Source organism: Oncorhynchus masou, chromosome 28 (assembly GCF_036934945.1).
Source record: "Oncorhynchus masou masou isolate Uvic2021 chromosome 28, UVic_Omas_1.1, whole genome shotgun sequence".
In the NCBI taxonomy this organism is placed as follows: Eukaryota; Metazoa; Chordata; class Actinopteri; order Salmoniformes; family Salmonidae; genus Oncorhynchus; species Oncorhynchus masou.
The window spans coordinates 64272279-64344367 of record NC_088239.1 but is presented as its reverse complement, the minus strand read 5'-3'; the positions used below and the strand labels follow the sequence as shown (position 1 = coordinate 64344367).

The 72089-nt window shown below is 41.3% G+C and overlaps 2 protein-coding genes across 6 annotated transcripts; one reads left to right on the top strand and one right to left on the bottom strand.

Moving 5' to 3' along the window:
- Window positions 1-29723: 29723 nt before the first annotated feature.
- Window positions 29724-51287, top strand: LOC135518062 (interleukin-31 receptor subunit alpha-like). Its single transcript, XM_064942910.1, has 16 exons — window positions 29724-29844; window positions 36166-36219; window positions 36722-36778; window positions 36895-37012; window positions 37171-37322; window positions 38957-39102; window positions 39406-39547; window positions 39700-39782; window positions 40923-41127; window positions 41368-41547; window positions 41704-41835; window positions 45046-45207; window positions 47995-48138; window positions 48249-48342; window positions 48467-48548; window positions 48659-51287. Exons 1-16 carry the CDS (start codon window positions 29805-29807, stop codon window positions 49238-49240), a joined length of 2373 nt encoding a protein of 790 aa, XP_064798982.1. The 5' UTR covers window positions 29724-29804; the 3' UTR covers window positions 49241-51287.
- A 282-nt stretch (window positions 51288-51569) lies between these two features.
- srek1 (splicing regulatory glutamine/lysine-rich protein 1) lies at window positions 51570-64745 on the bottom strand. Of its 5 annotated transcripts, none has more exons than XM_064942911.1 (12): window positions 64493-64745; window positions 64160-64293; window positions 61756-61886; window positions 61118-61306; window positions 60461-60639; window positions 59966-60099; window positions 59550-59664; window positions 59360-59449; window positions 58831-58974; window positions 57000-57071; window positions 56663-56789; window positions 51570-52999 (listed from the first exon to the last, which is right to left on the bottom strand). In XM_064942911.1, the coding sequence occupies exons 1-12, from the start codon at window positions 64618-64620 to the stop codon at window positions 52838-52840; spliced, it is 1605 nt and encodes a 534-aa protein (XP_064798983.1). In that variant the 5' UTR covers window positions 64621-64745; the 3' UTR covers window positions 51570-52837. The 5 variants fall into 5 exon arrangements, with proteins under 5 accessions (XP_064798983.1, XP_064798988.1, XP_064798985.1 ...); XM_064942916.1 differs by lacking the exon at window positions 64493-64745 and adding an exon at window positions 62264-63291 and having other exon boundaries at window positions 64160-64250; XM_064942912.1 differs by having other exon boundaries at window positions 52909-52999; window positions 56614-56789.
- Between the last annotated feature and the right edge of the window lie 7344 nt (window positions 64746-72089).

The following is a 72089-nucleotide window of genomic DNA, read 5'->3' as shown; positions in this document are numbered from 1 at the left end:
AATAAGGCAACTGTTTATAGGCTTTCCAATTCCAGTCCTTGAGACATACTGAGGTCGGCAATATGTTGTTCCAGCCCAGCACTAAAGCACATTTCAAACAATCAACTTAGTCTTAGACCATGAGAAGTGGAATTTGGTGTCTTAGTGCTGGGCCAGAACAAAATGTGCACCCCTGTGGAGCCCCCCCCCCCCGCACACTAATCCAACTCATTTGAATCACCATGTTTGCTACCCTTCAGATTGGGATCCTAACGGAAACCACTGTTAGTTTCGCTATAGTTTCACTATTGAATTCAATTTGGATTCCGGGCTAGCTACACTGTGTTGTGTTCCTTCCTAGTCTGGTCTCTTAGCCCTGAGCATAAGCTGATTTTAACAGCTCCCTACAGTGCGCTGCACATTGTCTGAGGTCTGAAGTTCACCATGACTATGGCTTGCTATGGTCCTGTGTGGCTCAGTCGGTAGAGCATGGCGCTTGCAACGCCAAGCGTCGTGGGTTCGATTCCACCACCCATATGTAAAAGTAGTGGCCCCAGCCGACTTGTAAGTCGCTTTGGACAAAAGCGTCTGCTAAATGGGATATATATTATATTATTATATTAAACTGCCTGTCTGCTACATTACCAAATATCTTCTTATGTGGAAAGTGCACAGAGCCTAATACAATTTTCCAGTTTACATGCTAATAATTTCTGCAGGCGAACACTTACACTGCTGAGGCAAAGATACTGCCATGGCTTGTAATGTCCTACACCTTTTTTGTGCTTGGCAATGAAGATAACTCAATGATATTGAGTTTTTAGAGGACACATTTTTTTAAATTAATGTTGTTGTGTTTATTGAAACTATTGTATCATTCAACATCTCTTGTAATCTTGTTATTTTTTACATTTACCTGTGATCCCCTTTTCAGAGGAAAGTTAGGGAGAAATGCTTTTATTATTTGTCATATTGAATATGGTGTTATGGTGCAATGCTCAATGGTCTGCTTGTTGACATTTGTGCTATCATGTTGTCCACTAGGGGGTAGTGTCAACCAATAGAATATGTGCAAAATACAGTGTGGGTAATAGGGACAAGTAGTGTCTATCTAACATATATCTTCTGGTTTGCGCTTGTAACTTGTGTGATTTCATAACCTGTTTCTGTTACGTGGCCAACTGAGTGCAGGTGGGCTCTCCCATCAACATGATGCTCCTACTGCTCCTGCCTCAAATACACACACACACACACACACACACACACACACACACACACACACACACACACACACACACACACACACACACACACACACACACACACACACACACACACACACACACACACACACACACACACACACACACACACACACACACACACACACTATTAGGAATGTTCCCCCTATTTACATGGTTGTGTGTCAGAGGTGAGGGATGATAAGCAAGTGTTTGAGAAGAGGTGTCTGGTGTGAGAGGAGGACATGCAGATGCACTCCAAGTTCCTGGACTGAAAGGTGACATATTTGTCTTTCCCTATACTCTACCATTACCTCCTACTCTCACCTAGCCCCTTACACTTACACTAACCCCTAAGTTTCCAACCTGACCTGATCTGTGTGTTACAGGCGAAGTTGAAGGCAGAACATGTCTCGTACCTGCGTAAGCACCCGGAGCTCGACTTATTGCGGTTGCTGTTACTACTGAAACCGAGCGGCGTCTTGATCTTTGTCTGACTTCACCCTCTTCCCCTCCCCTCGGGGCGACCTTCAACACACCTCCTCACCTTGAGGACACATCCTGTGGCTGAGTCTCAATAGTTTAGTAGCTTCCTCTCACAGTTACTTTAGTGAGGACAATACTGTTCTGGTTAGCACTTGACGTTAGTATGTACAGAGACTCTCGATCATCAATGCTTTTATGGATGTTTTGTATTTTATTTTGTGATAATGTTTTTACTGTTCTACTGTTTTTGCTATTATTAGCTGCGCAAAAAAATACGATCAACTCTATTGAGTTGAGAGTTACAGTTATGTCAGTTGGTGTGAATAAAATGCAATTTCTTATTTTAGGTATTGTATATTTTCCATGCTTTATTTCTGTTAGGAACTTTATCCTCAAGTGTGATAATTTATCCTCGACTGCTACTTTGCTTTGGCTCTGATGTGATCACCTCAGACATTTGTAAGTTATAAATTAAGGTAATGCTAGGTCTGTATGATCTGGTTTCTGAATGGAATACTGCTGTCAATTGGCCATTACAAAATGAGACAGGACATCATGGTTTTGGTGTCCTTTAAACTTTAACCACTAGTTCTGATTTAACCACAAAAGATTGAAGGCCATGTGCTTATCTTGGTGGAAAGCAGAAAATGTTGCCAAGGACCATCAGGCATGGCAAGTGCTTGTTGTTGCATTATGCCCCACAGGAAGCAAAGTACTGTACTTGCTATTGTCCTTGTCTCCAATGCTGATAAACCTGTGTGTAACACATGTGCTGTTGGATGTGCAAGGACTATCAGCTAAATTAAACGCAAATTACAAAAGATTATAGTGTCACCAACACACTGCTTTCAGTGTTGCAGTTAGTGAGAACGTCAGAGAATACCTACCTCTGCAAACATCGCAGGAAAAGCTGTGTTTCAGAATGTGCTTCTGAAGGATATGCTGGTGGATGCTAGTCAGAGGCCAACACTGCAGAAAGGGAGTCAGCTGCAAGAACCACTTCCTTTATCTAGCAAAAAAACTCTCGAGGGAAGAGGCCTTTCTCCCCACAGCTTAAAATAAATTAAAACAAATTGAGATGCAGGGCAAAATCTCCTGAATATCATGTTCTTAGAAAATATTTAATAAACATTAAACATGAATTCAATGGATTGGACATGATTTGGAAAGACACACACCTACATGTATCTACAGTTGAAGTCTTAAGTTTACATACACTTAGGTTGGCGTTAATAAAACTTGCTTTTCAACTACTCTACTTTGTGCATGACACAAGTCATTCTTCCAATAATTGTTTACAGACAGATTATTTCACTTATAATTCACTGTATCACAATTCCAGTGGGTCAGAAGATTACATACACTAAATTGACTGTGCCTTTAAACAGCTTGGAAAAATCCAGAAAATTATGTCATGGCTTTAGAAGCTTCTGATGGGCTAATTGACATCATTTGAGTCAATTGGAGGTGTACCTGTGGATGTATTTCAAGGCCTACCTTCAAACTCAGTGCCTCTGCTTCAGTGCCTTTGCTTGACATCATGGGAAAATCAAAAGAAATCAACCAATACCTCAGAAAATAAATTGTAGACCTCCACACTTCTGGTTCATCCTTGGGAGAAATTTCCAAATGCCTGAACGTACCACATTCATCTGTACAAACAATAGTACGCAGGTTTAAACACCATGGGACCACAAAGCTGTCATACAGTTCAGGAATGAGACGTGCTCTGTCTCCTAGAGATGAACGTACTTTGGTGTGAAAAGTGCAAAGTGCAAAGGATCTTGTGAAGATGCTGGAGGAAACAGGTACGAAGTATCTATATCCAAAGTAAAATGAGTCCTATATCGACATAACGTGAAAAACCGCTCAGCAAGGAAGACGCCACTGCTCCAAAACCGCCATAAAAAAGCCAGACTATGGTTTGCAACTGCACATGGGGACAAAGATTGTACTTTTTGGAGAAATGTCCTCTGGTCTGATGAAACAAAAATAGAACTGTTTGCCCATAATGACCATTGTTATGTTTGGAGGAAAAAGGCCGAAGAACACCATTCCAACCGTGATGCACGGGGGTGGCTGCATCATGTTGTGGGGGTGCTTTGCTGCAGGTAGAACTGGTGCACTTCACAAAATAGATGGCATCATGAGGTAGGAAAATTATGTGGATATATTGAAGCAACATCTCAAGACATCAGGCAGGAACTTAAAGCTTGGTCGCAAATGGGTCTTCCAAATGGACAATGACCCCAAGCAAACTTCCAAAGTTGTGGCAAAATGGCTTAAGGACAACAAAGTCATGGTATTGGAGTGGCCATCACAAAGCCCTGACCTCAATCTTATAGAAAATGGGTGGGCAGAACTGAAAAAGTGTGTGTGAGCAAGGAGGCCTACAAACCTGACTCAGTTACACCAGCTCTGACAGGAGAAGTGGGCCAAAATTCACCCAACTTATTGTGGGAAGCTTGTGGAAGGCTACCCAAAGCTTTTGACCCAAGTTAAACAATTTAAAGGCAATGCTGCCAAATACTAATTGAGTGTATGTAAACTTCTGACCCACTGGGAATGTGATGAAATAAATAAAAACTGAAACAAATCAAACTCTCTACTATTATTCTGACATTTCACATTCTTAAAATGAAGTGGTGATCCTAACTGACCTAAAACAGGGAATCTTTACTAGGATTAAATGTCAGGAATTGTGAAAAACTACGTTTATATGTATTTGGCTAAGGTGTATGTAAACTTCTGACTTCAACAGTATATAAGGTCCCACAGTTGACAGTGCACGTCAGAGCAAAAACCAAGCCATGAGGTCAAAGGTATTGTCCATAGAGCTCCGAGACAGGATTGTGTCGAGGCACAGATCTGGGGAAGGGTACCAAAAACAAACCTTCCAGAAGGACAACCATCTCTGCAGCACTCCACCAATCAGACCTTTATGGTAGATTGACCAGACTGAAGCCACTCCTCAATAAAAGGCGCATAACAGCGCGCTTGGAGTGTGCCAAAAGGCACCTGAATACTCTCAGACCATGAGAAACAAGATTCTCTGGTCTGATGAGACCAAGATTGAACTCTTTGGCCTGAATACCAAGCCTCATGTCTGGAGGAAAACTGGGGGGCGAAGACTGGGGGCGAAGGTTCACCTTCCGACAGGACAACGACCCTAAGCACACAACCAAGACAACGCAGGAGGGGCTTTGGGACAAGTCTCTGAATGTCCTTGAGTGGCCCAGCCAGAGCCCGGACTTGAACCTGAAGAGAACACTACCTGCATGAATGTACACTGTAAAGTTTGGTGGAGGAGACCTGAAAATAGCTGTGCAGCCACGCTCCCCATCCAACCTGACAAAACTTGAAAGGATCTGCAGAGAAGAATGGGAGAACTCCCCAAATATTGCTGTGCCAAGCTTGTAGGGTCATTCCCAAGAAGACTCAAGGCTGTAATCAGTGCCAAAGGTGCTTCATGTGGTCATGCCAAATGTGGAAAAAGGGCCTACCATACCAACTCGGCTAGCTAATTACCATCTACAGAAAAGACTTTCCATGCAATCTGTTGAGTTGTTGGGTGGGATTAGCTTGCACTCTAGCTAACTAGTTTTCTAACCTTGACTAGCTAGCTACCTAAAGCTGGCAAATTTGCTATGGTCACTACTCGCTAGTTAACATTAGCTGGGCTCGATAATCTTATCTTCCTTGAACCTTGTTCACAGTGTATCTGTGCCCTAGGGTATTCCGTGAGACACCCAGAATGTTAACTTTAGCTAGCCAGATACTTGTATCAACACAAGCACTATTATCGCTAGCTGGATAACAAAACAACTAGCTAGGCCTACGTAGCTATATGCCTAAAATATAGACATTGTGATGATGATAATTGGGGTTATGCTAAATTGTCAAAAATTCTTCTTCTCTGCCACAGATTCCCACATGGTCTCAGGCACCAGGATGGGAAATGCTTACAATAAAGAAATGGATGAGACAGTTGTCGATTTCCATTGTTGCTTATAATGTTAAAAAGACAATACCATTTTTCTAAATTAGCGAGCAATCTAGGTTACTCACCCTACTATAGGCTACAGATCAAATTATTAATCAAACAACAAAAATACTTATTATTTTGTTAGAAATGTAAGGTCTTTTAACAAGTAGACTAAAGTAGAAGCACATCTTTTGTTTGTAACTATTTTCACTTGGTAATGAGTAATAACAAATTATATAGAAATTGATCGGCAACTATAAAGTTATACTTCACTTTAAATAGCTACATCCTGTATTAAAAACTAACTACAACCTATAACAGATATCTCACTTGGATGGAGCGTTCAGAAGCTGATGATTAGGTTGTCAGAATGGGTAACATACTTTGTAGGTACACAATCATTACAAGTAAGTACCGCACATTGAATATAGTTGCGGAGAGTCCCTGTAATCCTAGATTCAGATCATTCAGGCTACTGTTGACTTATCCAGCAGTAACACATATAATTCACTGGCTTGTATGCAAAGCAGTAATTGTTTCAAAACATATCCTACCATGTCACTGATGCGTCATGAAAAAGTGTTGTTTGATGAAGATAATTGTCTGTATAGTTTTTTGGGCCTTTTCCCCAAGCATTGTCCCAGCCATATCTGCTTCAGCAGGAAGAATCAAATTCTTCACAATAGTATGGGGCTTGCCTGTCCAAGCCACTCGGTAGCTCACCATATAAGATGCTTCTAGCCCCTTCTTATTAATCGTATCTGTTGGTTATATACATGTCTTACTATTCAATAGTCGTCTTTATTCTCGCTCAAAAAACTCCCGTGGCATATTTTTCAAATAGTCATGTTTTGTTTGTAAATGTCTGCGCAAGAGTGAAGGTTTCCTGCGAGAGAGTAATGGTTAATGTGATTAGATGTTAACTTTTGACTAGGCTACCTGTATTTGACATTGTGTTGTTATTTCGCTGAACACTAGATGATTTTATTTTATTTTTGGCAGTGAAACGAGGCTACTCATGCGACAGAAAAAACCTCACCCAAATGTACAGCCCTGTTGGAAAATATAAATGTACTGTTTGAAAATATATATACATATTTTAATGTGAATCACATTTTTATTTGGCATACCCCCGACTGCATTGCGAGTACCCCAGTTTGGGAATACCTGCGATAGAGGAAATCAAGTCTAGATTTAACTTTAGCCTGCAGCTTTGATATGTGCTGAGAGAAGGACTGTGTACCGTCAAGCCATACTCCCAAGTACTTGTATGAGGTGACTACCTAAAGCTCTAAACCCTCAGAGGGAGTAATCACACCTGTGGGGTGAGGGGCATTCTTATTACCAAACCACATGACCTATGCAGATATTACATATACTCTGTAGTGTACTTTTTATTTTTTTTAATTATTTCACCTTTATTTAACCAGGTAGGCCAGTTGAGAAAAAGTTCTCATTTACAACTGCAACCTGGCCAAGATAAAGCAAAGTAGTGCGACAGAAACAACAACACAGAGTTACACATGAACAAACGTACAGTCAATAACAAAATAGAAACATCTATGTACAGTGTGGGCAAATGTAGAAGATTAGGGAGGTAAGGCAATCAATCAAATCAAAATCAAATCAAATGTATTTATATAGCCCTTCTTACATCAGCTGATATCTCAAAGTGGTGTATAGAAACACAGCCTAAAACCCCAAACAGCAAGCAATGCCGGTATAGAAGCACGGTTGCTAGGAAAAACTCCCTAGAAAGGCCAAAACCTAGGAAGACACCAAGAGAGGAACCAGGCTATGAGGGGTGGCCAGTCCTCTTCTGGCTGTGCCGGGTGGAGATTATAACAGAACATGGCCAAGATGTTCAAATGTTCATAAATGACCAGCATGGTCAAATAATAATAATCACAGTAGTTGTCAAGGGTGCAACAGGTCAGCACCTCAGGAGTAAATGTCAGTTGGCTTTTCAAAGCCGATCATTAAGAGTATCTCAACCGCTCCTGCTGTCTCTAGAGAGTTGAAAACAGCAGATCTGGGACAGGTAGCAGGTCCGGTGAACAGGTCAGTGTTCCATAGCCGCAGGCAGAACAGTTGAAACTGGAGCAGCAGCACGGCCAGGTGGACTGGGGACAGCAAGGAGTCATCATGCCAGGTAGTCCTGAGGCATGGCCCTAGGGCTCAGGTCCTCCGAGCGACAGAAAGAAAGAGAGAAAGAGAGAATTAGACAGAGCATACTTAAATTCACACAGGACACCGGATAAGACAGGAGAAGTACTCCAGATATAACAAACTGACCCTAGCCCCCTGAAACATAAACTACTGCAGCATAAATACTGGAGGCTGAGACAGAAGGGGTAAGGAGACACTGTGGCCCCATCCGGACATGATACCCCCAGACAGGGCCAAACAGGCAGGTGGGGGGGGGGGGGGCAACTCAGACAGGAAGATCACGTCAGTGACTCAACCCACTCAAGTGACGCACCCCTCCTAGGGATGGCATGGAAGAGCACCAGTAAGCCAGTGACTCAGCCCCTGTAATAGGGTTAGAGGCAGAGAATCCCAGTGGAGAGAGGGGAACCGGCAGGGCAGAGACAGCAAGGGCCGTTCGTTGCTCCAGAGCGTTTCCGTTCATCTCACACTCCTGGGCCAGACTACACTCAATCATATGACCTACTGAAGAGATGAGTCTTCAGTAAAGACTTAAAGGTTGAAACCGAGTCGCGTCTCTCACATGGGTAGGCAGACCATTCCATAAAAATTGAGCTCTATAGGAGAAAGCCCTGCCTCCAGCTGTTTGCTTAGAAATTCTAGGGACAATTAGGAGGCCTGCGTCTTGTGACCGTAGCGTACGTGTAGGTATGTACGGGCAGGACCAAATCGGAAAGATAGGTAGGAGCAGGACCATGTAATGCTTTATAGGTCAGCAGTAAAACCTTGAAATCATCTCTTGCCTTAACAGGAAGCCAGTGTATGATCATTTTTTTTGGGTTCTAGTCAGGATTCTAGCAGCCGTATTTAGCACTAACAGAAGTTTATTTAGTGCTTTATCCGGGTAGCTGGAAAGTAGAGCATTGCAGTAGTCTAACCTGGAAGTAACAAAAGCATGGATACATTTTTCTGCATCATTTTTGGACAGAAAGTTTCTGATTTATTTTTGCAATGTTATGTAGATGGAAAAAAGCTGTCCTTGAAACAGTCTTGATATGTTCGTAAAAAGAGAGATCAGGGTCCAGAGAAACGCCGAGGTCCTTCACAGTTTTATTTGAGACGACTGTACAACCATCAAGATTAATTGTCAGATTCAACAGAAGATCTCTTTGTTTCTTGGGAACTAGAACAAGCATCTCTGTTTTGTCCGAGTTTAAAAGTAGCAGGCATCCACTTCCTTATGTCTGAAACACAGGCCTCTATAGCGAGGGAAATTTTGGGGCTTCAACATGTACAGCTGTGTGTCATAAGATCTAAAGCAGGCCAGAACTTGTCCATGTCGACCAATTTGGGTTTCCAATCTCTCCAAAAGAATGTGGCGATCGATGGTTTCAAAAGCAGCACTAAGGTCTAGGAGCACAAGGACAGATGCAGAGCCTCGGTCTGACGCCATTAAAAGGTCATTTACCACCTTCACAAGTGCAGTCTCAGTGCTATGATGGGGTCTAAACCCAGACTTAAACATTTCGTATACATTGTTTGTCTTCAGGAAGGCAAGTGAGTTGCTGCGCAACAGCTTTTTCTAAAATGTTTGCGAGGAATGGAAGATTCGTACAGGCTGATAGTTTTTTATATTTTCTGGGTCAAGGTTGGGCTTTTTCAAGAGAGGCTTTATTAATGCCACTTTCAGTGAGTTTGGTACACATCCAGTGGATAGAGAGCCATTTATTATGTTCAACATAGGAGGGCCAAGCACAGGAAGCAGCTCTTTCAGTAGTTTAGTTGGAATAGGGTCCAGTATGCAGCTTGACGGTTTAGAGGCCATGATTATTTTCATCGTGTCAAGAGATATAGTACTAAAACACTTGAGTGTCTCCCTTGATCCTAGGTCCTGGCAGAGTTGTGCAGACTCAGGACAACTGAGCTTTGGAGGAATACGCAGATTTAAAGAGGAGTCCGTAATTTGCTTTCTAATGATCATGATCTTTTCCTCAAAGAAGTTCATGAATTTATTACTGCTGAAGTGAAAGCCATCCTCTTTTGGGGAATGCTGCTTTTTAGTTAGCTTTGCCATAGTATCAAAAATACATTTTGGATTGTTCTTATTTTCCTCAATAAGGTTGGAAGAATAGGATGATCGAGCAGCATTGAGGGCTCTTCGATACTGCACGGTACTGTCTTTCCAAGCTAGTCGGAAGACTTCCAGTTTGGTGTGGTGCCATTTCCATTCCAATTTTCTGGAAACTTGCTTCAGAGCTCGGGTATTTTCTGTATACCAGGGAGCTAGTTTCTTATGACAAATATTTTTAGTTTAGTTGTTAGGGGTGCAACTGCATCTAGGGTATTGCGCAAGGTTAAATTGAGTTCCTCAGTTAGGTGGTTAACTGATTTTTGTCCTCTGACGTCCTTGGGTAGACAGAGGGAGTCTGTAAGGAATCTTTGGGTTGTCTTTGGCATCAAGGAATCTTTGGGTTGTCTGAGAATGTATAGCACGACTTTTGATGCTCCTTGGTTGGGGTCTGAGCAGATTATTTGTTGTGATTGCAAAGGTAATAAAATGGTGGTCGGATAGTCTAGGATTATGAGGAAAAACATTAAGATCAACAATATTTATTTATTTGTTTGACAAAACTAGGTCCAGAGTATGACTGTGACAGTGAGTAGGTACAGAGACATGTTGGACAAAACCCACTGAGTCGATGATGGCCCCGAAAGCCTTTTGGAGTGGGTCTGTGGACTTTTCCATGTGAATATTAAAATCACCAAAAATGTGAATATTATCTGCCTTGACTACAAGTTCGGAATAGAAATCAGGGAACTCCGTGAGGAACGCTGTATGTGGCCCAGGAGGCCTGTAAACAGTAGCTATAAAAAGTGATTGATTAGGCTGCATAGATTTCATGACTCGAAGCTCAAAAGACGAACACGTCGGGGTTTTTTTGTCAATTGAAATTTTCTCTCGTAAATGTTAGCAACACCTTCGCCTTTGCGGGATGCACGGGGGATATGGTCACTAGTGTAATCAGGAGGTGAGGCCTCATTTAACACAGTAAATTCATCAGGCCAATCACATCAAGATTATGATCAGTGATTAGTTCATTGACTATAACTGCTTTTGAAGTGAGGGATCTAACATTACGTAGCCATATTTTGAGATGTGAGGTATCATGATCTCTTTCAATAATGGCAGGAATGGAGGAGGGCTTTATTCTAATGAGATTGCTAAGGCGAACACCACCATGTTTAGTTTTGCCCAACCTAGGTCGAGGCACAGACAAGGTCTCAATGGGGATAGCTGAGCTGACTACACTGACCGTGGTAGTGGCAGACTCCACTAAGCTGGCAGGCTGGCTAACAGCCTGCTGCCTTGCCTGCACCCTATTTCATTGTGGAGCTACAGGAGTTAGAGCCTTGTCTATGTTGGTAGATAAGATGAGAGCACCCCTCCAGCTAGGATGGAGTCCCGTCACTCCTCAACAGGCCAGGCTTGGTCCTGTTTGTGGGTGAGTCCCAGAAAGAGGGCCAATTATCTACAAATTCTATCTTTTGGGAGGGGCAGAAAACAGTTTTCAACCAGCGATTGAGTTGTGAGACTCTGCTGTAGAGCTCATCACTCCCCCTAACTGGGAGGGGGCCAGAGACAATTACTCGATGCCGACACGTCTTTCTAGCTTATTTGCACGCTGAAGCTATGTTGTGCTTGGTGACTGTTTCATCCTAACATCGCTGGTGCCGACGTGGATAACAATATCTCTATACTCTTTACACTCGCCAGTTTTAGCTTTAGACAGCACCATCTTCAGAATAGCCTTAACGTCGGTTGCCCTGCCCCCTGGTAAACAGTGTATGATCACTGGATGATTCGTTTTAAGTCTAATACGACAGTTAATGGAGTAGCCAATGACTAGGGTTTTCAATTTGTTAGAGCTAATGGTGGGAAGCTTCGGCGTCTCAGACCCCGTAACGGGAGGAGTAGAGACCAGAGAAGGCTCGGCCTCAGACTCCGACTTGCTGCTTAATTGGGAAAACCGATTGAAAGTTTCTGTCGGATGAATGGGCGACACCGGTTAGGCATTCCTACAGCATTTCCCTCCAGAAGCCATGAGAAAGTTGTCCGGCTGCAGGGACCTTGTGAGGGGATTTGTACTAACGTTACTATCTGTACTTACTGGTGGTGCAGACGCTGTTTCATCCTTTCCTACACTGAAATTACCCTTGCCCAACGATTGCGTCTGAAGCTGGGCTTGCAGCACAGCTATCCTTGCCGTAAAGCGATCGTTCTCCTGTATATTATGAGTACAGCGACTGCAATTAGAAGGCATCATGTTAATGTTACTACTTAGCTTCGGCTGTTGGACGTCCTGACGAACCATGTCCAGATAAAGCACCCGGAGTGAAAAAGTTGAATGAAAAAAAAAAGTTGAGTGAGGAAAAACTAAAAATATAAACAGTAATTAAAAAGTAAAAACCGTAAAGTTGTCAGGTGGCAAAGTAAGGTTGGAAACAAAACACACAGCAACACGTAAACAAGTCTGCCATAGAGTCCATAGATGCGAAATAATTACACTTTAGCATTAACACTGGAATGATAGATGTGCAGATGATGATGTGCAAGTAGAGATACTGGGGTGCAAAAAGATAAATAACAATATGGGGATGAGGTAGTTGGGTGTGCTATTTACAGATTGGCTGTGTACAGGTACAGTGATCAGTAAGCTGCTCTGACAGCTGATGCTTAAAGTTAGAGAGGGAGATATAAGTCTCCAGCTTCAGTGATTTTTGCAATTCGTTCCAGTCATTGGCAGCAGAGAACTGGAAGGAAAGGCGGCCGAAGGAGGTGTTGGCTTTGGGGATGACCAGTGAAATATACCTGCTGGAGCGCGTGCTAAGGGTGGGTGTTGCTATAGTGACCAGTGAGCTGAGATAAAGCAGAGCTTTACCTAGCAAATACTTATAGATGACCTGGATCCAGTGGGTTTGGCGATGAGTATGAAGTGAGGGCCAGCCAACGAGAGCACACAGGTCACAGTGGTGAGTAGTACAGTATTTGGGGCTTTGGTGACAAAAAGGATGGCACTGTGATAGACTACATCCAGTTTGCTGAGTAGATTTTGGATGCTATTTTGTGGGGCGCTCATCGACTTTTCTCTATACACCAAGCGTTGCAAGTCTGTGTCACTGGGTCATTGTCAAAGAGATCCCCTCATTAACCCCTGCAGATGCTATTCACATTCTGGAGAACGATTTCAAGGACTTCGGTGAAGATAGCAAGACAGTGTCGTAGGATGACATCCTCTTCCTGAACAAGCTGAATGATGGTATAAGGAAAAATAGTTATGACCACTATAAAATACCCTTGCCATTTAAGGAGAGACCCAATCTACCCGACAACAAACAACTCACCATTGTTAAAGGATGAAAGCTTTAAGGAACGTGTCAAGTCCATGGATGAGGTCATTGAAAATGGTGACGCGAAAGAAGTTGTAGATGATGGAAATGAAGGCGAGAAATGGTTTACAGCTCATCATGGCGTCTATCATCCTAAAAATCCAGATAAGCTAAACATAGTAGTTAATTGCTTTGCAAAGTACAAGGGAACCAGTTCAAATTACCATCTGCTTCCAGGGCCTGATTAGATGAACAAGCTGAATGGTGTTCTGTGTTTTTGACAGCACCTTATTGCATTGATGTGTGACATTGAGAAGATGTTTTACCAATTCCATGTGCCTGAGACTGACCAAAACTATCTGCGCTTCCTTTGGTGGAAAAAGGGAGACATTACTGCACAGCCCCGGTAAGCCCCTGCATTGATACGGCCCTGATTGTAAAGTATACAGACGGACACCTGTTTGATATGATAGATAGCTAGCTTTAGCCTTTAGCTTGGTGGCTTTTAATATAAACTCCCTGTCTTGACTAACAGTAAAGCCACCAAGTATTGAAAAAAGGCAGCTAGCTAGGTAGCTAGCTAACTAACGTTACTTGTTACCCTTATTTATAACTAACCTGGAAAAAGCTAGCTAGCTGGAGAAATGGTCTTCTTCATCTTTGGTATCATGTTGTTCCGACATTTTGTTTGTGCATGCCACCACCTACTGTGCGGTAGTGTGTGTTTAATCATGTTACATTTGTGATACAAAAATAAAAAGGAAGAGGGAAAAGAAGAAATTGCAAAACCAACCAACCCTACACACAATTTTCATTAAAAAAATATCTTAAAACTCTTCTGCAGTAAAATCTCATACACCCAGGTACTTCTATGCAACTGCCACCTACACTCATTAAAAACCCACTACCCCATTCCACTACCTTTACCCTATCTGCTCCTGCACTATGCTAATGGCCTGGGAGGATGGGACATCATCACTCAACACACCCTTTAACTCTTCTGAAGTCAAATCTTGTATACCAAAATACAGCTGCCACCAGAACATCTATTTTCTATGGTTTACTTTCCATTTCTACAGTACGATAACCATTCTATGAATGCTAAGAAAGCAACCTTACTAAAGCATAAATCACTCTTTGGCCTATCCCTCTGTGCGGGGTTGGGTAGGTTACTTTCTGAATGTAATCCGTTACAGTTACTAGTTACTTGTCCAAAATTTTAATCAGTAACTTTTTGATGACTTCTCTATTATTCTATAATGTAGAAAATAGTAAAAATAAGCACAATCCCGGAAAGTCAATCTTAAATGAATCAATGTTTATTGTCAGCGCGATGGAGAGGTTCCAACCAACTCAATGCACCACAGCACACATGTCAATCAGGAGCTCTGCCTGGGCAGTCCCAGCAGTTGTATTATATATGGCTATACACAGACAAGTTATATTTGCATGATTTAGCATAATTCATGAATCATTTGTTACATTCATGTGACAGACCAATACCTCGCGAGGCTTCTTCTCTTTAAGCTGAGACCTTGAAACTGAGATCTCTTTCGTTCTCAAAACAAGGTCTAGGCGTACTGCCAAATTGCAGCTACTGATAGTGAAGTTTCGTTCAGTCAGCCAGTTGCACGAACAAAGAAATTGGAACATGAATAGAACACAGAAATTTGTATTAAGAAAAGCACAAACATTAAAATTCCCATTAAATTACATCCTCGTCATAATTGTAATGTAAGCATTACGATTTTAGCTTCTATATCAAAATATTCTACACTCCTATTAAAGTAAGGGAAATCAACACAAAAACACTTCATAATTTCAAACCCTTCATTTTGGGTTGTACAATACAATTAGTATGTTAATACTATAATCATAATAAAGGTTATACTTCTATTAATGGGAGTGAGTATCAAAAATACACAGAAGGGATCTGTAGATTCTGAGGTGAATACATTTCTCAATGGTAAGATCAAGCTACTTTTTTCAACATTCTGTTAAAAATCGCGCAACATTTCAACGTCCTGCTACTCATGCCAGGAATATAGTATATGCATATGATTAGTATGTGTGCATAGAAAACACTCTGAAGTTTCTAAAACTGGTTCAATAATGTCTGTGACTATAACAGAACGTGTTTCGTGGTCAAAATTGCAAGGAAACCTGATCACAAAATCGACGAAGACAAAATCAATCCACCAGTCTCTGTATTGTCTATTGCAAGGCATAATAGATAAGGATGGGCTTACAGTTCCTACAGCTTCCACACGATATCGCCAGTGTTGTGATTTCTATGCAACTAAATACTTGGTCAGATGCGTAATAGGCACATCCTGTCTTCGGGTACACAGCTGGAAAAAATGGAAGGGGAAAAGTGGACTACGTTTTCCAAACTTGTTGCTATTGAATACAGATCGCTCCGTGATCAATTTGATCATTTATTAATGTTTACTAATACCTAAAGTTGGATTACAGAAGTAGTTTGAAGTGTTTTGTCAAAGTTTATAGGCAACTTTTTTAATTTAAAAAAATAACGTTGCGTTTAAAAACGGTGTTTTTCCTGGATCTGACGGTCTTCATAAATGGACATTTTGGGTATACAAGGACCGATTTAATCGAAAAAAAGACCCAATTGTGATGTTTATGGGACATATAGGAGTGCCAACAAAGAAGCTCGTCATAGGTAATGAATGTTTTATATTTTATTTCTGCGTTTTGTGTAGCGCCGGCTACGCTAATTCTTTTGTTTACGTCCCTTTCTGGTATTTCGGGGTGTTGCATGCTATCAGATAATAGCTTCTCATGCTTTCGCCGAAAAGCATTTAAAAAATATGACTTGTTGGCTAGATTCACAACGAGTGTAGCTTGAATTGAGTACCCTGCATGTGAGTTTTAATGAACGTTTGAGTTTTAACGAGTGCTATTAGCATTTGGCGTAGCGCATTTGCATTTATTGTTGGCAAGGTGGGACGCTTGCGTGTCGGGTTGCCCAGAGAGGTTAACCATTGTTTCCATATTTCTTACCACAATTGAGTTGCATTGACCTATGTTTTTCACTAAATGTCCATGGGACATCAACCTAGTCAAAATATAAAACCCTGTTATTTAACAATTCTGCTAAGACCTTCAAAACGTTGGTGCTTGCTCATCAGCTCAGTGTTCCACATAATTTAAACTGTTTTTTAAGGGTTTAGATGACCTTACCCTCAACTTGTTAAAAGAAAACAACCTCCAATCATTACACATCATCCGTATCTACAGATGGAAACGGGGGCTCATCCAGAGTTGGCAGCTCATTAGTTTCACCATCCTCTGGAGGACCAGAAAACATGATAGCTGCTGAAATCTTAACAGCCAGAGAGGCGCAGATCGCCTTATAGCATGTTAATAACATTTCACAGGGAAGATAAAGATAACACATGTTATAACAGTTTCACACCAACCTTGCTAAGAATGAGATTGGGGAAAGGTTAGCCCAAGCTACAATCTAGTGACTCTTCTCATTTCTTAATTTCAAACCCTTCATTCTGGGTTGTACAATCAATTAGTATGGTAATACTATAATCATAATAAAGGTTATACTCCTATTAATGGGAGTGAGTATCAAAAATGCACACAAGGAATCTGTAGATTCTAGGGCACAGCTCTAGCCTTGCCTTTCCAAATCATAATTATAACTATTGATAAATTATCTAAACCAAATTTGGAATGATGTCCTTAGTGCTTCACGTTGGTTCTATCACTTTAATTTAAGACCCTAACCTTTCTCATCACTTATGGTAATGACATATTGGTATTTCAATGCATTCTTAGTTTAAATTACTATACATTTCGCAGTGTGCAGACCTCCACAATCAACCTGATATCCCAAATAAACAATTTTGGAAAGCCTAAATCAAATTCTGACATGGTTTACCACCCCCCCTCTGTCAACGGCCCTCATCCTTCCTTTCCTGGCGTTTCTTCATGTTATTCTTCAGATAGTGTTTCAGTTTGTCCTTTTAATGGCACATGTTCAAAGTGAATGGCCCTTGATAATGTCTCTCACCTTACAGTCCATTATGTCTTTGTCCATTTTCCTACCAGCAACACGAGAGAAGTTTGGTTTGGATCTCTCCGTGCTCACTCCACATTGACCCATGTTGCACTCCTGAGAGAAAAGGCATGAGAGAAAAGGCAGATGATAGCTTCGACTCAATGCTGTGTACAGGTTGCTGGCTCGGACTCAGGTCTCACGGTAGAAGTGGTGAAGGACCATACTGCCATTTTCACCATTTTCAGCCTGTTAGAGGTGGTGTTGAGGTTCACACTTTTCTCGGACAAATTATCTTCCATGCATCTAGATACGATCTGTGGTCACCTTCGCTATAACCTTGAAAGAGGATAGACCACACAGTTGACCCCCCCAAATTGGCTTATACTATCCTATCATCTTGGCGAGTTACGGGTCAGGGAGTCAGAGGGCTAATCCTTAGGGAGAAATCCCGACCATCCAGCAGACCCAATCTGGTGAGATTTGTTATTGAAGCAAGATAAAAACGAAGAAAAGAAAACAACAGCAATACATATTTATCACTCGAGGTGGGGGGAAAACTTCAGTTAATTTGGAGTAACTGTCACCCATTACCAACATCTCTTTCTTCCTTTACCAGGCAGGCATGTGAAGAAAACATTGTGCACATTTAACAACGGGCCCCAGGAGACCGGTAATTCCCCTTTTGGACACAACTCACATTGTGATTCATGCATCCAAAAAAAAACACTGCCTGTTAAATCAAAATAAACAAATTAGAATAACAAATTGAATTCTCTCTTGATAACTCCATAAGGAAATAATTGTATCCCACAAGGTAATGGTAAAATAGACTAGAGACAGGTCTCTCTCTCTCTCTCTCTCTCTCTCTCTCTCTCTCTCTCTCTCTCTCTCTCGTTGTCCGAATCACACATATGACTATTGATACATTTTAAACTTCTACTTATTTATTTGTTTTAACATATCCCATAAATAAAATAAAATGTCTGCTGTCTTTCTAGTGAGGGTCATCAGGCCTCACCAGGAAGTCAGAACAGAGGCCAGATGTCAGTCAGCCCTATTAAGTGAGTGTTTGTTTTAATGAAACTCAGACATTATTTAAAGACATTTCAAACATTTAAACATTTTGTATCCATTCTTTCACGCATTCAGTAATCCTCTTTCACACTGGAGCTTGTGTCCTGCCAGCTCTCATTCACCCTGTACAGTCAGCTTAATATCCACATTTCAATCTCTTAACATCCAAATTTCAATCAATTTTATTATCCAAACTCCAATGAGCTTAATTAACACCCAAATTTCAATCAATCAGCTTATTATCCTAATTTCAATCAGCTTTACACGTCCTTTCCACACTCACACAACCATACACAACTTTCACATCCACATTCACTTAGTACTATTCCCAAAAAGACTCAGTTATCTCCCTTATTACCCCATGTGCATCTTTAACAATTCTCTGTCGTTACCTTCTATGCACCATATGTATCTTCACTATACATATAAAATAGCACAGAGTGCACCTTATGCTATTCTCTACCATTGGCTGCAGACCACGTAGGTATTTATCTTATTAATGCCTACTGACAGCTGTCAGCGGGACATGGTACCGTTACTTGCCCTCGCTCTAGTTCTGTCTAAGACAAATTCTAGCCTTTTTCCACGTCATATGTATCTTCAATGGTTCCTCTATAGTCTTTACAGTTGCCATAATCTCTACATCATCCATGGTCCCTGAGCATTTGTAGTCCCTGAGCATCCATAGTCCCAAATTCATCCTTAGTCCCTATAGTTATAGCATCTATGGTCCCTACAGCATCTATAGTCCCTCACCATCTACAGTCCCTCAGCATCCATAGTATCAGTAGTTTATATAGTCATACAGTGTATGGTCTCTGTAGTCATGCCACTTCCCATACATGTAAATAACACCCCGTCTTCAAAAATACCTTGTGTTATTTTGTAGGCTTAGTGGTACCCTACTTCTACATCTTAGTGGTTTTATAAAAAATAAAATAAGATTAATTTAAATTGACTTACAGAAATCAGTTGCCGTCCCTTGATTGTTTCCAGATAATGTGTCTCCTCCTGGGCAGCTCACAGTAAGGTTCTGGGCGGGTCTCATCGTCTTTTGGTCAGACGAGAATTTCCCTCACGCTTCATAAGATGTGCCACCGGTTTTCCTCACAGACCCCCACTGGAAGGCTCCACAGGCACAATCAACCATGCTGTTTGTTGACACCAAATTGTTGTGGAAATTCTTACACAGGGACACTCAAAGTCAATCTTAAATGAATCGTTGTTTATTGTCAGCGTGCTGGAGAGGTTCCAACCAACTCAATGCACCATAGCACACATGTCAATCAGGAGCTCTGCCTGGGCAGAGTTATATTTGCATGATTTAGCATAATTCATGAATCATTACCATTTTGTTTCATTCATGTGACAGACCAATACTGGTTCATAACAGATGTCTTTTGTTCTCAAAACAAGGTCTAGGCATACTGCCAAATTGCAGCTACTGATAGTGAGGATTCGTTCAGTCAGCCAGTTGCATGAACACAGAAATTGGTTTATAGATCAGGACATGAATAGAACACAGAAATGAGTTATAAGAAAAGCACAAACATTAAAATTCCCATTACACAACTTTTAAAGTTCTTGACATTTTCCGGCTTGACTGACCTTCATGTCTTAAAGTATTTTTATTTTACTGTTACCTTCATTTTACTAGGCAAGTCAGTTAAGAACAAATTCTTATTTTCAATGACGGCCTAGGAACAGTGGGTTAACTGCCTGGTCAGGGGCAGAACGACAGACTTCTACCTTGTCAGCTCGGGGATTCGAACTTGCAACCTTTCGGTTACTAGTCCAACGCTCTAACCACTAGGCTACCCTGCTGCCCCGTGTAACGTAATGGTGTAATGGTTGTCATAGGTGGAAGAAGGTGAAGAGGACCAAGGTGTGACGTGGTACGTGTTCATGGTAGATTTAATAAAGAAACTGAACATTGGAACAAAAAAACAAAAAAGTGGAACAAATGAAACAGTTCTGTCTGGTGCAGACACACAAAGACAAAAAACAACTACCCACAAACACAGGTGGGAACAGGCTACCTAAGTATGGTTCTCAATCAGAGACAACGATTGCCAGCTGCCTCTGATTGGGAACCATACCAGGCCAAACACATAGAAATACAAAACCTAGACTACAAAACCTAGAATGCCTACCCCAACTCACACCCTGACCAAACTAAAACAGAGACATAAAAAGGAACACAACTACCCACAAACACAGGTGGGAACAGGCTACCTAAGTATGGTTCTCAATCAGAGACAACGATTGCCAGCTGCCTCTGATTGGGAACCATACCAGGCCAAACACATAGAAATACAAAACCTAGACTACAAAACCTAGAATGCCTACCCCAACTCACACCCTGACCAAACTAAAACAGAGACATAAAAAGGAACTAAGTTCAGGACGTGACACATGGGCTGTCGTTTCTCTTTGCTGATTTGAGCTGTTCTTGTCAAAATATGGACTTGGTCTTTTACCAAATAGGGCTATATTCTGTATACCACCCCTATCTTGTCACAACACAACTGATTGTCTCAAACACATTAAGAAGGAAAGAAATTTCACAAATGAACTTTAAAAAAGTCACACCGGTTAATTGAAATGCCTTCCAGCTGGTTGAGAGAATACCAAGGGTGTGAAGAGATGTCATCAAGGCAAAGGGTGGCTACTTTGAAGAATTTCAAATATAAAATATATTTTGATTTGTTTAACAATTTTTTGGTTACTACATGATTCTATATGTGTTTTTTCATAATTCTGATGTATTCACTATTATTCTTCAATGTAGAAAATAGTCAAAATAAAGAACAACCCTTGAATGAGTAGGTTTGTCCAAACTTTTGGCTGGTACTATATATATATATACACTACCGTTCAAAAGTTTGGGGTCACTTAGAAATGTCCTTGTTTTTGAAAGAAAAGCAAATTTTTTGTTCTTCTATCCAGTGTCTGTGTTCTATTGCCCATCTTAATCTTTTATTTTTATTGGCCAGTCTGAGATATGGCTTTTTCTGTGCAACTCTACCGAGAAGGCCAGCATCCCGGAGTACCCTCATCACGGTTGGCTTTGAGACTGGTGTTTTGCGGTACTATTTAATGAAACTGCCAGTTGAAGACTTGTGAGGCGTCTGTTTCTCAAACTAGACACTAATGTACTTGTCCTCTTGCTCAGTTGTGCACCAGGGCCTCCCACTCCTATTTCTATTCTGGTTTGAGCCAGTTTGCACTGTTCTGGGAAGGGAGTAGTACAGAGCGTTGTACAAGATCTTCAGTTTCTTGGCAATTTCTCGCATGGAATAGCCTTCATTTCTCAGAACAAGAATAGTTTCAGAAGAAAGTTCTTTGTTTGCGGTTATTTTGAGCCTCGGGTAATCAAACCCACAAATGCTGATGCTCCAGATACTCAACTAGTGTAAGGGTTTTCCATTGGTGAAGGAAAAACGGACCAAAATGCAGCGTGGTGGTTATTCATGTTCTTTAATAAAAGGAACTCGACATGAAAAAAAAACTAACAAAACAATAAATGTGTGAAAACCTAAACAGTCCTATCTGGTGAAAACACAGAGACAGGAACAATCACCCACAAACACACAGTGAAACCCAGGCTACCTAAATATGGTTCCCAATCAGAGACAATGACTAACACCTGCCTCTGATTGAGAACCATATCAGGCCAGACATAGACAAACAAGACATCCAACATAGAATGCCCACTCAGATCACACCCTGACCAACCAAAACATAGAAACATACAAAGCAAACTATGGTCAGGGTGTGACAACTAGTCTAAAGAAGGCTAGTTTTATTGCTTCTTTAAAAATGTATTGCTTCTTCAATCTTTATTGCTTCTAGCATAATTCCAAAAGCGTTTTCTAATGATCAATTAGCCTTTTAAAATTCTAAACTTGGATTAGCTAACACAACGTGCCATTGGAACACAGGAGTGATGGTTATTGATAATGGATAATCCATAAAAAGATCATCCATAAAAAATCCAGCTACAATAGTCATTTATAACATTAAAAATGTCATTAACAAATCAATTTTATGTTATTTTAATGGACAAAAAAAATGTGCTTTTCTTTCAAAACAAGGACATTTCTAAGTGACCACAAACATTTGAACGGTAGTGTGTATATATATATATACTGTTGATGTCGGAGGTTTACATACACTGAGGTTGGAATCATTAAAACTCGTTTTTAACCACTCCACAAATTTCTTATGAACAAACTATAGTTTTGGCAAATCTGTTAGGACATCTACCTTGTGCATGACACAAGTCATTTTTCCAACAATTGTTTACAGACATGTTATTTCACTTATAATTCACTGTATCACAATTCATGCACTATGTTGACTGTGCCTTTAAACAGCTTGGAAAATTCCAGAAAATGATGTCATGGCTTTAGAAGCTTCTGATAGGCTAATTGACATAATTTGAGTGAATCGGATGTGTATCTGTAAACTTCCAATTTCAACTGTATATATATTCAAGCAATAAGGCCCGAGTGGGTGTGGTATATGGCCAATATACCAGGGCTAAGGGCTGTTCTAAAGCATGACGCAAAGCGGAGTGCCTGGATACAGCCCTTAGCTTTGGTATATTGGTCATATACCACAAACCCCCGAGTTGCCTTATTGCTATTATAAACTGTTTACCAAAGTAATTAGAGCAATAAAAATACATGTTTTGTCATACCCGTGGTATACGGTCTGATATACCATGTCTGTCAGCTAATCAGCATTCAGGGCTCGAACCACCCAGTTTATAAATATATACAGTTGAAGTCGGAAGTTTACATACACATTAGCCAACTAAATTTAAGCTTAGTTTTTCACAATTCCTGACATTTAATCCGAGTAAAAATTCCCTGTCTTAGGTCAGTTAGGATCATCACTTTATTTTAAGAATGTGAAATGTCAGATTAATAGTAGAGATAATTATTTCAGCTTTTATTTCTTTCATCACATTCACAGTGGGTCAGAAGTTTACATACGCTCAATTAGTATTAGGTAGCATTGCCTTTAAATTGTTTAACTTGAGTCAAACGTTTCGAGAAGCCTTCCACAAGCTTCCCACAATAAGTTGGGTGAATTCTGGCCCAGAGCTGGTGTAAATGAGTCAGGTTTGTAGGCCTCCTTGCTCGCACACACTTTTTCAGTTCTGCCCACAAATGTTCTATTGGATTGAGGTCAGGGCTTTGTGATGGCCACTCCAATACCTTGACTTTGCTGTCCTTATGCCATTTTGCAACAACTTTGGAAGTATGCAGGGAGTCATTGTCATTTGGAAGACCCATTTGCAACCAAGCTTTAACTTCCTGACTGATGTCTTGAGATGTTGCTTCAATATATCCACATCAATTTCCATCCTCATGATGCCATCTATTAGCACCAGTCCCTCCTGCAGCAAAGCACCCCCACAACATGATGCTGCCACCCCCGTGCCTCACGGTTGGGCTGGTGTTCTTCGGTTTGCAAGCCTCCCCTTTTTTTCCTCCAAACATAGCGATGGTCAATAATGGCCAAACAGTTCTTTTTTTTTGTTACTGTGGATATAGATAATTGTGTACCTGTTTCCTCCAGCATCTTCACAATGTCCTTTGTTGTTGTTCTGGGAATGATTTGAACTTTTCACACCAAAGTACGTCAATCTCTAGGAAACAGAACGTGTCTCCTTCCTGAGCTGTATGACGGCTGTGTAGTCCCATGGTGTTAATATTTGTGTACTATTGTTTGTACAGATGAACTTGGTACGTTCAGGCATTTGGAAATTACTCCCAAGGATGAACCAGACTTGTGGAGGTCTACAATTTATTTTCTGAGGTCTTGGCTGATTTCTTTCGATTTTCCCATGATGTCAAGCAAAGAGGCACTGAGTTTGAAGGTAGGCCTTGAAATACATCCACAGGTACACCTTCAATTGACTCAAATGATGTCAATTAGCCTATCAGAAGCTTCTAAAGCCATGGCATAATTTTCTGGATTGTTCCAAACTGTTTAAAGGCACAGTCAACTTAGTGTATGCAAACTTCTGACCCACTGGAATTGTGATACAGTAAATTATAAGTGAAATAATCTGTCTGTAAACAATTGTTGGAAAAATGACTTGTGTCTTGCACAAAATATATGTCCGAACCGACTTGCCAAAACTATAGTTTGTTAACAAGAAATTTGTGGAGTGATTGAAAAATGAGTTTTAAACTCAGTGTACCAAAGTGTATGTAAACTTCAAACTTCAACTGTATATATATATACATATATATATATATATATATATATATATATATATATATATATATATATATATATATATATATATATATACAATTTATATATATATATACAATTTATATATATATATATATATATACAGTGCCTTTACCACATTTCAGGCTTCAAACATAAAGATATAAAACTGTATTTTTTTGTGAAGAATCAACAACAAGTGGGACACAATCATGAAGTGGAACGACATTTATTGGATATTTCAAACTTTTTTAACAAATCAAAAACTGAAAAATTGGGCATGCAAAATTATTCAGCCCCTTTACTTTCAGTGCAGCAAACTCTCTCCAGAAGTTCAGTGAGGATCTCTGAATGATCCAATGTTGACCTAAATGACTAATGATGATAAATACAATCCACCTGTGTGTAATCAAGTCTCCGTATAAATGCACCTGCACTGTGATAGTCTCTGAGGTCCGTTAAAAGCGCAGAGAGCATCATTAAGAACAAGGAACACACCAGGCAGGTCCGAGATACTGTTGTGAAGAAGTTTAAAGCCGGATTTGGATACAAAAAGATTTCCCAAGCTTTAAACATCCCAAGGAGCACTGTGCAAGCGATAATATTGAAATGGGAGGAGTATCAGACCACTGCAAATCTACCAAGACCTGGCCATCCCTCTAGACCTTCAGCTCATACAAGGAGAAGACTGATCAGAGATGCAGCCAAGAGGCCCATGATCACTCTGGATGAACTGCAGAGATCTACAGCTGAGGTGGGAGACTCTGTCCATAGGACAACAATCAGTCGTATATTGCACAAATCTGGCCTTTATGGATGAGTGGCAAGAAGAAAGCCATTTCTGAAAGATATCCATAAAAAGTGTTGTTTAAAGTTTGCCACAAGCCACCTGGGAGACACACCAAACATGTGGAAGAAGATGCTCTGGTCAGATGAAACAAAATTGAACTTTTTGGCAACAATGCAAAACGTAATGTTTGGCGTAAAAGCAACACAGCTCATCACCCTGAACACAACATCCCCACTGTCAAACATGGTGGTGGCAGCATCATGGTTTGGGCCTGCTTTTCTTCAGCAGGGACAGGGAAGATGGTTAAAATTGATGGGAAGATGGATGGAGCCAAATACAGGACCATTCTGGAAGAAAACCTGATGGAATCTGCAAAAGACCTGAGCCTGGGACGGAGATTTGTCATTGTCCAACAAGACAATGATCCAAAACATAAACCAAAATCTACAATGGAATGGTTCAAAAATAAACATATCCAGGTGTTAGAATGGCCAAGTCAAAGTCCAGACCTGAATCCAATCGAGAAAGAACTGAAAACTGCTGTTCACAAATGCTCTCCATCCCACCTCACTGAGCTCGAGCTGTTTTGCAAGGAGGAATGGGAAAAAATGTGACGAAAAAGGTGACGCTACAAATTATTAACTTAAGGGGGCTGAATAATTTTGCACGCCCAATTTTTCAGTTTTTGATTTGTTAAAAACGTTTGAAATATCCAATAAATGTCGTTCCACTTCATGATTGTGTCCAACTTGTTGTTGATTCTTCACAAAATAATACGGTTTTATATCTTTATATTTGAAGCCTGAAATGTGGCAAAAGGTTGCAAAGTTCAAGGGGGCCGAATACTTTCGCAAGGCACTCTATATATATAATCTATATGTCCAAAATGGATGTAGCAACTACAGATTGCCCCTTTAAGTCTATCAAAAGTGTGCAAGTTTGAGCATGTGTCCAAAAACAATGATTGATAGGCATCTTAAACTTCTTGAATTCAGACATTAATGGGTTCAAATGCACATTTAGATTTGTGAACAGCCATCCACAATCACAATCTGTGAGGTGCAAATAGCTAAATGAGATAGCAGCAGTGTGATTCACATCAATGTACTATGTAGATATCAATAATAGGTGATATCCATATCGACGTAGACTACACCACTGCTGTCATCCTTCCCTCCAAGCGTTTATTCATGTTGGATGATATTTGGATGCCGACAGCAGTCACACCATTGGAAGACATTGCTTGAACTGTACCCGACAAAAGCTTATTCTTGCTCTTTTCCCACGATTGATCAAACACATTGCGTCATCATAGTGGTCTCTGATTTGTGGTCAGACTCGCTCAGATGCTTCTTTTTTAAATTATGATTTTAATGTTATTGAGAAGTGTCAAATATTTTTTTTTCGCAAACATCCTTTCTGAATTTAAAAGTAATCCGAGAAGTAGTTTTTCAAAAGTGTCTGATTACAATATTTTTGCTGGTAACAGATTACAGTTTTGTAATCTGTTACTCCCCAACCCTGACTCTGAGCTGGCACATATTTATATTATTTTATCTGTATTTAACTAGGCTGGTCAGTTATGAACAAATTCTTATTTTCAATGACGGCCTAGGAACAGTGGGTTAACTGCCTTGTTCAGGAGCAGAACGACAGATTTTTACCTTGTCAGCTCGGGGATTTGTTCTTGTAACCTTTCGGTTACTAGTCCAACGCTCTAACCACTAGGCTACCTGCCGCCCTGGCAGGATCACTCACCTTGACCCATCCTCCTCTACTTTCATCACTGCCTCAGCATACGACACCTTCTGCACTACTCTGACTCTGGCCACTTCAACCTGCCTCTGTCGCACCGGACACTTCTGATTCACATGGGCACCCCTCCAGTTGACACAAAACTTCATCCATTGAAACTACACAATCTCAGGTAATGTTAGATAGTCACACAGATTTTACTTTGAAAACAGTTAGCACACTAATCCTGTTGCAGCCCCTCCTCTCTACGCCCACACTGCCTCTGTTCTTTAATTCTAGCTTGTGGATGACATAAGAAAAAATAGATGAATTCATGCAGTCGAAATGATTATCAGTCTTCGATAAGTTAGGATATTGATTAAACGAACCGTACACAGATCCAACAACCCACTTATCTTGCTACTGGATTTCCTAATCACCCACATGTGAGCTGAGGTCATTCAAAAACATGTCACTGATTTCCAGGTTAATAAGAACAATATTTGTTGGGGACTTTTACAATGGTGAGAAAAAACAAAATGTTTAGAATTTAATTTGTTTCCTGCTTGACTGAGTACCTCAGTGACGGTCCTCTTCTCTAATCTTATACTTGCTGGTAAGGGTTCCCAATTTTTGGATACCTTAAAAACATATTTGATTTTCAGGGTTCAACATTAAAAAAACATGTTAACCCTAAATGACATTATTAAAATCTGTGCTTTCAGGGTTATTTCTTCCACCAATCGACAATCAACATGTGGACCAGCTACAATAACAACATTTGGAAAAAAATGTCATTACTGTAAAATGACTAATTTCTTTACTTCATTCTCCCCTGTAAGCTAATGCAGAAGTATTTGAGTTCACAATGAAGAGAGCAGAGCGCACTATGCAGGGAAATGGCTGATTTCCTCAGAACCTTATCAGAGTATGTGATCTCCTCTTATATGAAACCCTAGTTTAGTTAGACTGACAAGTGTGATATGAAAGGGAAATGTATCTCTCATTTTTGACTAACTGGAAACAAGTGTGGGACAAATAGCTGATCCTACCAAGCATGCTCAAGCTTAAGCTACCAGACCAGCCAGCAAAAGAATGGCCACACAGAAAAATATGTTTTAGAAATTTAACAGATCTACAGTAAGTAGACCTTCAAGGGAAACAAAAAGGGACACCCATCAAGTACAGTGTGTACATAGAATTTAGAAGGCAGGTCAGTATCTATTAACCTCGTCCCGTGGCTCAATTGCTAAGAGAGAGCCGGCTGGGTGGACAACATTAGGTATGTATTGGTATTAATTGTAAGTATGTGAACAATATAGAACAGTTTAATAACTCAACTTTCCACTTTGTGTGTATAGTGTTCATGCTCCAGTAGATTACTGTCTAATACATGATGACTGAGATCGTGAGCTCCTGTAGAGGTCTCTTCATGCTAACTGAAGCCAGTGAAGTGTGAATATGCCTCTTCCTGTGTGACAGTTCAGTCTATGGGTGTGTGTGTGTCAATTTAGCAACAATTAAAACACTAAGACAATGATCTTGAAATCCTGAAAAAGGCTGGTTGAACAGTCAGTTGAGATGATGTGTTTCATAGGAAGGTGTTCTTTCCCGTGTGTCCCCTCCACTTACACAACTCACTAATTAATATCACCATTCATTGGGCAACAGAAGGATATTTTTACCACACACAGTGTTGTGTTATTACCACAGACAGTGGGCATTCGTTAAGTCTTTCAGAGAATTGTCAATACAATTCCTTGAAAGCAGAGAGAAAAATCCTGAAATAGCTGAAACTTAGGCTCATACACATTTATTTGTCTTGCTCTGAGTCACACCCAGTTCCTACCCATAATTTGTTCTGAATACAGCAGAGTAGTCAACTCATCCAGTTAGTTTCTGTGTATTGAAAACACTTAAGCATAGCATAACAGCATAACAGGTGCACCATACTGTATTAAACTAAGACTAAGACTATTTTTTGAATGTGGGAACGGCAGAAAATGCAATGCACATATACAATTCAATAAAAGGATATATTGAAAGAGGATAAATATGATTCAAGATATGAATCTATAATGAACATGTCTTTTATTGGTTGGTTGATTTATTTCTAGATGTATTTATGAATGTACAGTAATTTAAAGGACTTATTGTTGATATTTCTTAATTCCTTCATCTTTCTGGAAAAAAAATATTTTTATATATATATAAAAAAATACCCCAATCTTAATATATTTAAGTTCAGTCATTGGAAAAAACAAAGAAGAAAAACAAAATCCATAAAGATGTTGTGAAAATATTATATTGTGAATTTCAAGAAGTGAAACTGTTCTTCTGTAGAGCCATAGTTGTGTTAGTGATAGTAGACATTCTCTCTCTCTCTCTCTCTCTCTCTGTGTGTGTGTGTGTGTGTGTGTGTGTGTGTGTGTGTGTGTGTGTGTGTGTGTGTGTGTGTGTGTGTGTGTGTGTGTGTGTGTGTGTGTGTGTGTGTGTGTGTGTGTGTGTGTGTGTGTGTGTGTGTGTGTGTGTGTGTGTGGGTGGTGAACGCACATGAAAAATGGTAAGCTACTGTTCCACATTGTTTTTCATGAAGTCACTTTAAAACTCCCACAGATTTTCCTGGCTGTCAGACAGCAAACCAGGCGAGGGATAAAACATAACTATGAATTGGATGCTGTGGCAACAATGCATTGTCTCCATAAACCTCTGCCCTATTTAATCTTTGGTAAGTACTTTTCTCACTATTTTATGTTTGAAAATGTTACAGATTACAAATTTAAAAAATCTCCAACACCAATCATTCTGAAGAATACATCTATCGCATGGTGTATCCCATTGTCCATTCTCCAATTTACTGTATGCCAATGAGATTGTTGTAGTTTTAGCTAGGAAATTTAAACTGTTTTCTCATACTATACTATACTGAGTATACTGTATAACATTTTAAGTAGTCACTTGTTCCAGAAATGATGATGATCTTCAATTGTGTGTTTTGGCTAACTGTTGGCAGGGCTTGACATTAACTTTTTCGAAAGTTAAGAAGAATTGTTTTTTTTACTTTTCCAAAAGCTCAGTGTCTTGTAAATTGATATATTTTTTAAAAGTCTGTAACACCATGGGCCAAAAAAGGTGACTGAAAATGTTGTTGTATGTACCACTTTACAAAATAAAATGAATTACTATCATTGTTATTACCATACAGAGTCTCAGACAAAAATGCAGGCCTCTATGCATATTGGCTTCTTTGTATATTCAAGCCTGTCTCAAAATACAACACCGCCTCTTTAAGACATAAAAAGGCTTTTTACCTGACACATTTTTACAAGATAGTTGGTTTTCTCAGTGTTCAAACACATTTTGACAGATGTAATTCATGACTTTTCCATGACTTTGAACCACATTTCCCTGATAAATAATTGGCGGTGTCTTTGAAAAATGAAGCATTATGTGGTATTGACACTGGAAGGCTGCTGATCCAATGTACTATCTCCTGCCATTGTGCCTCCACAAAGTTAAATAACTGCACTGTTAGGCAACTGTTTAAACACATAAACACAAACCTCCATCTGGAGAGCTACTGGGTGTAACTTTAGCTCATTCAATGAATTCAGGGATTAAATGGCTCAAGTGGGCTACTTCAAAGCAAGGTAGCTACCTTACAAAGACATGTTTATCTATAACATAGTAAGACTAACATATTCATGTTTCAGTAGGGCTGTGACGATCATGGAATTTGGAGTAACCTTATTTTGTCATGTAAATGTGGTGCTGTAATAGTCTGAGTGCCAGCCTCTTTAGCTAACATTTCACTCTCTTTACTTTCTTTTTTTTAGCTTAAAATAAATAACTTTCTCGTTTATGAGATACAGTCAAGTTGTTTTGCATCATATCATATTGCTTTTTTGGTTGTTTGTTTTAGGTTTAATATAATCTTTCAATAATTCATAAAGTTCTACACACTTGTTTCTAACATGTAGCTCAGCATTCCTGAACAGTCTCCGACACCAATCTATCGCATGGTGTATCCCATCCTCCATTCTCCAATTTACTGTATGCCAATGAGGTTGTTGTAGTTTTAGCTAGGTCATTTGTACTGTCAGAATGTTGAACAAACTTCATTTCACCTTACTTTACCTGTACGCACCGATTTTGTCCCTATGTTGGAGGTCATCAGATAAAAAAATATCTACAGGGAAGCGTTTTTAACTCGACCTTCAGTATGCTGGTCTGTATATTCTTTTGTATTTCCGGTTTTTATTTTTACTCAATTCACATGTGACAAACACTTTCCGGTACCCCAAAAAGTCGGGCTAATAATACTTTCCTGTGGACATTTTCTCTCCACTTCCAAAAGGACCAACAGCATGGACAACTGGTAAAGTACTTTTAAATGTAATGTTATTCAACATTCTGGCTTTTGGAGACTATTGCCTCTTTTTTACAGTGACTTCTTTCAGACTGATATCATGGAGTAACCATGGCAACAGTCGGCTGTTTAGACAAATACAATTCATGACTTGACAATATTTTTTGAAATACACATTGCATAAAAAAGGCACACATTTCAAACATAAATTCTTGTTGGTCGTTAGAGATAATCACTTGAACATTTCAGTGGTGGAAAAAGTATCCAATTGTCATACTTGAGTGAAAGTAAAGATACCTTAATAGGAAATGACTCAAGTAAAAATGAAAGACACCCAGTAAAATACTACTTGAGTAAAAGTCTAAAAGTATTTGGTTTTGGATATACTTAAGTATCAAAAGTAAATATCATTGCGTAAATATACTTAAGTATCAAAATTAATTCCTTATATTAAGCAAACCAGAGGTCACATTTTTTTTAACGGATAGCCAGGGGCATACTCTAACACTCAGACATAATTTACAAACGAAACATGTGTGTTTAGTGAGTCCGCCAGATCAGAGGCAGTAGGGATGACTAGGGATGTTCTCTAGAGAAGTGTGTGAATTGTACCATTTAACTGTCCTGCTAAGAATTCAAAATGATATAGTAATTTTGGGTGTCGGGGAAAATGTATGGAGTAATTTTATTTTGGAATGTATTGAAGTAAAAGTCGTTAAAAAAAAGTTGTTAAAAAAATTGTCAAGTAAAGTACAGATACCCCCAAAAATGACTTAATTAGTACTTTAAAGTAATTTTACTGAAGCACTTTACACCCGTGGAACATTTCATACATTTAGAATTCCACTCCTTGCCACTCCTTGTCATTGCTGAAGAGACTGGCCTTTCAGCAATGTTAAAGTCAAGCTGGATTTACGGTGGAGCTCATTGGTTGTTGGAAATAACAAATATTTTCCATGACAACATATGGATCAACGTTTTATGGTTGGAATTGCAATATGTATTATTTAGTTAAAGAATTTAATGGTGCGCTACCAACTTTTGACAGACACAACATCCAGGACATATTCCTAGGCAGCCGGTGGAAAATATTTTTCCAGTTTATTTCCGGCTTCTCAGCATTAAATTTAGTTAAGGGCAAATTTGAAACCTTTGCAGCCTGAATGGAGAATGTTTTATGTCTGAACCAGTCGCCGGGTGACACGGGTGTATTACAGACTTGGCACATGATCAAGCCCAGACGATAGTGGAGATCCACAGCACCCATCCAAGCTAACACCAATAACGATAAACTGTAGGCTACATTTTATTTAACTAGGCAAGGCAGTTAAGAACAGATTCTTATTTTCAATGACAGCCTAGGAACAATGGGTTAATTGCCTTGTTCAGGGGGAAAGGACAGATTTTTACCTTGTCAGCTCAGGGATTCAATCTTGCAACCTTTCGGTTATTAGTCCAACGCTCTAACCACTAGACTACCTGCCGCCACATGACTATAACGTGTTGGTGAGCATCTACACTAGAGTACAGTTGATAATTTATCATCCTACAATCCAACACCTGTCAATCACCTGATCAACGGTCCCGTGTGGTTTCAGTTGGTAACGCATGGTGTTTGCAACGTTGTGGGTTAGATTCCCACGGGAGACCAGTATGCAAAAGTACAAAAGTAAGGCACTCTGGATAATAGCCTCTGCCAAGTGACTGAAATGTACTGCATCCTGCCTATTAATAGGGAAATAGTCAGTTGTCCAACTGAATGTTCTCAACTGAAATGTGTCCTCCGCATTTAACCCAACCCCTCTGAATCAAAGAGGGGCTGCCTTAATCAACACTCATGTCTTCGGCACCCAGGAAACAGTGGGTTAACTGCCTTGCTCAGGGGCAGAAGGACAGATTTGTACCTTGTCAGCTCGGGGATTTGATCCAGCAACCTCTGTTACTGGCCCAATGCTCTAACCACTAGGCTACCTGGGTGGTAACACAAGATCTTTCAGGGTGTATTCATTGTGACAGCTGCAAATAATACTTCAATGTACATGTAGGCCTAATTTTTTATTTATTTTATTTTAATTTTACTAGGCAAGTAAGTTAAGAACAAATTCTTATTTACAGTGATGGCCTAGGAACAGTGGGTTAACTGCCTGTTCAGGGGCAGAACAACAGATTAGTACCTTGTCAGCTTGGGGGTTTGAACTTGCAACCTTCCGGGTTAACTGCCTGTTCAGGGGCAGAACAACAGATTAGTACCTTGTCAGCTTGGGGGTTTGAACTTGCAACCTTCCGGTTACTTGTCCAACACTCTAACCACTAGGCTACCCTGCCGCCCCAAAATGCAACATAATATAGGAACTATTTACATGTCGTAATTCAACAACAAATGCAGTTTAGCCTGCACATCGTATACTCATTGCTCAAGAGGTTTGCAAATTATTTTCGTTTTTCTAATGGTTGTTGATTCCTTTGTGTCTTCTTTTTCACTGTGCTCATTTCTGTCTGTGCTATGCAACTAGGCCCATTTGCAGTGCAACAATGTTATCATAACTGGACAAAAATTATCCCACCAACACATTTTCTTTCCTCAACTTTCCCCGACAGTTAAAGCTGCAATATGTAACTTTTTGGACGACCCAACCAAATATACATAGATACAGTATGTGAGTTATAGCAAGTTGAATAAGTGGTAGATCTGTTATGATATGTGCTATTTCTATGCTTCCCATTCTTAAGTTTAGTTTTTTGTCTTACTTTCGGTTTTGTATACCAGATTCAAATGCTGAAAATAGAATATTTTTGGTTATTTAAAAGATATTTCACAGCAATTATGGTGCAATGATTCTCTAGTATACACAGTGTATAAAACATTAGAAACACTTTCCATGACATAGACCAGTGGTTCCCAACTCCGGTCCTAGAGTACCCCTAACAGTACATATTTTGTATTGTAGCCCCGGACAAGCTGATTCAACTTGTCAACTAATCATCAGGCCCTCAATGAGTGAATGAGGAATGTTTGTCCAGGACTACAACAAAAATGTGTTCTGTTGGAGGTACTGGAGGACTGGGGTTGAGAACCACTGACATAGATTGACCAGGTAAATCCAGGTGAAAGTTATGATCCCTTATTGATGGCACTTAGCAAATACACTTCAATCAGTGTAGATGAAGGGCAGGAGACAGGTTAAAGAAGGATTTTTAAGCTTTGAACATTGGCCAGCATCCCTGTGGAATGCTTTTGACACCTTGTAGAGTCCATGCCCGACAAATTGAGGGCAAAAGGGGGTCCAACTAAATATTAGGAAAGTGTTCCTAATGTTTTGTACACTCATTGTATATTGCTTGTTTTGTCACATAAACTGAAATGTTCTTTAGCTATTCCTGGTATTTTGCAAGAAGAGGAATGGCCTATTGAGGAGAGGCTTGCGTAGCCAATTGCCTATTTTGCATGTGAACAGCTGGGAGATATAAAGTAAATATTAGCTAGATATTAGGCCATTCATTAACTAAATATTAGGGCTATAGGCTAAATATTTACCTGTCCAAATGCAAGAAAAAAATAGCAGATCTGTGTGTTCCTCCAGGATGCGCTCTGTGGTACCCGGGTACACAAAGCTCCACTATTGATTGGGGCTAGGCCTACATTTTTAGACAAGAACATAACAACAACAGTGCAATGAGGAATGTATTTTTGTTATCAAATGAGTTCACAATTATTTTCTGTAAACTGCAGTGATGTAGATTAATTTGAATAACCACTCAAACATCCTGTTTTGTTTCATGTCAAAATAACAGCATACAGCCTAGACTTGATCGTGCAACTATTTGGAACAGTTTGGGTCTATTCTCGACAATTTAGAATGTCCAGAAAGGTACATATGTTGTAATTTGTCAAGATATGCCTACTTTAGGAAAATATGGTCTCCTCCTTTCCACGTATGTAGCCTATTTTACATTCAGCAAGCAAAATCTCTCCTCCAATAGGCTATCAGTAAAGAAAATACATTGAAATAAGCAGGGCTGGACTAGCACAGCTGGGGCCCAGGAGGACCTAACTCCAGGAGGCCTCCCCACTCCCAAAAGACAATCAAACTTATAGGCCTTATCATTGTAGCATACCATACACTATGTGCTCCCAGTCCCCGGGCAGTCAGCTCCAAAAGCTACTCTATTGATTTGATTTTTTACAATTACAACAAATTAGCTGTAAATCTTTTTGAAATTCTCACCTGCATGGCAAAATGTGTAGAATAGCATGAGATTAGCTCAAAAATGGCAAATGTTTCTCTCTGCCCCATGGCAATATGTGTTGAATTGCAAGAAATTATCCTTAAAAATGCAAAATACTGTCCGTTACCCCATCCCAAAAAATGATGGTTTGTTGGTGGTCCTGCGAAACTGCGGTACGCCACTGGGTTAGGGAAAGGAGTAGGGGTAGGGTTTGGGGTAGGGATGTCCCAAGGATCCCGGACAGCACTAACCCTTGGAGCATTGTAGGCTACACCTCACCAACATTCAACTACGAAGTGCAGAGACTGGGAGAAGAGTGCACTTTTTTGCGTGCTTTATTTAACTTGTCCATTCAGACAATTTACATTTATATTCTTCTTGTCCAACATTCTTTTTTTACCTGTCCCGGACAAGCATTAATGTTGAGCCCTGGTGCTGTCTCTCTTTGTTTAGGTGTTCTCTTTGGATATTTTATCCCACTCTCTTCCCTTCTCCAAGTTTCTCCAGGTACGTTTCAACTATCCTTTCCAGACAAAACAGTTTAAAACAACAGAATTGCAGTGCTCGCTTCCTACAAAAGTTCTCAACCAATTAGGGTTTGGTAATAGGAAAACATCTGCTATTACATGTAATATATACTGTATGTCCAGTGGTCTTTTTTGATGGCGGCAAAAGTAAGACATGTTTTAATTGACCCATCACCCCCTTGCATGTGTTATGCAACAAAGCTGATCTTATTTTAGGCATCAGAGTTGGCACCCAGAGGATATGGCTACAGTAACAGCACTACACAATTTATATGGTATTGCTGTAACAATTAGACCATTTCCTTCTGTGCCACGTAGTTATAGCACCACTCTGCACAACATAATAAACCATTTAAAAGTTTGTCATTTACATTTTCACATTCAGTATGTGAGATTTATTTTACAAAGTATTTCTGTTGTAACATCATGAAATGTTTATTATGTTAGGATACATGATGTATTGACAATAGTGTACATTTCAGTGACCTGTGGGTGCAAGAACATCTCTTCATGTTATAGACACTGTGTCACATCCCAAGGTAATGGCACAACTATTCCAAAAACCAAGTTGTGGTTCAGTTGCAGTTGATGAGGTTGATGAAATGTTATTATAATAAAATATAATCCATTTGCTCTTTTGAACCTTTCCTTTCAGAGGGAGTCAGTAAATTAGATTGTTTTGGTCAACATCTGAGCTTTAGTAGGATCGGCTGGAAATGTGTGTGGACACCTATAAAAAACCAAACACAAAGATACACACTCTGTATAGAACAGTAAGTAGTGTAGAACACAAGGCTAATTTAATGTATCTCTGAGGTTATATAATTTGATTGTTTGCATTTAGGGTGCTCTGTAGACTGAAGACGAGAGATCTTTTTTTAAATCAAATGAATTAACTACTAAATAATATTCAATTTGATATTCTTCACAGGAAAACATACAGCAAAATGTATGCAAACATATTGGAGACGTCTCAGACTATTCGTCTGTCCAAAATGTTGAACATGACAGCTCATGTATTTGACAAGAGTGATTTGAAGAGCTGCACAGAGACTGTTTTCAGAGGTTCACCTCAACAATTGGGTATGTTTATATTAATTACCTCCAGCATGCATCACTTCCCTTCCATTATGTGATAGTAGTGCAGCCTATGGGTTTACAGCAACCAGAATATGTGATATGACCAGTCCTTCCTCTATATTGTTACATACAACATCTAAACTCAGCAAAAAAACAAACGTCCGCTCGCTGTCAACTGCGTTTATTTTCAGCAAACTTAACATGTGTAAATATTTGTATGAACAAAACAAGATTCAAAAACTGAGACATAAACTGAACAATATCCACAGACATGTGACTAACAGAAATGGAATAATGTGTCCCTGAACAAAGGAGGGGTCAAAATCAAAAGTCACAGTCGGTATCTGGTGTGGCCACCAGCTGCATAAAGTACGGCAGTGCATCTCCTCCTCATTAACTGCACCAGTTCTTGCTGTGAGATGTTATCCCACTCTTCCTCCAAGGCACCTGCAAGTTCCCAGACATTTCTGGGGGAAGTGACCCTAGCCCTCACCCTCCGATCCAACACGTCCCAGATGTGCTCAATGGAATTGAGATCCGGGCTCCTCGCTGGCCATGGCAGAACACTGACATTCCTGTCTTGCAGGAAATCACGCACAGAACGAGCAGTCTGGCTGGTGGCATTGTCATGCTGGAGGGTCATGTCAGGATGAGCGTAGGAAGGGTACCACATGAGGGAGAAGGATGTCTTCCCTGTAACGCATAGCGCTGAGATTGCCTGCAATGACAAGCTCAGTCCAATGATGCTGTGACACACCGCCCCAGACCATGACGGACCCTCCATCTCCAAATCGGTCTCGCTCCAGAGTACAGTCCTCGGTGTAATGCTCATTCCTTAGACGATAAATGCAAATCCGACCATCACCCCTGGTGAGACAAAACCGCGACTCGTCAGTGAAGAGCACTTTTTGCCAATCCTGTCTAGTCCAGCGATGGTGGGTTTGTGCCCATAGGCAACGTTGTTGCTGGTGATGTCTGGTGAGGACCTGCCTTCAAGCCCTCAGTCCAGCCTATCTCAGTCTATTGCAGACAGTCTGAGCACTGATGGAGGAATTGTGCATTCCTGGTGTAACTCGGGCAGTTGTTGATGCCATCCTGTACCTGTCCCACAGGTGTGATGTTCGGATGTACCGATCCTGTGCAGTTACACGTGTTACACGTGGTCTGCCACTGCGAGGACAATCAGCCGTCATTCCTGTCTCCCTGTAGCACTGTCTTAGGTGTCTCACAGACATTGGAACTTATTGCCCTGGCCACATCTGCAGTCCTCATGCCTCCTTGCAGCATGCCTAGGGCACGTTCACGCAGAAGAGCAGGGACCCTCGGCATCTTTCTTTTGGTGTTTTTCAGAGTCAGTATAAAGGCCTCTTTAGTGTCCTACGTTTTAGTAACTGTGACCTTAATTGCCTACCGTCTGTAAGCTGTTAGTGTCCATTCCACAGGTGCATGTTCATTAATTGTTTATGGTTCATTGAACAAGCATGGGAAGCAGTGTTAAAACCTTTTACCACGAAGATCTGTGAAGTTATTTGGATTTTTTACAAATTATCTTTGAAAGACAGTTTCTTTTTTTGCTGAGTTTAGTATAACGGTATTACAATGATAATTAATCACATAGCCTATCTTAAAAATTGCAGTACGATGCGGCCCCCCATCTAATGTACACTTGAATCGACATTCAAGACAGCTGGATATCCAGGCCTCCTGGAGGAAGGAGGAGACCAAATATATCCCTCTTTACTCTGTGAGATACAAGGAGCTGAACAGCCCGCAATGGAAAGAGGTGGGATTCAAAAGTCAGATATGAAATGTACTGCCTACAGCTCATATAGAGCTAGATTATAGAACTAAAACAAGCTGGCATAAATAGTGAAACTCTTGGGGCCGGTTTCCCGGACACTAGTTCCGGACACAGATTAAGGTTAGTCAATGGAGAAGCTCCATTGAAAGTACTTTTTAGTCTAAGGTTAGGCTTAATCTGTGTCAGGAAAACCAGCCCTAGTAGTCCAAGACTGGAAAAGACCAATGCAGAATCCTTAGAGAAATAAGTTATACAGATCTAACCTCTCATTTATGTTCTCTATAGCCACCAGTGCAATCCAAGGATAGAAATAGGTGCACTGTGGGTAATCTTAACTCCTCACTGTCCTATGAGGTGCAGATAGAGTGTGTGGCCAACAACAAATGTACCCAGTGCCCCTGGAGCAAGGTTTTCACAGTCCCACCCGGTGAGTTGACCTTTTACCTAAAACTAAAATCTGGGATCCAGAAATCTGTTCAATGGTCTTACCAAAATAGGCTTAATCAATTGTCCACTCTACTGATTTATAACATGAAATAAGCTAAATATGTGTCCATTTATTTTCTTCTGTTTTCTAAGAACTTACTGATACGCCTGTCATTGAGATGGTAAAAGATAGTCCACAAACCAAAGGGAGGAGATTAGTGATCATAAAATGGAAGGTAATTAATTTCCCCATGAGTAACTTAACCTTACAATATGAACATTTCAAATACAAATGTGAAAACAGTAAGTTTGTGACAAAGTGAACATTTTTAATAGAATGTGAAAATAGTATGTTTGAGTAAACTGATGTAGGTATACATTTATCAAAGTGAATATTTTATCGCACTCCACTATAAACTGAGCATACAAAACATTAAGAACACCCGCTCTGGGCCTCCCGAGTGGTGCAGTGGTCTAAGGCAATGCTAGCTGTGCCACTACAGATCCTGGTTTGAGTCCAGGCTCTGCCGCAGCCGGCCGCGACCAGGAGACCCATGAGGCGGGGCACAATTGGCCCAGCGTCGTCCGGGTTAGGGGAGGCTTTGGCAGGCTGAGATGTCCTTGTCCCATCGCGCTTTAGTGAACCCTGTGATGGGCTGGGCGCATGCACGTTGACACGGTTGCCAGGTGTACGGCATTTCCTCCGACACATTGATGTGGCTGGCTTCCAGGTTAAGCGGGCATTGTGTCAAGAAGCAGTGTGGCTTGGCTGGGTCGTGTTTCGGAGGATGCACGGCTCTCGACCTTCATCTCTCGCGACTCCGTATGGGTTTTGCAGCGATGAGACAAGACTGTAACTACCAATTGGATACCACAAAATGAGGGAGAAAAAGTGGTATAAAAATGAAAAAGAACACCCACTCTTTCCATGACAGCCTGACCAGGTGAATCCAGATGAAAGCTATGATCCCTTATTGATGTCACTTGTTAAGTCCACTTCAAATCAGTGTAGATGACGGGGACAGGTTAAAGAAGGATTTTTAAGCTTTGAGACAATTGAGACATGGATTGTGTACAGTATGTGTGCCATTCGGAAGATGAATGGGCAAGACAAGAATAGAAGTGCCTTTCAAACAGGGTATGGTAGTGGTGTCAGGCGCACCTACATACGTTCCCTGTGTATATCAAAAATGGTCCACCGCCCAAAGGACTTCCAGCAAACTTGACAACTGTGGGAAGCATTGGAGTCAACATGGGCCAGCATCTCTGTGGCACACTTGACACCTTGTAGAGTTCATGCCCCAACGAATTGAGGCACATCCTGGTGTTGCTGTAATACGTATTGTATAAAGTTTGATCCTACCATTGTCCTGTAGTTTGCAGCCAGTGAGTTAGCGGAGGGCTACAGTGTTTCCGTGGGGAAAGCCTCAGGAGAGGACCCTATTGAGACCTTCAACACCAGCAGGCACCTACTCATAGTGACCCTGTCTCACTCAGCCTACTACCTCAAAATCACAGCTCTCAACGGGGCTGGGACCTCACCTGCAGCACAGAGCACTATATGGCCACTGGACGACAAAGGTAGAAACACCTATCAACTGTTATGTTATCCTCCAATATAGGAATCAGACTCTGGCCGTCAGAATGTATTCACTATTTTGCTTGAGCAGTATTATGAGTAAGTTATGTTGTTGTATTAGAAATGCTTTACTAGTTGCTCTCCTGTGTAACAGCATGGTATCAGTCTGTTGAAATGGATGTCTGACATCTCTCAGATGCAGGAGAAAGGACTATGAAGTGTTGTTTGGTTTCTCTCTACAGACTTATATGGGAAGCTGAATCTGACATTCAATGGCAACACGTCCTTCACTGTCTTCTGGGTGGATGACCTGATCAAAACCTACTCCTGCTTCTCAGTGGAGTGGTGGACGAGAGGAATCAAAGCTGCTCACAAGTCCTTCTATGAGGATGAGAACAATTATGAAGTCATACCATTGCGCGGTAAGGTACATACATCACTCTTTTGTGAGATGAGAACAACAGAGGATTCACATATTTGGATTGATACATCATATTATTATGACCAGTACTTTCAGTTTGCCTTGATGAAAGACGTTTCCCCATTTAAAACCACTCTTGTTGTTGTATGAACTAAAGAGCCATTGGAGCTGTATAAGAGGTATACCTTTACTCTGCACACGAGGCCAGACAAAGAGCCCTGCAACCTGAAGTTCATCAACAACAGCGAGAGCACCTACGGGAGCATCCAGTCCTACTTCACTGAAGGATGTGAGTCTGAAATACATATTTTAAATGTACAGTGCCTTCAGGAAGTATTCAGACCCCTTGATTTTTTTCACAATTTGTTAGGTTACAGCCTTACTTTAAAATGGATTAAATACCATTTTTTTCTCAGCAAATCGACACACAATACTCCACAATGACAAAGCAAAAAACAAGTTTTTAGATTTCTTTGCAAATGTATAAAACATTTCAAAAACATAAATACCTTATTTACATACAATACCAGTCAAACGTTTGGACACACCTTCTCATTCAAGGGTTATATTTTTTATTTTTTTTACTATTTTCTACATTGTGTAATAATAGTGAAGACATCAACTATGAAATAACACATGGAATTATGTAGTAACTAAAAGTGTTAAATCAAAATGTTATTTGAGATTCTTCAAAGTAGTCACCCTTTGCCTTGATGACGGCTCTGCACACTATTGGCACTCTCTCAACCAGCTTCACCTGGAATGCTTTTCCAACAGTCTTGAAGGAGTTCCCACATATGCTGAGCACATGTGGGCTGCTTTTCCTTCAATCTGCGGGCTAACTCATCCCAAACCATCTCAATTGGGTTGAGATCGGGTGATTATGGAAGTCAGGTCATCTGATGCCGCACTCCATCACTCTCCTCCTCGGTAAAATAGCCCTTACACAACCTGGGATGTGTGTTTTGAGTCATTAAGCACTTAACTGCTAGTTAAGGGCTTGTAAGTAAGGTCTACACACGGTAAGGTCTACATATGTATTTGGTGCATGTGATGTGACAAATAAAATTTGATTAGTCCCGTTGTAAAATGCTAGTCACACTAAGCGCAAACCAGATGGGATGACGTATCGCTGCAAAATTCTGTGGTAGCCATGCTGGTTAAGTTTCCTTGAATTGTAAATAAATCACTGACAGTGTCACCAGCAAAGCACCCCCACACCTCCTCCATGCATCAGGGTGGGAATTACACATGCGGAGGTCATCCGTTCACCTACTCTGCGTCTCACAAAGACATGGGGATTGGAACCAAAAATCTCAAATTTTCACTCATCAGACCAAAAGATAGATTTCCACTGGTCTAATGTCCATTGCTTGTGTTTCTTGGTTGAAGCAAGTCTCTTCTTATTTTTGGTGTCCATTAGTAGTGGTTTCTTTGCAGCAAATCGCCCATGAAGGCCTGATTCACGCAGTCTACTCTGCACACTTGATGTTGAGATGTATGTTACTTGACCTTTGTGAATCATTTATTTGGGCTGCAATCTGAGGAGCAGTTAACTCTGATGAATTTATCCTCTGCAGCAGAGGTAACTCTGGGTCTTCCTTTCATGTGGCGGTCCTGAAAGTAATGATGGACTGTTGTTTCTCTTTGCTTATTTGAGCTGTTCTTGTCATAATAGGGACTTGGTCTTTTACCAAATTTTCCTATTTTCGGTATACCACCCCTACCTTGTCACAACACAACTAATTGGCTCAAACTCATTAAGGAAAGAAATTCCATAAACTAACTTTTAACAAAGCACACCTGTTAATTGAAATGCATTCCAGGTGACTACCTAATGAAGCAGGCTGAGAGAATGCCAAGAGTGTGCAAAGCTGTCATCAAGGCTAAGGGTGGCTACTTTGAAGAATCTCATCTATTTTCATTTTAACACTTTTTTGGTAACTAAATGATTCCATATGTGCTAATTCATACTTTTGACATCTTCACTATTATTCAACGACGTAGAAAATAGTACAAATAAATAAAAACCCTTGAATGAGTATGTGTGTCCAAAATGTTGACCGGTACTGTAAGTATTTAGGCCCTTTGCTATGAAATTCGAAATTGAGCTCAGGTGGATCCTGTTTCCATTGATCATCCTTGAGATGTTTCTGCAACTTGAGTGGAGTTCACCAGTGGTAAATTCAATTGATTGGACATGATTTGGAAAGGCACATGCCTGTCTATATAAGGTCTCACAGTTGACAGTGCATGTCAGAGCATAAACCAAGCCATGAGGTCAACGGAATTGCCTATTGAGCTCTGAGACAGGATTGTGTCGAGGCACAGCTCTGTGGAAGGGTGCCAACACATTTTTTAAAGCATTGAATGTCCCCAAGAAGACAGTGGCCTCCATCATTCTTAAATGGAAGAAGTTAGGAATCACCAAGACTCTTCCAAAAGCTGGCCGCCTGGCCAAACTGAGCAATCAGGGGAGAAGGGGCCTCGGTCAAGGAGGTGACCAAGAACCTGATGGTCACTCTGAAAGAGCTCTAGAGTTCTTCTGTGGAGAAGGGATACCCTCCAGAAGGACAACCATCTCTGCAGCACTCCACCAATCAGGCCTTTATGGTAGAGTGGCCAGACAGAAGCTACTCCTCAGTAGAAAGCACATCACAGCCCACTTGGAGTTCGCCAAAAGGGACCCAAAGACCATGAGAAACAAGATTCTCTGGTCTGATGAAACCAAGATTTAACTCTTTGGCCTGAATGCAAAGCATTATATCTGTAGGAAACCTGGCACCATCCCTACGGTGAAGCATGGTGGAGGCAGCATCATGCTGTGGGGATGTTTTCCAGCGGCAGGGACTGGGAGACTGGTCAGGATTGAGGCAAAGATGAACAGAGCAAAGTACAGAGAGATCCTTGATGAAAACCTGCTCCAGAGCACTCAGGACCTCAGACTGGGGTGACGGTTCCTATTACAACGTCATTTACGGTTTCTATGCCTTTTAGTTTTCCACCTTATCTGTGAATTCTGAAAAGCTATCCAAGGGTTGTTCCATAAGTTTTTTTTTTAGGAAGTAATATTGTTTTTTGTAGAATCCGTTACATTTTTTCCCATGGAGTTATAGTGTTCTTAACTACGAAGATAATGTTCTTAGCTCCATCTTTTGAAAACAGACACATGAAAAGATTCTGGTGGTGAGCATGCACATCTTCAATATGTACCCATTGTTCCTCTTTAGTGCATTTAACTATATGTCCCAAGTAAATCCTAGGGTGGCGAGTTGTACAAATCCGAAGGTTTAAACCACCCTCAGATTTAGGGACATCAAATCAACATCTGATCATCACACAAACACATATCATAAGCAAAGACATAGGGAACTACTTAATGTACTTACTAGCTTGTTACAGTGTACATAGAGTACCTGCATGTCCCAATCAACCAACCACCCATACATCAATTATTCATAAATGCATTGTGATTATATTCAGTGTATTTTCCTCTCAGCCCCAATTAGTGCCCCAGGGAACATCAGCAGCAGTAATGTTACCCAGAGCTCCATGGTGCTGGAGTGGACATCAGTCCCCGTGAAGGACACCAGAGGTTTCCTGCTGGGCTACATCCTCCACTACACAAAGAGCCCGGATGACAGGATAGACGTTGAAAAAAGTAAGATTGATTAATTTGATGTTCACAAAAAGGTGGCAATTGAGACTTGCAGTGAGTGAGTATTCACAGAATTAGAGCAAAGTAAAGTGCAGTGTGTAGACTGTTTTATAGTTTGGCTAATATCCGCATTCGGAAAGTATTCAGACACCTTCACTTTTTCCACATTTTGTTACGTTAGAGTCTTCTTTCTAAAATGGATTAAATAAAATAATTTATTAAATCCACACACAATACCCCAAAATGACGAAGCAAAAACAGGCTTAGAAACTTTAGCGAATGTAAAAATAAAAACGAAATTACATTTTACATAAGTATTCAGACCCTTTACTCAGTACTTTGTTGAAGCACCTTTGACAGCGATTACAGCCTCGAGTCTTCTTGGGTATGACGCCACAAGCTTGGCACACCTGTATTGGGGAGTTTCTCCCATTCTTCTCTGCAGATCCTCTCAAAATCTGTCAGGTAGGATCGGGAGTGTCACTGCACAGCTATTTTCAAGTCTCTCAAGAGATGTTCGATCAGGTTCAAGTACGGGCTCTGGCTGGTGCCACTCAAGGACATTGAGACTTGACCCAAAGCCACTCCTGCGTTGTCTTGTCTGTGTGCTTAGAGTCGTTGTCCTGTTGGAAGGTGAACTGGAACCTAGACCCACAGTCTGAGGTCTAGAGCGATCTGGAGCAGGTTTTCATCAAGGATCGTTCTGTACTTTGCTCCATTCATCTTTCCCTCGATCCTGACTAGTCTCCCAGTCCCTGCCGTTGAAAAACATCCCCACAGCATGCTGCTGCCTCCACAATGCTTCACTGTAGGGATGGTATCGGCCAGGTGATCAGCGATGCCTGGTTTTCCCCAGACGTTAAGCTTGGCATTCAGGCCAAAGAGTTCAATCTTGGTTTCATCAGACCAGAGAATCTTGTTTCTCATGGTCTTGAGAGTCCTTTAGGTGCCTTTTGGCAAACTCCAAGTGGGCTGTCGTGTATTTTACTGAAAAATGGCTTCCGTCTGGTCACTCTACCATAATGGCCTGATTGGTGGAGTGCTGCAGAGATGGTTGTCCTCCTGGAAGGTTCTCCTGTCTCCACAGAGAAACTCTGGAGCTCTGTCAGGGTGACCATCAGGTTCTTGGTCACCTCCCTAACCAAGGCCCTTCTCCCCTGATTGCTCAGTTTGGCTGCATGGCCAGCTCTAGGAAGAGTCTTGGTGGTTACAAACTTATTCCATTTAAGAATGATTCCTCTTACATCTATGGGGGCGCTATTTCATTATTGGATAAAAAACGTGCCCGTTTTAAGCGCAATATTTTGTCACAAAAAGATGCTTGACTATGCATATAATTGACAGCTTCGGAAAGAAAACACTCTGACGTTTCCAAAACTGCAAAGATATTGTCTGTGAGTGCCCCAGAACTGATGCTACAGGCGAAACGAAGATGAAACTTCAAACAGGAAATGAGCAGGATTTTTGAGGCTTTGTTTTTCATTGTCTCCTTATATGGCTGTGAATGCGCAAGGAATGAGCCTGCCCAATCTATCGTTTCCCCAAGGTGTCTGCAGCATTGTGACGTATTTGTAGGCATATCATTGGAAGATTGACCATAAGAGACTACATTTGCCAGGTGTCCTACGTCGAAATTGGTGCATCATCTTCAGCTGCAAGTCTTTTTCCAAGGAATTCAGAGGAGAAAGTAGACATCCACGAACGATATATCAATGAAGAGATATGTGAAAAACACCTTGAGGATTGATTCTAAACAGCGTTTGCCGTGTTTCAGTCGATATTATGGAGTTAATTTGGAAAAAAGTTCGCCGTTTTGATGACTGAATTTTCGTTTTTTTTGGGTACCCAAACGTGATGTACAAAACGGAGCGCTTTCTCCTACACAAAGAATCTTTCAGGAAAAACTGAACATTTGCTATGTAACTGAGAGTCTCCTCATTGAAAACATCTGAAGTTCTTCAAAGGTAAATGATTTTATATGAATCCTTTTCTGGTTTTTGTGCAAATGTTGCCCGCTAAATGCTACGCTAAATGCTACGCTAGCTATCAATACTCTTACACAAATGCTTGTTTTGCTATGGTTCAAAAGCATATTTTGAAAATCTGAGATGACAGTGTTGTTAAGAAGAGGCTAAGCTTGAGAGATAGCATATTTATTTCACTTCATTTGTGATTTTCATAAATAGTTAACGTTACGTTATGCTAATGAGCTTGAGGCTATAACTGGATACAGGTTTTTTTCATAGCCAAACGTGAACAAAATGGAGCGATTTGTCCTACACAAATAATATTTTTTGAAAAACTGAACATTTGCTATCTAACTGAGAGTCTCCTCATTGAAAACATCTGAAGTTCTTCAAAGGTAAATGATTTTATTTGAATGGTTTCCTTGTTTTTGTGAAAATGTTGCTGGCTGAATTCTAGGCTTATAGCTATGCTAGCTATCAACACTCTTACACAAATGCTTGTTTAGCTATGGTTGAAAAACATTTTGAAAATCTGAGATGAGTGTTGTTAAAAGTCTAAGCTTGAGAGCAAATATATTTATTTCATTTCATTTGCGATTTTCATGAATAGTTAACGTTGCTAATGAGCTTGAGGCTATAAATAGTATCCCGGGATTGCTCGACGCAAGAAGTTTTTAACTTCCTGCACACTATCAGATATTTTTACTACCATGTCTAGTTCCCAAAAGGCTCAAGCCTCAACTTCCTTAAAATTATTATTGTGGTCTTACTACTATTTATTCGGATGCTTCAGTGACTTTGACTATTGTTCTTGCTGTAACAGACGTCACTGTGGATGCTGGTTCAACCAGCTACGAGTTGGTGGACCTACAAAGCAATACTGTGTACCAAGTCCAGCTGTCTGCCTTCACTGCTGCAGGAATGGGAGTGAGAAGCTCAGCTGTATACTTCAAAACCAAGTCAACAGGTTTGCGTGTTGATCTTTCAATGGTTGTATTGTAATCTCTGATATCCCACATTTGGAATGCCATTTTGTATTAATTTAAAGGACCTGTGCTGCCTGCTTTCCCTCCCCAGTATCCCTGTCTATTGGTGGTATGATAGCAGGGGTCGTTATTGGAGCAACTTTACTCTTACTTGTGGTTAATCTCGGCTCTTTGTTGTTAAAAAGGTACGGTCGTCATGTTTTTAAGTCAAAGGTGTATTCTTGTTAGTGTTGTTCTATTAAATGTTGCCCAGTGAATTCAAGTAATGTAAACTTTCAAATATTACATGGTCATTTGTTATACATTCAGAGCAAAGAGACTACTTTGGCCAAGTATCCCTAATCCTGGTAGCAGCAATGCCATCCAGAAAATAGATGGGGTCTGTGAGCTGGTAAGAAAATTGTGATGCATGACAGATTTATTGCATTTATGTCTAAGATCATGCCATGTTGCTGTTAGATTTTTCCCTCTGGAACAATAAAGATTGATTGATTCTCATAGGAACTCCTGGAGCCCATCAACAGAGAGAAGTTAGAGGAAGAGGAGGGGGACGCCAACAGTCTGCACATTGTTGACAGTAGAGAAGAAACGTCTCCCGTTAGCAACCTCCATAGCAACACCGACTCAGGTCTACACCTCAACACAGAAAACAAGGAGAATCAAGGGCCTTCAAAGACAACCGCAGACTCTGCCGAGCCCACTAAAGTAGACCCTCAAATCAACGTGGGCTTGTGCCGAAGAAACACAGCCACAGACAGTAGCGCTCAAGATTCCACTTCTGACACCATTAAATCTACCACAGACACAAGACAGACAGACCCTGTCCCCATTAGTGCGGTGGCCCACCAGTGCCAGCAGTTGTCCTTTATGAGTGATTACACGACCATGGAACTCTTCCAACAGGCTATGACACAATGTGTTCCAGCCACTATAACATTGGAACCCCATGGCCAGTCAGAGTATACAGACTCACCCCTGACCAGACCAGAGTCAGATTACATACACCAGTCCCTCTATGACACTGTCCTTCACCTGTCCCAAGGCAGCACAAGTCCAACTGAGGTGTATTACACAGTTATTTGAGAATGTTTACTGTAGATTCTAGAATCTGCCTTTCTCACAGATGCTGTGGAACAATTCTCTGGCCTTTCATCTATGTAAAAAAAAACAGCTGCTGCCATCAGTGTCACCCTGTTGACTAGCCTACTTATAGTTCTGGACATTATTGGATCGTCATAACTCTGGAATGAGAAACCTTTCAATGACATACAGGAACTTAAAGCTGTTATCCTATCAATACGTGTATTGAGGGATTCTTTGAGGAGCAGAAATTTCCCAATCGTTTTTGGTGTTGTGGTTTTTAATAAAATCATGAATCAGAGACAATTTTATTCTCAGTTTATGTAAACTGACAGACGGTCCATATTTTTGATGTTGGACAGGTTCACTAACAAAGACATCAATATAATCTATAGCAGGCTTTTACCCCATGTTTCATATGGATTTGGTAATGGATTAAACAAATACCATCACATGGCTTTACAAGTAGAGTTGAGACTTATTTGACGCAAAGTCTCTTTATTGGATTTCTTTTGTTTAGGATAGTCTGAAATATAGCAGGTACTTGTCAAAAGGTACAGTTTCAGGACGAACATACAAAATAGAGAGAAAACATTGAAGCATTGTTTGCGATATCCTCTTTCATAATTTTCACACATTAGTTGCCAACATCTTTAACAAGTACATAAGAGTGAGCCAACACCTTTTTGTACACATGTTCTCTACAGTGTGTGTGTGTGTGTGTGTGTGTGTATATGTTTGTGTGTGATATATAAAACACACAATGCCTCCAGAAAGTATTCAGTCCTCTTGACTTTCTTCACATTTTGTTACATTACAGACTTATTCTAAAATTGATTAAATAAAACAATTCCTCAGCAATCTACACACAATACCCCAAAATGACAAAACGAACAGGTTTTTAGAAATGTTTTCAAATTGACATAAGTATTCAGACCCTTTGTTACGAGACTCAAAATTGAGCTCAGATGCATCCTGTTTGCCTTGATCATCCTTCAGATGTTTCTACAAGTTGGAGTCCACCCATGATAAATTCAACGAGTTGGACATGATTTGGAAAGTCAAACCTGTCTATATAGAAAAGTCCCACAGTTGATAGTGCATGTCATAGGAAAGACCAAGCCATAAGGTCGAAGGAATTGTCCGTAGAGCTCCGAGACAGGACTAAGACGAGGCACAGATCTGGGGAAAGGCACCAACATTTTTTTGCCGCATTGAAGGTCCCCAAGAACAGTGGCTGGCCTCCATCATTCTTAAAATGGTAGAAGTTTGGACCTGGCCGCCCAGCCAAACTGAGCAATCAGGGGAGAAAGGCCTTGGTCAAGGAGGTGACTAAGAACCCGATGGTCACTCTGACAGAGCTCCACAGTTCCTCTGTGGAGATAGGAGAACCTTCCACAAAGACGAACATCTCTGCAGCACTCCACCAATCAGGCCTTTATGGTAGAGTGGCCAGACGGAACCTACTCCTCAGTAAAAGGTCCGACAGCCCACTTGGAGTTTGCCAAAAGGCACCTAAAGGACTCAAGACCATGAGAATCAAGATTCTCTAGTCTGATGAAACCAGGATTGAACTCTTTGGCCTGAATGCCAAGCTTCACATCTGGAGGAAAACTAACACCATCCCTACGATGAAGCATGGTGGTGGCAGCATCATACTGTGTGGATGTTTTTCAGAGGCAGCGAGACTAGTCAGGATCGAGGCAAAGCTGAACAGAGCGATCCTTGATGAAAAGTGCTGTGGAGCAAGTTAAGACCTCAGACTGGTGCAAAGGTTCACCTTCCAACAGGACAATGACCCTAAGCACACAGCCAAGACAACACAGGAGGGACAAGTCTCTGAATGTCCCTGAGAGGTCTAGCCAGAGCCCGAACCTGATCGAATATCTCTGGAGAGACCTGAAAATAGCTGTGCAGCAACGCTCCCCATCCAACCTGACATAGCTTGAGAGGATCTGCAGAGAAGAATGGGAGAAACGCACCAATACAGGTGTGCCACGCTTGGGGGACGTCATACCCAAGAAGACTCGAGGCTGTAATCACTGCCAAAGGTGCTTCAACAAAGTACTGCATAAAGGGTCTAAATACTTACGTAAAAGTGATTTCACTTTAAATTATAAATTAGCAACATTTTCTAAAAAAAATTTGCACTGTCATTATGGGATATTGTGGGTAGATTGCTGAGGAAAAAAAATCGTATTTATTACATTTTAGAATAAGGCTGTAACCTAACAAAATATGGAAAAAATTGAGGGGTCTGAATACTTTCCAAATGCATTATATGAATATAAAAAATACATTCTTTACACAATCCTTTCAAATGTCTCATGAATGTTGTGGATTGTTATTTTATTTTTTACCCTTCATTAAGACAATGTAAATGATAAAACAACTCAGACCAATGCCTTATGTATCTCTTAACTCTGTAAAAATTAGGTCCTTCAATCCGAAGCATAGATACTGTATACGTAAACACAATTTGGTGAGGAGAAAACCATGTTCACTCACTCCTGAATCAACTTGTACTACATACATACTCACTGCAACACATACATAGCTTTGATAAAAACTCTGGTTCAAAAGAAAATACTGCTGATAAATTGGAGCCAAATTGAACACTTTGTACTGCAGGGTTCCCCATGGCCACTGTGTTCATACAAAACACTGGAATCCATCACCACCAAACGAACGCAAAACTACAAATATAACTTAATTATGATTGGTAAAACTGAGATTTTATGAATATTACGCTTGCTGTTTGTATCCAATACAACACCACTCATATCTAACAACTTTTCCCGATTGCTTAAGCAGAATACCAACACATCATCTTGCATCTCAATAACTTCATAAAGTTTATTATTAGTGTATTTTTGTACAATTTCAGTCTAGGCACTTTGACTTGTCTGCCAGGGAATTGTTAACTCATTCCTATGTGTCAAGCAAGTTGAACCTCTGTATAATGTAGGGTTGGCATGCTTAACCATGAAGCTGGTTGAAGCCTTCAGAAAGGCCTTTCTAACAGCAACAGACACTAGACATCTTGCATTATAAGATCTTCCACATAATATTACTTTATAGAAATATTGATTTTGTAAGAATTTGTAAATAACAGTTTCTTACATTGGGTGCAAACTAAGATATTGTGCACAAACAGACACCTTGCATCTAGTAGTAACCAAAATAGATTAAGTGTTGCACGATAGCACAAACACCAAATTAACCAAGAAACAGGAAATCAACCACAAGCATGTTATGTTCAACACAGTTCTTACTGTAGGAAAAGCACACATTCTCCACATCTATAAAAACAAGCTGTGCACGTTAAGGTCTATTTTCAATATGAATATCATGTGACAACAGATTCACAGCAATGGGAATAGGGGGTCAGCATTCTCTTATACGGTCTTACACTAAATACACACCAAGAAACTGGAACTAGGAAAATAATCAGATAAGATCTAATGGTTGGCGGCACACTTGTGCCAGCCTGGGGAAAAGGAAGGGATGTATGTGTATGTTATACCAAGGTAAAGATCACAGGAGCTGGATACATAGTGGACTGTCTCGTTCCCAGGGTTCTGCCTGGTTTCACACCCATCACTCAGTGCTGTCGGCGAGCGAGGCAGCGTCATCCTCTGTGTTTGTGTTGTAGCTGCCGTTGTGCTGGACGCAGGGTGATGTCAAACCCTCGCTTGGTGTGGCCGACCCCTCCCTTTCACTCTGGTAGTCCTTCTCCTTCCTGTCGTAGTCCCTTTCCACCTAATCAAAGGATCGCGTTCAAAATTAAATTTCAAATAGAGCAGGCCTTACTATACTAGGTGGATCAACAGAAAACACTAGGGCCACAGTGAAAACATTTAAGAGCTAAGGTTACTGACTATAGGACATCAGGTCACTGTACTTTAGTTTTATTTATACTTTGTTTAACCAGGAAAGTCACATGGAGATTGATATCTATATTTCAAGTACGCCCTGGCCAAGAAAACAGCACATTTAGTCACACACTCACCATAACACAAAACAGTGCATTCGGGAAAAGTATTCAGACCACTTGACTTTTTCCATATTGTTACGTTACAGCCTTACTCTAAAAATATAAATATCACATATACATAAGTATTCAGACCCTTTACTCTGTACTTTTTTGTAGCACCTTTGACAGCAATTACAGCCTTGAGTCCTCTTTTGGGGATGATGTTACAAGCTTGGTACACCTCTCACAGATCCTTTCATGCTCTGTCAGGTTGGATGGTGAGTGTTACTGCACAGCTATTTTCAGGTCTTTCCAGAGATGATCAATCAGGTTCAAGTCCGGACTCTGGCTGGGCCACTCAAGGACATTCAGAGACGTGTCCCGAAGCCACTCCTGCGTTGTCTTGGCTGTGTGTTTAGGGTCGTTGTCCTGTTGGTAGGTGAACCTTCAACTCAGTCTGAGGTCCTGAGTGCTCTGAAGCAGGGTTTCATCAAGGACCTCTGTACTTTGCTCCGTTCATCTTTAACTTGATCCTGACTAGTCACTCAGTCCCTGCCGCTGAAAAACATCCCCACATCATGATGCTGCCACCACCATGCTTCACCGTAGGGATGGTGCCAGGTTTCCTCCAGATATGATGCTTGGCATTCAGGCCAAAGAGTTCAATCTTGGTTTCATCAGATCAGTGAATCTTGTTTCTCATGGTCTTGAGAGTCCTTTAGGAGAACTCCAAGCGGGCTGTCATGTGCTTTCTACTGATGAGTGGCTTCAGTATGGCCACTCTACCATAAAGGTCTGATTGGTGGAGTGCTGCAGAGATGGTTGTCCTTCTGGAAGGTTCTCCCATCTCCACAGAAGAACTCTAGAGCTCTGTCAGGGTGACCATCGGGTTCTTGGTCATCTCCCTGACCAACGTCCTTCTTCCCCAATTGCTCAGTTTGGCCGGGCGGCCAGCTCTTGGAAGAGTCTTGGTGATTCCAAAAACTTCTATTTAAGAATGACGGAGGCCACTGTGTTCTTGGGGACCTTCAATGCTGCAGAAATGTTTTGGTACCCTTCCCCAGAGCTGAGGCTTGATACAATCCTGTCTCGGGGTCGAAGGAATTGTCCGTAGACCTCCATGGCTTGGTTTTTGTTCTGACATGCACTGTCAACTGTGGGACCTTATATAGACAGGTATGTGCCTTTCCAAATCATGTCAAATTAATTGAATTTACCACAAGTGGACTCCAATCAAGTTGTAGAAACATGTCAAGAATGATCAATGGAAAGAGGATGCACCTGAGCTCAAATTTCGAGTCTCTTGGCAAACGGTCTGAATACTAACAGTACAAGTCAAAAGTTGAGACCTACTCATTCAAGGGTTTTTTCTTATTTCTACTATTTTCTACACTGTATAATAATAGTGAAGACATCAAAACTATGAAATAACACCAATGGAGTCATGTAGTATTCAAAAAGTAGCCACCTTTTGCCTTGCACAGTCTTGGCATTCTCTCAACCAGCTTCATGAGGTAGTCGTCTGGAATGCATTTCAATTAACAGATGTGCCTTGTTAAAAGTTAATTTGTGGAAATCCTTAATGCGTTTGAGACAATCAGTTGTGTTGTGACAAGGTAGGGGTGGTATACAGAAGATAGCCCTATTTGGTAAAAGACCAAGTCCATATTATGGCAACAACAGCTCAAATAAGCAAAAAGAAACGACAGTCCATCATTCATTCAAGACATGAAGGTCAGTCAATCCAGAAAACAACTGGATTGATAATCCAGAAAATGTATTCATGTGCAGTCACAAAAACCATCAAGCGCTCTGATGAAACTGGCTCTCATGAGGACCGCCACAGGTAAGGAAGACCCAGAGTTACCTCTGCTGCAGTTTATTAGAATTACCAGCCTAGGAAATTACAGCCCAAATAAATGCTTCAGAGTTCAAGTAACAGACACATCAACTGTTCAGAAGAGACTGCATGAAACCAGGCTGCAAAGAAACCACTACTAAAGGACACCAATAAGAAGAGATTTGCTTGGGCCAAGATACACAAGCAATGGACATTAGGTGGAAATCTGTGCTTTGGTCTGATGAGTCCAAATTTGAAAATGTTGGTTCCAACCGCTGTGTCTTTGTGAGATGCAGAGTAGGTCAATGGAAGCACGGAGGAGGTGGTGTGATGGTGCTTTGCTAGTGACACGGTCTGTGATTGTTTTCAACAGGTCAATGACCCAATACACCTCCAGGCTGTGTAAGAACTATTTGACCAAGGAGGAGAGTGATGGAGTGCTGCATCAGATGACCTGGCTTCCACAATCACCTGACCTCAACCCAATTGAGATGGTTTGGGATGAGTTGGACTGCAGAGTGAAAGAAAAACAGCCAACAAGTGCTCAGCATATGTGGGAACTCCTTCAAGACTGTTGGAAAGCATTCCAGGTGAAGCTGGTTGAGAGAATGCCAAGAGTGTGCAAAGCTGTCGTCAAGGCAAATGATGGCTACTTTGAAGAATCTCAAATGTAAAATATTTTGATTTGTTTAACAATATTTTGAAAAACCCTTGAATGAGTAAACGCATGACTGGTACTGTATGCAAAAAAATGTAGGTTATTATTTGTAATAAATTTGCATTTTTTTTTTTTTGTCATTATGGGATAATGTGTGTAGATTGATGAGGGAAAAAAAATATTTAATCAATTTTACAGTAAGGCTGTAACGTAACAAAATGTGGAAAAAGTGAAGGGGTCTGAATATTTCCGAATGAACTGTACAACCCAAATTGTCATGTAAAAACATTGCAATCATTTGTCATAAAGAGTATAGAAAGAGCAGGAGTTATGGTAAAAACAACATTCTAGTGTGATTAAATCCTCAATTGTAATACAATTTTTGCAAAGAGTTACAGGATGGGGCAGCATGTGTAAATGCTCTCTTGCCAAACTCAGTCCTTACCTTTAAGTTTGCCTCACCTCAGACTATTGATCTGAACTACTCTATTGCACACCACATACTTTTTCTTGGTACTTCATACTTCAAATTAACACTAAAAACTACAAAGGAATATTGCAGGAAAGAATGGGCGAGCCCCAAAATCTCAAAACTAGAATATAGCTATGCGCAACATTGTTCATACTACACTTGCAGTGGCAAGTCCCCCATGGTTGAAAGTCACCAAACAAAGTTTACTGTGAGGAACCCCTAGTAAGCTGTCTGCAGATTGTTATCAATTCTGAAGAGTGGAGTTTCAGAGATTTGATCTTTGGTGCAGTCAGTGAGAAGTAGGCCAGTGTTTTTCCGAGACAGGCTTGACAACGTGCAGATATTATGCTAATTACAGTGATAAGGACATTACCCTAAAGGACAATGATTATACACACAAATACAGTCAACTTCTGACAAGTGCACTTACGGTCAGGAGTGGATTCAGAAGTCAGCAACTATAGCATTAGTCTTCTCACCTTCATAGGTTTGGCCTTGAACTCAATCTTCTCTTTATCTCGGCTGCTCTTCTTCCTGGAGTTGGAACTCTCCCTCTTTTCCCTGCTGCCATCCCTTGCTTTCTCCCTCTTCTCGTCTTTCCTCCCTCTGCAAATGTAAATGTCAACAACCCTTAATGATCGACAGAGTAATGTCATCCAAAGTCTTGTTTGTGCAAATCTTCCAGAGACCATCATAATGCAAGATTTAAGTTACACATGTATATCTCAAGTTAGGATTCCCACCCTACGGGCTTGGTTGTGGTGGTGCTGATTGTTGTGTTGAATGGTCCCGTTGTACTACATTGTTTTACTTTACCTCTTTGGTGAGGGAGACCTGGCTTTCCTTCTGGGACTCCTAGAACGATCCCTGCTCTTCCTTCTGTGGCCCCTGAAAATAATTTACACCAACATTTCTTAATATTAACTGGGAGTTTTAGTCAATATCGAGAGCTCTCAGACAGGCCTATGGATATTATTGTGTGTACATCAGTTCAGTGCTCATTTTATATATTGTGTTAGCTGAACAAATAAGTATTTTTGTTTCATCAACAAGCCCTACCCTAATTTAAGATGTGTGCTTAACTATACATCAATTAGAAAGGATTCAGCTTGATATACTATATACACTCAGTGGTCAGTTTATTATGTACGCCTCCATAACAGCCTGAATTCTTCAGTGCGTGGATTCTACAAGGTGTGGCATTAAAAACTTTGCTCTATTGGTATCAACGGACCTAATGTGTGCCAGACAAACATTCCCCACACCATTACACCACCGCCACCAGCCTGTACCATTGACACCATGCAGGATAGGGCCATGTACTTATGCTGCTTACACCAAATCCTGACTCTGCCATCAGCATGACGCAAGAGGAACCGGGATTCTTCAGACCAGGCAAAGTTTTTCCACTCCTCAAATCTCAGGGTTGGTGATCACGTGCCCATAGCTGATAGGAGTGGAACCCTGTGTGGTCTGCTGCAGTAGCCCATCAGTGATAAGGACTGACGAGTTCTGTTATCCGAGATGACATTCTGCACACCACTGTTGTACTGCACCATTATTTGCCTATTTGAGGCCCGTTTGTTAGCTTGCACAAGTCTTGCCATTCTCCTTCGACCTCTCATCAACGAGCTGGACTGCCGCTTACTGGACGTTTTTTGTTGTTGCATCATTTACAGTAAACACTTGACACTGAGTGCAGTTACATGCACACAATAATAGCTAGATTAATATAATAATTAGATTAAAATGTTTATATGCTTTGCAAGAATAACAATTTCCTAATAATTCTGTTTACATGGACACATCTGAGGAAGGCACAGTGATGCCGAAACGTTGGTAGATACCCATTAAATTGCTGGGAGATGACACATGGAGTGTGCGACTTTCATTATTTTGATAGTTTATTCGCCATTAGTCAGCACCCCCACACAAACTATTATTCTGGGTATGTGCAAGCTCATGTTTTTGTTATCTACATGGACACATCTGAAATCAGGCTACCTGATGGCACTCTGAAAATGCAGAAAATCACCAAGCAAAACAAACGTTCTACCAAGGTGAACATTTTAACTTTGGGAAGGATATTGGATTCTTAGTTCGTGTGGCTCAGTCGGTAGAGCATGGCGCTTGCAACGCCAAGCGTCGTGGGTTCGATTCCCGCTGGGGCCACCCATATGTAAAAGTAGTGGCCCCAGCCGACTTGTAAGTCGCTTTGGACAAAAGCGTCTGCTAAATGGGATATATATTTTTTAGTTCGAACATGAGAAGTTTGTATGTGAAAACAACTTCTATATTGAGTTGTTCTGAACACACTTTAGTCGTGCTAAAGAGGGAGGCTCGTTCGGCTGCTGCTAGCACATGCACAGATCAAATACACAGCTGGAACGCCGATTAACGTGTTGACATGTCCTTTTCACGCACTGGGGTGAAAAGCTCAGGAGGCTGGTATTTTGAGATACTGGAACCAGTGGAAGCAGTGCGCCCATTCTAACGTTCAATCGAACAGTTACAATGCCCGCCTGCCGGCTTTATATAACAAGCCAGGGTCACATGACTCACTGTCTGTAGAAGCTAACCATTTTATGTGAAAGGGGTGGTGTACCTAATAAACATGACAACATGTATAGTATGGTGTTCTGCTGACCTGCTCGTGCTCCTGGACCTTTGGGATGCACTGTAGCTTTTTGGAGGTGTTTTAGCCTTTTTCTCCTTCTGCCTCCTATCCTCTATAACCCGAGATATATCCTCCTTTCCTCTCGTCCTCTGCTCCCTCTCTTTCCGCCTGTCCCTGCAGTACACCAGAAAGTGTCACTCACTCCTTTCCTAGATGCCTTTGATCTGCAAGCTGGTACAATCCATGACAGAGAGACTGGAGCCTAGTGATTCAATGAGTAAACTCAACATCATACTGGCACTGCTGCTAAAACACAGTCCTCTAAGTATTTACCAAATGTTGGGTCCTGGCTTAAAGCTAAAGAAACAAAGAATGCACACCATTTAAGGTGATGTGCAGACTAACAAAATAAACTATACACATTTAAACTATACACATTTTTTTGAATGAACGCCATCCTCATGACTAAAGATTTCCTAACAGCTTTATTTGATTTACAAAAGCTTTCAGGCTTATCTCAAGGTAAAATAGTTGGAACAACAGACTGCAGTAGTTCTACCGTGATCTGGAGCGTGAAAGTCTCTTGTGGATCCCCCGAGAGACGTGGGACTCGCTGACCTTGGGCCGCGACCTCTGAGAGAGCCTGCTTCTGGAGACGGAAAAGCAAAAAAGGGGAGAATTTATATTATTAGACCAAATCAAGTTCACTTTATTTGCCTGTGAGAGGAATTCTCAATCCCGGACCGTACCTGTGCCTAGAATGGGACCGCTTCCTCCTCGTTCTTGAGCGGGAATGCGATCGTGACCGTGTTCTGGATCTCCTGGAACGTCGGGAGTGACTGGATGAGCGTTTCTTCACCTCCTCTGTAACAGGAAGAGATTGGTCAGACTAATCATACCATCAGACCAATCTATGTCTGTGAAAGACATGTGATGTTGAAACATCACTCCTGTATCTATTCCTATACCTGTACTTCCATCTGCAGTAAAGCCTGAGCATTTTTATTGCTGACTAAATATGTGCCTGCCTTTGAGTTGTGCTTTTAAATAAATCCAATTTAGGATGCATTTGGCTCGGGTATAATCCTTTTCATACCATCCAACCATTTTCACACGAAAAAAGCTACAAGGGTACCCGTGAGGATGAGAGTGGTTGACCTCTGACCTGGCTCTACTATGATGGCGGCAATGGTGGACTGGGCCTCTCTGACCCTCTTCATTACGTCCTCCAGCTCCTTGGCTGCAGCCTGAGGGGTCAGCTCTGGGGGCTTCACAATGGCGTTGTTGGAATGATTAATCCTGACCAAAACACAACGTTATATCACATTAACGCAACTTAGTGAACATCAAGTCACAACACAGAAAGGCAAATCACCACAGACATGGAAAACAATTCACTTAAGAGGCATAAGACTTTCAATTGCTACATTTGTTGATTCCAAAGACAGCACAGTATTGAGCAACGTTGCGGTAGTACTACCACAAAAAATGTCAACTGGTCATTTAATTTTAATTTGGAGAGAAGCACAATCATCACAATCAATATTCCACAATAACAGTGAACAGGGTAACACATAGGTGCATCTCCACTAATAATATTTTGAGACGAGATACACAACATATAACGTTTTTATTCTATAGAAAACGTTATGAGACTTACTTCAAGGGTCTGTCTCCGAACATGACTCCGTTAAAGGTCAGCGCTCTGGACACTGAATCCTGGTCGGCAAACTCCACGAAGGCGAAGCGTGTGGGCTGCGTCTCGTCCCCCGCCATGCGCACAAACTTTACGTCGCCCACCTGCTTAAAGAATTCCAGCAGTTGCTCTGCAGTAGTGGTCTACGGAGGGAGAAGAGAGCACATTTTAACATTAATGCAATAAGATACAGGTATAGGATCTTAATGTGATCACTATTTTATTGATGAGAATTTGTAGTGTATTCAATGTTAAAAAAGGCTTCTAAAGCCTTAAAAACGTCAGACTTGATTTGCCCTAATGTAAAATTGATCAACCCCTAAAACAATATCCATGAATTATAATCCATATAATAATTCAAATTTCCTGTTGGAGCAGAATAATTTTCCTACTGTAGCAAACTGGCTCAAATTAAGATCTTACATCTGTAACCGTCATAAGATTATGGCATCATCCTATGACAGATGATAACCCTTAATATAACAGAGGAAGAGCTTCATCCAAGTGCTATATCCTAACTTGACTTTTGAGCTTAAATCATGCATTCATGTCAATGGGAAATATATATGAAAATGTGAATAGCTGTCACAGAACTTCAGTTAGTCTGAGGGTCCCTGTTACCTGCGAGTTGAGGTTGCCAACGTAGACAGTCCTTCTGATCTCGTTCACCTTGGAGGGATCCACGTTCCCCATGAGGGGGGGCTGGGCGGAGGACGACACCCCACCTGCTCCAGTCACAGCCAGGGCCGACACTGCAGGGTCCAGGGCAGCTGGCAATGCCGCCAGGCTCACAATAGGGACGCTCAGCTGCTGCAGTAAGACAAACAGAGCAAGGTTTACTAGGCAGATGGAGAGGTGGAATAAAGATTGAGAGATTTTCAGGTAAGATGTACCATACATAGAAACAGTTTGATGATATCTTTAGGTTTGATTGCCATTTGTTCCCATCTGAAAATAAAAAGGCCCAAATGTTGCACAGGTGCTGTAGAGCTTAATAAATATGTCTGTGGTAAAGCAATACACCTCCTACTGATCAAAAATTGTATAGCACAGTGTTTCTCAATCTTTTTTTGTACCAGAGGCTTGGCAAGCTATGGCACTTCTTGGAAGACTACTTATATTAAAACTAACACTTGAGAACTGACTAAATATTTGTCACAACTATTCTGTGGGACCAGTCAGCAACATCCCAGAGACCAAAGTTGGTCTGTGGACTGGAAATTGAGCACCCTGGTACGGTCTATTAATCCCAAACTCACAGTCTGTATGGGGGCCGAGGTGGGAAGGGGCAGCAGGCCGGCGCCTGGCATCAGGCTGGGTACAGCAGGAACAGCAGGGGGGGCAGCAGGTGCCAAGAGAGACAAGGCCTTGGCTTCTTCTGGGATCTTCCCTGTGGGACAAGGCGAGGAGTTAGAGCAGGTCATGGCAGGAAACAACCCTTCTGCGTCCTCTATGACTGCAGTATTATAGCCCCAGTATTCTAGAGAGAGAGAGAACATTCCTTCTTCATACAAAGACCTAGCTCTATTGGCTAGTTACTGAGGAGTCTAAGAGCCGATGCTAAAAAAAAGTTGAGCATCCACAGTGAGGTTTCCCTCTACTTCTCAAATTTACTGTAATAAGTCAGTCATTTAGCATTCAGGCTATGAACAGACAAAAACGTTAACATGACTCCTTCCTCACAAACGAAAGGGAAATCCTGATTTTTGTCCTCTTTTTTTCATAGATTCAAAAATAATGCAGAGAACACTTTGAGGTATGGGTCACCTGTACTGGAAACATATTGGTCATGAACCATACGATAGCAAGCATGGGCGCTTTTCCCGTAGGGCGATCGTTTCGCAGTGTTGGAAAGGAGTGCAACACAAGACAACCGTTCATGATGGCTGCATCACTAATAGCACACAGAACATCAGATACAGAAAAGAAGAACATTTTTTAAGAATCTTGAGAAATTCCCAAACGTTAACCAAAACTTAAAACCTAAAAACAATGGATTTGAAATCTTTCACTTTCTTATTACTGGTTCAATCTGCCGTTCCTGAATGGAAGAGGGGAAGGGCGCAGTGGGTCTTTCAATTAATCTAGTGGCTTTGTTTTTGAGAAGAAAAAAAAACAATTACAATAATTTAAGGCTTAAGGGCAAAAGCAATAAAAAGTCCATGTAATCAAATTCTTATACTATCAGTATAAGCATTATGTTACCAATGTAAAGGTTCTATTCTATTCTACTACTTATAAGTTAATGATACTTTCTCCTAGTGAGTTTAAGGTTTAGATGAGCCCTATATTTGAAATCCTAACCATAGACCAAGAGCAGGAGACAAAGAAAGTAAAATGTGTTAGTCATCTTCATGGCAGCCCATGTGTGATACACATTCCACCTGGGTGCCATGGCAACCTGGACAGAACTCAATCACAGACTGTGGAAGGAGAGAATGAGCGAAAGAAAGAAAGAGAAGAGGTGAGAGAAAGAGAGAGGAAAAAAGAAAAATAATAAACGGAAAAACAATATGCTAGGAATAATGCAATAGTGTAGCTAGAGTCTAGAGGGAGCAGACAAGGCAAGGGACAACATGTGAAAGTAAAAACTAAAAGAAACCAACCAAAAAAAAGAAAGAAAAGAAAGATAAATAAAAAGAGACAAGGTGTCCATCTTGGAAGGTTCAGCGGGCTTATTCTCCTTGGTCACATTCCCCCCTTGAAGGCAGCGGTGGCCCCAGCGGGGATAGTGGCTTGGAAAACAATGCCTGACTCAGGCTAGTGTAGTGTAACAGCTGGGCCAGTCTAGTCATCTGATATGCACACATAATCACACAGAAAAAACATACAAAACCAAATTAATAAACTCAGTAGCCATCCAGCACTAAGTTAACGTGGACAAAAAAGCATTTCAAGTGAGAGAATCGGTTAGATAAGGTGAGACCATTTTTATTTTTTTTGAGAAGCTATACGCTAAATAATGGAACAAGAGAAGGTTCTAGAGGACAGGGAGATTAAGCAAAAAAAAAAAAAAAAAAAAAAATATGAAACAAAATAAAGAGAGAAAAGAAGTAGTTAATTATTTATTATGTTATTCTACCATATCCTTGAAGTCACCTCCATATCACTATGCATTATACCCATAACAATCACGTCAACCTTTGTCATGAACATCAGAATCCGAGTCAAGTGTTATTTCGCAAGAATATGGATGATGTATTGCCAGACCAGCATAAACTGTCATTGAATACAGTGAGGTGGTACTAGTCTATGATGTTACTCTAAGTGTCTGCTCCTGCTACTACAATGTGCCTTCCATGGTCCGTGCAAATGATCATGTTATTTTCATATTGTGTAAAGCCCCATGACAAAACACACTGCTTATATCTAGCTAGTTGTGACAGGTGCCTAGGATAAATTGAGTGCTCATTGTGGATTAGGCCATCTTGGATCTGGGATACAGTGCATTTGTGTTCATGTGTATTCCTAATGGAAACCAACACAGCAAAACACTGGAAAGAAACACTTGCGTGTACCTGCTATTTGAATGTCGGATACTAACGTTAGAATTTCAGCGGTTTCACGAACCAATAGACAACACAATTTCACAGGAAGTGTGTTGACTACACAAAACACTCATTATGTCAACATCATCACTTGAATGAGTTTGGGCATACTCACCTTCTGCACATGGGACTACTATCAAAGCTCTGTCAATAAATACAGTGTTGGTTAAATGTTGCGCCACGCCAACACTGGAAGGCTCTCGATACTTTATGTAACATACTTTGGACGAGAAGGGGAGTGGTGCATTGCTGTAAGAGAACACAGACATGTATTAGAAATTACATGGATGTTGAATGAACACAGTTTACAAGTCAACGTTAGTTATACATGCCTATCTATCTACATTAAGTAAACTCCGGTAGCTAGCTGCACCAATGGTAAACGTGCGGAGTAGGCCCTTGATCCTGGGTGTTTCTTTATTAGGCATGCCGAATTGATAGCGCTTACTCCGGGGGGTAAAGACGTAACTCCTCGACGTCCCCAAGAAAGCCGAAGAGAGTGCGCATCTGCTCACTACTCACGGCAGACGACAGATTGGTGATTTGAATGACAGCGGTGCCTGGAATTCCACTCATTTTTCGAAATGCTTCCTCTTGAAAATGTACAGGAAATCGTATTTTATGACTATCCGAACGTTAATTCTAGAAAACGGTTACAGGGGCAGTAAAGACAGTACCACAGACAGAAGAGTGAACCAGACGTTTCACCGGATGTATAATTCTGAAGCATCCGGTTGGCGTATCCCACTCACAACCAAATATGGTGGTGAGGGGAAGCGGCGGCTGTGAGAGAAGATGGAGCGAGAAGGATTTTGGACGACAGTCTGCTAATTTTCTCATCAATGACACATTTGAGTTTAATACTGTTAAGAAAACTACAATCTGTTACGAAGTGGATTACGTTTTGTAGACTGTACCCTTTGCGGGTAAAGTTTCCCCCAAAAATGGCGTTGTTTAAAAGGAGTGCAAGGGCGAAATTAGCAATTGCACACACGCACTTCACAGAGAAGGCGTTCCCTAACGGAAATATGCAAACACATGTTAGAATGGGCCAATATAATCTCCCTAGCTCGTGCTTGGCTCTGCCCACTTCCTTGTTTGTTCGGCCCACTGTGATTAATTTGCTCCCGTTGTAATCGACATACTATGGTCAATCTTGGGTTAGTTTAGCAAATCTTTGACAGTAATGCTGAAAGATCTTGATGTCTCCACCGATTGCTGTGCGAACAGCGCCGTCATGTGTCAAGGATGTCTCACATCAAAGGTCTTTCTTCAATTAGATTTCATCACCAGACTGCGTCCTCTCTCCTCTTGAAAAAAGCCACAGTTAATCGAGTGGACGTGGATGGAAATGCTTTTGCTTGAAATGAGGCGGTCCTCCTCTGCTCGGAGCATCATTAGGCAAATGAAGTTAACAGGGATGCATCCCAAAATAAATGTGTAAAGTGCAAAAAAAATGTTGTGCAAGACATTTTATAGATAAAACAATAAGTAGAATATTGTTTTTAAACGTGTTTTTCTCTGATGAAACAAAAGCTGATTCAAAGGGGGTTGTGGAAAATGTCAAAATGATTCTGCAGTAGAATACACATGAGTATCCTCGATAAAAGGTGGCTATCGAGGAGGGGAGAACACTTCCGTTTGCCTACTAACAAACTGTAGGTTTTCACTCTAACCCTAGTTGTGACTAACTTGATTAAGTTCATCAGATGTGCAAGATTAGGGTTGGAGCGAAAACCTACAGGACGGTAGCTCTCCAGGAACAGGTTTGGAGAGCCCTGGGTTTGACGGTTTTGATTTAGCGGTGTTATGTAGCACTATATTTGAGCACTCCAATATGGTATCCTTCCACGCCGCAGAATACATTCCGAGTAAGGATTTCACATTAGTCCGGTGTCCCAGGTAGTGCTGAGGCTGCTGCGGACCCCCTCAAATAGCTGCTACCGCACAACTTCCACCTCCTGCTTTTCTCTCGGCTCATTCCAGAAAGGATTGCCTGGTAAGAGTGTTATGTTAGAGTGTATAAGCACAGAAGTATACTTGCAGCTATTCAATAGCTTGGAGCAAGCTAACAAGCTAACCTCTCCATCTGGGTGGTCTGCTGTCACTCCCACTGGGTTTGACTTGTGCCTTCTTGTTTGGGTTTTGTCCTTGTTTTAATTACTTGTGACAGTGTTCGAATTTGGGCAATACTCGGTTTGGTCGACCAGTATTGCGGCGGTTAGGGTTTTTCTTAAGCCGGATGTACACTACACAATTTTGGCTCCGATTTAGCTGGCCCAGACAAGTTTTTGAGACCGGAGACACCCCCCCCCCCTCCCCCATGTTGTTGCCTTCTTGGGACGCGTGGCCATGAATGACACTAGTTTAATGTGAGCGGGTCAGAAAAGCAATCCGGGGGCTACCGATCCGGTCTTTGAGCAGTCCCGATATTTTCAAACATGTTTGTTGTTATCAGCACAAAATCTGCAATGCTCTTATAATGTGAGATGTGCAATGACACGTTTTGAGACCGTGATCAGCAATAGCCAATGAGAGCTCACCAGAGAAGAAGCCAGTGAGATGATGACGACGATGTTTCGCATCCCCTGGAATGTGTAGACACTCGAGTAGGAGATATGACTATTAGTATGCGTTTGTACTTGCCTTTATCCAAGAGCCACAGAGTAAAATTGTTTCAGCTCTGAAGTTCACAAGCAATGCTATTCAATTAAAAATGTTGGCTCGAAATTTCAACTCCTTTGAGGCTGCTTTGAGCCACAGCTCGTTCTAGCTACTTTAACAATCTAATCACATCATTGTTTTGGCGAGACAGCGTGGTGGTTTGGAGAATCCTCACGACCAAGTAAAGAATCTTACAGTGTGTGACACCCTGTCTGTGCCAGATTGTTTAGTGTGCGCACCACTACGTTGGCAAGACAAACAACTACAGGAAAGATGGTTGTTTAATGTGAGTGACTCAGCGAGTGTGGAGAACTACATAAAACATTATATTTGAGAAGCATTCCAGTAAATGCTGTACTGTCACTGCAGATGCCGGATTGACCATGCAGAGCATTTTAATGGCACCACACCCATATTTTTTAACAATGTGGAGTGCTCCTCATTGACATGATTGGTTGATGGTTGGTGGCAATGGTAGGTCCTGTATAAACACAAACTCACTTCCTTGAGAACTTCCTTCACAATAGCTCTGCTCAACTGCTCTGCGAAGTGCAAGAAGTATGAATACCATGACTCATGCAGAGGCCGTATTGTCAGAAATGCTGTATGGCCAATGCAGAACCTGGATTGACCATGCAGAGCCTTTAGGTGTTGCAAGGCACACCAAGATTTCATCTCTCACAGGGCACAGAAATCTTGCCTAAACTCTTGTGTTCAACCGTGAACCAACTATGCAAAATAGATAGCTTAATGAGAGGTGACCATTGCAGGACTGAGCACAATTATAAACACACTTTCTCTTAAGTCCTGCCAACCTCAAACCCCATGTATAAAGAAATAAATATGTTATAAACGTGGTGTCAGTACAGCCGACCCACACGTTTGAAGCAATAAATAAACTATAGGCATATGTGAGTTACAATGCCCTGCCCCTTCACGGTCAAGCGGTTCACACTCCAGTCATGTCTCCTCTCCTTTAGGTAGTGTATGAGACAATGGCTGATACTGTAGGTCCGTAGTAATCTTTACTATTATACAGTATTGTGCAGTGTTTACTATAGACATACTACACTGCTCAAAAAAATAAAGGGAACACTAAAATAACACATCCTAGATCTGAATGAATGAAATATTCTTATGAAATACTTTTTTCTTTACATAGTTGAATGTGCTGACAACAAAATCACACACAAATGATCAATGGAAATCAAATTTATCAACCCATGGAGGTCTGGATTTGGAGTCACACTCAAAATTAAAGTGGAAAACCACACTACAGGCTGATCCAACTTTGATGTAATGTCCTTAAAACAAGTCAAAATGAGGCTCAGAAGTGTGTGTGGCCTCCACGTGCCTGTATGGCCTCCCTACAATGCCTGGGCATGCTCCTGATGAGGTGGCGGATGGTCTCCTGAGGGATCTCCTCCCAGACCTGGACTAAAGCATCCGCCAACTCCTGGACAGTCTGTGGTGCAACGTGGCGTTGGTGGATGGAGCGAGACATGATGTCCCAGATGTGCTCAATTGGATTCAGGTCTGGGGAACGGACGGGCCAGTCCATAGCATCAATGACTTCCTCTTGCATGAACTGCTGACACACTCCAGCCACATGAGGTCTAGCATTGTCTTGCATTAGGAGGAACCCAGAGCCAACCACACCAGCATATGGTCTCACAAGGCGTCTGAGGATCTCATCTCGGTACCTAATGGCAGTCAGGCTACCTCTGGCGAGCACATGGGGGGCTGTACGGCCCCCCAAAGAAATGCCACCCCACACCATGACTGACCCACCGCCAAACCGGTCATGCTGGAGGATGTTGCAGGCAGCAGAACGTTCTCCACGGCGTCTCCAGACTTTGTCACATCTGTCACATGTGCTCAGTGTGAACCTGCTTTCATCTGTGAAGAGCACACGGCGCCAGTGGCGAATTTGGCAATCTTGGTGTTCTCTGGCAAATGCCAAACGTCCTGCACGGTGTTGGGCTGTAAGCACAATCCCCACCTGTGGATGTCGGGCCCTCATACCACCCTCATGGGGTCTGTTTCTGACCGTTTGAGCAGACACATGCACATTTGTGGCCTGCTGGAGGTAATTTTGCAGGGCTCTGGCAGTGCTCCTCCTGCTCCTCCTTGCACAAAGGCGGAGGTAGCGGTCCTGCTGCTGGGTTGATGCCCTCCTACGGCCTCCTCCACGTCTCGTGATGTACTGGCCTATCTCCTGGTAGCGCCTCCATGCTCTGGACACTACGCTGACAGACACAGCAAACCTTCTTGCCACAGCTCCCATTGATGTGCCATCCTGGATGAGCTGCACTACCTGAGCCACTTGTGTGGGTTGTACACTCCGTCTCATGCTACCACTAGAGTGAAAGCACCGCCAGCATTCAAAAGTGACCAAAACATCAGCCAGGAAGCATAGGAACTGAGATGTGGTCTGTGGTCCCCACCTGCAGAACCACTCCTTTATTGGGGGTGTCTTGCTAATTGCCTATAATTTCCAACTGTTGTCTATTCCACTTGCACAACAGCATGTGACATTTATTGTCATTCAGTGTTGCTTCCTAAGTGGACAGTTTGATTTCACAGAAGTGTGATAGACTTGGAATTACATTGTGTTGTTTCAGTGTTCCCTTTATTTTCTTGAGCAGTGTATATTACGCTGTTGGCAGAATTTTTTCCACTAGGAAAAGCTACAGCTATTATGTCTCCTCCTTTAGATAGTGTTTGAGACAAAGGCTGATACTGTCGATCTCATTGCAAATAGTACAGGTAGCCATTTGATTAGCTGTTCAGAAGTCTTATGACTTGGGGTTTTAAGAAGCCTTTTGGACCTAGACTTGGTGATTTGGTACCACTTGCCGTGCGGTAGCAGAGAGAACAGTCTATGACGAGGGTGGCTGGAGTCTTTGGCAAATTTTAGGGCCTTCCCCTGACACTGCCTGGTTTACAGGTCCTGGATGGCAGGAAGTTTGACCCCAGTGATGTACTGGGCTGTACGCACTACCCTCAGTAGCACCTAGTGGTCGGAGGCTGAGCAGTTGCCATACCAAGCAGTGATGCAATCAGTCAGGATGCTCTCGATGGTGCAGCTGTAGAACTTTTGAGCTATTACACTGCATTCTTGCACAGTGTTTAGCTGGGGTTACTCATTTCCTGTTGTACTTACAGTTAAGACGGTAACTATCCTAGTTTCTCTTGGAAACCCACATCTCAGCTCTATTACACTGAGGGTTAGTATTTGTTAGCATTGCCTTTAAATGGTTTAACTTGGGTCAAACGTTTTGTGTAGCCTTCCACAAGCTTGCCACAATAAGTTGGGTGAATTTTGTCCCATTCCTCCTGACAGAGCTGGTGTAATTGAGTCAGGTTTGTAGGCCTCCTTGCTCACACACACTTTTTCAGTTCTGCCCACCCATTTTCTATAAGAATGAGGTCAGGGCTTTGTGATGGCCACTCCAATACCTTGACTTTGTTGTCCTTAAGCCATTTTGACACAACTTTGGAAGGATGCTTGGGGTCATTGTCCATTTGGAAGACCCATTTAAGTTCCTGACTGATGTCTTGAGATGTTGCTTCAATATATCCACATCATTTTCCTACCTCATGATGCCATCTATTTTGTGAAGTGCACCAGTCCCTCCTGCAGCAAAGCACCCCCACAACATGATGTTGCCACCCCCATGCTTCACGGTTGGGATGGTGATCTTCGGCTTGCAAGCCTCCTCCTTTTTCCTCCAAACATAACAATGGTCATTATGGCCAAACAGTTCTATTTTTGTGTCATAAAATCAGAGGACATTTCTCCAAAAAGTACGATCTTTGTCCCCATGTGCAGCTGCAAACCGTAGTCTGGCTTTTATATGGCGGTTTTGGAGCAGTGGCTTCTACCTTGCTGAGCGGCCTTTCAGGTTATGTCGATATAGGACTTGTTTTACTGTGGGTGTTTTGTACCTGATTTCTCCAGCATCTTTACAAGGTCCTTTGCTGTTGTTCTGGGATTGATTTGCACTTTTTGCACAAAAGTACATTCCTTTCTTGTAGACAGAACGTGTCTCCTTCCTGAGCGGTATGACGGCTGCGTGGTCCCATGGTGTTTATACTTGAGTACTAATTGTTTGTACAGATGAACATGGTATCTTCAGGCGTTTGGAATTTGCTCCCAAGGAAGAACCAGACTTGTGGAGGTCTTGGCTGATTTCTTTTGATTTTGCCATGCTGTCAAGCAAAGATGCACTGAGTTTGAAGGTAGGCCTTGAAATACATCCACAGGTACACCTCCAATTGACTCAAATGATGTCAATTAGCCTATCAGCAGCGTCTAAAGCCATTACATAATTTTCTGGAATTTTCCAAGCTGTTTAAAGGCACAGTCAACTTAGTGTATGTAAACTTCTGACCCACTGGAATTGTGATACAGTGAAATAATCTGTAAACAATTGTTGGAAAAATTACCTGTCATGCACAAAGTAGATGTCCTAACCGACTTGCAAAAACTATAGTTTGTTAACAAGAAATGTGTGTAGTGGTTGAAAAACAAGTTTTAATGACTCCAACCTAAGTGTATGTAAACCGCCGACTTCAACTTGATTTATTATTTATTTATCCATTATTTTACCAGGTAAGTTGACTGAGAACATGTTCCATTTGCAGCAACGACCTGGATAATAGTTACAGGGGAGAGGAGGGGGATTAATGAGCCAATTGTAAACTGGGGATTATTAGGTGACCGTGATGGTTTGAGGGTCAGATTGGGAATTTAGCCAGGACACAGGGGTTAACACCCCTACTCTTACGATAAGTGCCACGGGATCTTTAGTGACATCAAAGAGTCAGGACACCCGTTTAACGTCCCATCCAAAAGACAGCACCCTACACAGGGCAATGTCCCCAATCACTGCCCTGGGGCATTGGGATATTTTTTTAGACCAGAGGAAAGAGTGCCTCCTACTGGCCCTCCAACACCACTTCCAGCAGCATCTGGTCTCCCATCCAGGGACTGACCAGGACCAACCCTGCTTCGCTTCAGAAGCAAGCTAGCAGTGGTATGCAGGGTGGTATGCTGCTGGCAAACTGTACATGAATATAAGAAATAATGAGCATGACCCCAAGAAATCTCATTAGATTTTGAAAAGTGTGTAAGTAAGTAGTACCTGTAACTGGGCTGTACTCATGGTTGATGTTGTGTAGACATTTACATTTAAGTCATTTAGCAGACGCTCTTATCCAGAGCGACTTACAAATTGGTGAATTCACCTTCTGACATCCAGTGGAACAGCCACTTTACAATAGTGCATCTAAATCATTTAAGGGGGGGTGAGAAGGATTACTTTATCCTATCCTAGGTATTCCTTGAAGAGGTGGGGTTTCAGGTGTCTCCGGAA

Coding starts and splice junctions, on each gene's coding strand:
- LOC135518062 (XM_064942910.1), top strand. CDS start 29,805: ATGCATTGTCTCCATAAACCTCTGCCCTATTTAATCTTTG. Junction 37,323..38,956: donor AGGTTCACCTCAACAATTGG/GTATGTTTATAT, acceptor TAAAAATTGCAG/TACGATGCGGCCCCCCATCT. Junction 48,343..48,466: donor GGCTCTTTGTTGTTAAAAAG/GTACGGTCGTCA, acceptor TTATACATTCAG/AGCAAAGAGACTACTTTGGC.
- srek1 (XM_064942911.1), bottom strand. CDS start 64,620: ATGAGTGGAATTCCAGGCACCGCTGTCATTCAAATCACCAATCTGTCG. Junction 61,887..64,159: donor AGTAGTCCCATGTGCAGAAG/GTGAGTATGCCC, acceptor CTTGTCCCACAG/GGAAGATCCCAGAAGAAGCC. Junction 59,665..59,965: donor CGCCATCATAGTAGAGCCAG/GTCAGAGGTCAA, acceptor TTCCTGTTACAG/AGGAGGTGAAGAAACGCTCA.